General features: G+C 43.2%; 1 protein-coding gene across 7 annotated transcripts; it reads left to right on the top strand.

Annotated features, from left to right (window-relative positions):
• Positions 1–21,564: 21,564 nt before the first annotated feature.
• Positions 21,565–65,078, top strand: ppfibp2a (PPFIA binding protein 2a). Of its 7 annotated transcripts, XM_080730512.1 has the most exons (26): positions 23,149–23,164; positions 24,634–24,765; positions 25,960–26,216; positions 29,892–29,978; positions 34,540–34,653; positions 37,850–37,981; positions 40,928–41,020; positions 43,614–43,725; positions 44,851–44,880; positions 46,008–46,069; positions 46,832–46,910; positions 47,052–47,179; positions 49,826–49,899; positions 49,990–50,050; positions 50,574–50,745; positions 51,925–52,066; positions 52,182–52,310; positions 52,608–52,758; positions 53,658–53,769; positions 53,859–53,947; positions 55,934–56,056; positions 56,226–56,351; positions 56,767–56,955; positions 58,104–58,286; positions 59,123–59,167; positions 59,572–65,078. In XM_080730512.1, exons 2-26 carry the CDS (start codon positions 24,702–24,704, stop codon positions 59,590–59,592), a joined length of 2,775 nt encoding a protein of 924 aa, XP_080586638.1. In that variant the 5' UTR covers positions 23,149–23,164; positions 24,634–24,701; the 3' UTR covers positions 59,593–65,078. The 7 variants fall into 7 exon arrangements, with proteins under 7 accessions (XP_080586636.1, XP_080586639.1, XP_080586638.1 ...); XM_080730510.1 differs by lacking the exons at positions 23,149–23,164; positions 24,634–24,765 and adding an exon at positions 21,565–21,758; XM_080730511.1 differs by lacking the exon at positions 23,149–23,164 and having other exon boundaries at positions 24,419–24,765.
• The last annotated feature ends 7,011 nt before the right edge of the window (positions 65,079–72,089 follow it).

Raw genomic sequence — 72,089 nt, 5'->3', positions numbered from 1 at the left:
ACACTGTCAATGAACAAACCGAGATGAGTCGGCAATCAGCATGACTGCTTTGTCAGAGTGCTCCTTGGTACAACAGCTACCATCTGTCTGTATCTCTTTTGTGCCCAAGTATGGAGATGTCTGTTTCTATCAGTCCTTATCCCTTTATGTCCATATGGAGATCCATGAAGTCATCAGTATATATAAGGAGATCTCTGTATCTGTCAGTCCTATTCCCTTTTATGTGAGCCTGTGAGCCTGTATATCTGCTATTTTTCACTGGTTAAAGCATTCAATAATTCTAGGCCTTAACCTCAATGCCAGTCATATGTGGGTTTTCCTTGGCAGGGCGAGGCTTCAAATCAAACTGTGACCTTCTGATTAGCAGATGGCCTCTCTACCCACTCAGCTCCATCCTCCCATTCAATATGAGGCCGGCACAACACAATGTGCAAAGCAATAATACAGATGATTCTGTCCGTCAAGTCCACTAAAGCCAATGATGGCACCTGTATGAATAGCCTACCTATTGTAATCTACCATTACTGCCAGCAGGAATCTAGCTAATCCTTCCACCACCGCTGCCATTACTGACCCTGAGCCGATTGAAGTGGAGTCAGAGAGGGACTCGTACTACTTTTTCAATTCAACCCATGGCCACCGTGTCATGCAGTTAACTGTGTGTGTGTGTGTGTGTGTGTGTGTGTGTGTGTGTGTGTGTGTGTGTGTGTGTGTGTGTGTGTGTGTGCGCGTGTGCGTGCGTGATCACAGGTGATGTCAGATACTCAGAGCAGAGATCTCCATATATGGGCATAAACAGGTGACATCACAGTGTTAATGAATGATCTCCATATATGGGCATAAAAGGGATTGTTTCCCAGATGATGCCCTGTTAGGAGAACCACACTATGATCTCCATACATGGGCATAAAAGGGATTGTATCCCAGATGATGTCCTTTTAGAGAGATCCCTGTGATGCCAGGGGGAACAAATCCCTTTTATGCCCATATATGGAGATATGGAGATCCCTGTGATGGCAGGGGAACAAATCCATTTTATGCCCATATATGGAGATCCCTAATGATGTCATCGATATACTGCACATCACTGGCCAGATGGCCAAGACATGGCTTATCGCCTTGAGGCGTCTTAATGATTTAATTTAGAAAGTGTTAAACTTTCTGCTGGTCAGGCCGGCACCGGATTATATCATAATCGCACCGGTGCGAAGTGAGTGGTGCTCACTTCGCATGTATCAAACACGACAAATGTGCATATCTCCTTGTATGGGCCATTCTGTCTGTGATGTCAATTATCTCCATACATGGAGTTCCGTGTTCATCAGGGCCGGACTGGGACCCAAAATCTGACCGGGAATCATATACACCCACCCAGGCCACATTTGCTCGCCAGGCCACATTTGCTCGAGGACGTGACGGTGTGCGCGAGCGAAGTTTGTTATTCCATATAGACTGACAGTCACACGACAGCACTCTTAAACTGAGTCACACAATAACACGTTTAAAATGACAGTCACAAAACAACACTATTAAAATGACAGTCACACAACAACACTCAAAACCACCATGACAAAAAACCCATTTAGACCTGAGCCTGAACCCAAAAAAGGTACGTTGCTATATAGTGATATGATGTGATGACATTGTAAATACTTTTTGTACCAAAACGTTTGCTAAATATCTGATCTAAGCTGATTTAAGTAAATCTATATTTTTATATTATATCTAAGTACCAAAAGCCAATGTTTTACAGTATTGTCCCACAGTCAGGTTACTAGAGTTCATTTTAAGGTTCATCCACTCACGCACAGTCCTGTCTCACACGCACGCCAGCATGCACCTAGAGCGTGATCAGCTCATGCTCACCTCATGTCACCAATGATATAGTAGTGCATGCTCTGTGACTCAGCCGCCTTGAAAAAGCTACATTTCTCTGTTATCTTCTGTGAATGATGTTTTGCACCTGTTTTGCACAAGTCAGCCTGTACGTGCAGATACCCGCACCCACGCACTTGCGGGGTCTCAGCCGCCTTGGAAAAGCTACATTTCTCTGTTATCTGTAAAGAGAAACCCAACGATTCCTGGCACAGCCCAGGGGCGGGGGAAGGAGGAGTGAAGATCACGTGGTGATGGGGCGGAGGCAGACAGCCTTGCCCCCCTGAGTGTGTGGCCCAATCATGCCTGCCCAGCTGAAGAAACATCCAATAGAGTCCAGCCCGGGACTCCTCCCACGAACCAATCAGAAAGTCTCACCTCCCCTGCTGAAGACCTGCGAAATACTATAAAGACTCTTGTTACTTTCATTTTGCGTCCGTCTCTACGAGAACACTACAGCTGGCTGTTGTGTGCTTTACTGAACGAACCTCTTGGTACCGGTACTTGGATTATTTTCTCTTTTGTCTCCTTACATAGATTTTACTTAGAACTTAGAATAGCCCATTTGTGCAAACGGTATTGATATAATAAAGTTAACTGCTATTATTTTAAATAGAAGTCTCCTGTTTTTAGTATTGATTTCACTGGCACATCCATACTCATTCTTGTTCTACGCATAACCTCACCTTCTGAAGTTTTAGTGCAACTTAGGCGGAGTAGAGAGGCTCGGGCCTCGAGCCTTGTTCTTCTCGTTTGGAGAGAGGTTCTTCCAAAACCTGGTGACCCCGACGTGATGAGTTTTGTGCCTTTTTAACAATTTTCGAGATTCAACATTTTCGGAAAAAACGCGTTGTTGCTTTCCCTGAGTGTTCCAGTTCCAACCAGTACAACAGGTGGCCACCTACAACATCTAACAAGGTAAGCACAAACCTCTTACGCTGAAATTGTGCACATTGGCATAGGTTCTAAATTTAGTTGTGCTGTTGTATGAACTGTCAAACATTCTAGTTCGATAGGAATATTACAGTAAAATCTGTGGGACAAACACTGCTTGGGAGCGTAGTATAACTGCATCCTACCGTGAATAGTGTGCGGTATAAATACAGGCATCTACAACACCGGGTCGCGCCTGGGTTGAATGAGTAAAAGGTAACGGGAGCACTAGTAGGGTAAGTCTCAAGTCCCGAACCTAGAGCACTAGTAGGGTAAGTCTCAAGTCCCGAACCTAGAGCACTAGTAGGGTAAGTCTCAAGTCCCGAACCTAGAGCACTAGTAGGGTAAGTCTCAAGTCCCGAACCTAGAGCACTAGTAGGGTAAGTCTCAAGTCCCGAACCTAGAGCACTAGTAGGGTAAGTCTCAAAGTCCCGAACCTAGCGTGAGGGGGGTAACTATAGTAAATCCTAGCCAAGAACGCAGTGTGAGGGGAGTGCATTTACTAAATCCTAGCCCAATAACACAACGGTGTATCCGCCGTATTGTAAATAATAACAGTGTCTCTGGAGTACAAGGGGGGCTGTTACGGTGTCTCCGCCGTGTTGTGAATGTTTAAACAGTGTCTCTGGAGGACAAGAGGGACTGTGAGAGATTGTTAGAGCGAATGGAATAAAGTGAATGATTGATGGTTTGAATGAGCTCGATGTACAACGGACTGTTTAAAAAATAGTTAACTTGTTTTGTATTACTGCTAAATAATTTTAGTAGATAGAATACATCCCAGCGCTCCTTCTGAGCCTCAAATTTTTGAATTAAAATCATTTTTACACATTTTAGAATAAAAACCAATTTTGACGGACTCGAAGAGTACAAAAATTAGAAAGACTCAAGGAGCTCCTGAGCATTAGACGGGTTAGATGAAAATCCTAAAATAGGTTTAAATCATTAGAATAACCTAACAAAAGTAAATAAAATACATCTTGAGATAAAATAACTAAGCGAAACACCTTTTAATGCAAATAGAACAATTTTTAAGTAAATAAATAACTGGATGGGATGTATTAAAACTATAAAAAGGTATCATCGGGTCTACACTTACGTAAGAGTACAATCTGCAGGAGCAAAAGACGGAGAAATCTGTCCAGATCAAACAACACTGCTCAAATAAAAGTTGAACACATCATTGTGATATTCATTGCATTTTGGAGTATTGCTGTCATTTTGGTACACTCTCTGTGTATTTAGTTTAAGTCAAGGTAAGTGACACAAACACACACCACTGATATATAGAGATCCTTTAGAGTCAGATATGAGCACAGAACCACCCCAGAAGTTCGAGGCCGCTTGGGCCTTCTTGGTGGAGAGGACAGCATCCCGCCTCTTTCCCCAGAATGCCTTCTCTAGGCAGTCCTTGTTAGCGGACGCCGCACACTACTTAGTGGAGTGGCAAAAGGACAAATCACTCCCACAAAATAATGAGCCAATAGTAGTAGACCCCAAAGGCATTCTCCAGCCAGAATATGTCACCAGAATCCATGCGTTAATCCACAAGCTGGAAAAGAAGTTCGAAGAAGCCACTCAAAAATCTACCACCCTATGGGGGGCAGATGCAAAAGCCAGAAAAATAGCTGGTTATCAAAGTAGGCTAGAGATTCTCAAAGAAATCATCAGAGTCCGATCCAGGCACCTCCAACTGGACACGTCGGGTAGGGCTCATTTCAAAAGCAGATATTCTGACGCAAAACAAATGGTGATTTCACCACAACCTGACTCTGACTTGTATCCAGACCCTGGCGAGTATGAGTCCACTTTAGAACCACCCAGGGCCCTAGCTAGTGCCCCTCCAGCACAACAAACACAGACACTGCCACCACCATATTCACCAGCAGGTCCCACTGGGCGACCAACAGAAAGACCACCCATACAAGCAGTACTTAATGGGGGAAGTGAAGACGATGGGGGTGTAGTAAAAGTTACAGGTTTCCTCAAACTCCAGCCCTGCGCTGAGAGCACCGAAATCATGGTCAGCAGTCTCCTAGTAAAGGATGACATAGAGAGAGAGATTGTTAAAGTCTCTGCACAAGGTACACCTGGTCACCTCACAGCTGACCAAGCAGATCCTTTGCGTGTGGTCTATCCCGACCTGGCATCTTTGACAAAAACACACACACCACCAGCATCCCTCATGGGAGAGGCTCTTGGGCATGAGTCTGACAATGGGGGAAAGGAGAGAAAGGGAAGAACTATGGTGAGGAAAAGAAGGGAAAAGCAAGTAGAAAGAGAGAGATCAGTAAGTACAGATAGAACATCCTCTAGTGAGGATGGGAGGAGTGAGAAAAGGTCAAGCAAAGAGAAGTCACAAGAGAAGAGCCCCAGCGCAAGGCCAAAGACGAGTGAGCGCGCTTTTAGTGAGCGTGCTCACTCCTCTGAAGGCTCGGAGAGGGACAAGATGGACAGAGCTAGAGCTCAGGGTAGGGGTAGACACCAAGCAGGAGACAATAGAGAGACAGGAGAGAGCGTGTCCAACAGCCAGATACTAGAACAGAAAAGAGAGTTGGCCGCAGAGAAAGAGCAGTTGTGGCAGTGGCACCAGGACCTGGCAGAAGCAGAGAGAAGAAAACAGGAACAGCAGTTAGCCTATCATGGTTATCAGGGATCCGAAGGGACCTACTTCCCTCAAAGTCAGCCTCATGAATATGGGCCACCTCCGCCACTTAGAAAGGACTTTCACGTAGGCGCACCTGCCACCCGCGGTCAACCTTCACCTTACCCTGGGCCCTATCTGGCCCCGCACCCGGGGCTGGATGCTGTCCCAGACCGGACCCAAGCCATGCACACGGTCACTCTCTCTTCTTCCACCACCACACCTGTTGACCAGAGAATTCCTGGAGCCACAGGGTACACACCTTCCTCCTACCCTAGGGCATGTCCAACGCGTGCCCCATGGGCCCCAGAACTGTCCACCGCCAACATTATCATAGAATGTTCCCACTGTGGGTTGCCCAACCCAGGTAGACGCCACACAGCAGAATGCAAGTCCAACCCAGCGAGCCACCAGATGGTGATGCATTGGCCTAACGGCACAACCACCATGCAGGCCCCAGTAGTACAGGCCCCAATCCTGTACAAACCCCAACCAGGTGGAGCAGCAGCTCTACCTGTGTATAACCCACTCTCATCAGGAGATCTGGATGGCATTCTCTCCAAACTCCCGAAGCCCGCGGACGTAGGATGGCGAAAATTCTACGATGATCTCAGACCCCACTTCAGTGGACGCACCATCGCCCTTGGTGATATCAGAAGTATAGTGGCTCTCTCCACTTCAGAATATGACCTTACTCAGATAGAGGTAGCCATAGGATCATCCAACGACGCCCACGACACTGAGTGGGTCATACACTCTGCACGCTTCAATCGTGAGGCAGCACGCAAATGGCCTTTTAAAATGCCGGAGGGGAGATTCCTCTCCTACTCCCCAGAGCAATCAGGCACTCAGTTCCTAGACAAATCATGCAGACAGTGGACTGACATCACAGGCACACACCCTAGCAGAGATCCAGCCTTGCAAATCCTGTTCAAAGGACAGGTGATGGATGTTCTACCTGAGGCAGTAAGAAATTCATTCAAAATGGTTGTGAATCCCATGAGCATGCCATTCGAACAATGGTCGGACACTGTATCACATCACATCAACGCACACAAAAGCACCACTGACATGTCCAAACAACAACACCAACAAATGACTAACGACCTGCTTAGAACACAACTCAAAATAGCGGAGACAACCCTCAAGGACTTGACCAAAGCAACAAAAGACAAGGCTACTGCAGCCAAAAACATGACTCAGACCGAGGCTAAACCAGTCACTCCCACTCCCATACTGCCCCTCATGCAGTATCAAATGTCCTGCCTCCCAGATGTAGACAGTCCCAATCCAAATGTCCTGACATACGCACCAGTCCCAATCAATGGCATGTACACCCCAGCCGCTTCCTACCCTAACACCCCATACAGAGGACAGCAACAAGGGGGAGGGTATAGGGGTAACAGGGGAGGGTACAATAGAGGGGGAGGATATAACAGGGGAGGAGGAACAGGATATGGGCCAGGAGTTAATGGGTTCCAGTGCTTCAACTGTGGGGCACCTGATCACTGGGCCAGATATTGTCCACACCCACAAAACCAACAGCAGCAGCAACAGGGATATGGGCAGAACCAAGGGGGAGGATACAGGGGTAACAGGGGAGGGGGATACAGAGGGGGAAGAGGTAACTTTGCACCAAGGGGACAGGCCCAGCAGCAGTTCCACCCACCCCCTAACGGCAACCACGACCGTGCTCCATCCCAGTACCCATATCCAGTCCCCAACACAGCCCCACAAGATCATCCAGCAGTTCAAGCTGTGATATCAGATTATCACACCCAAAATCAGGACTACAACCAGGAAGGCTACTAGGGCTGCCCAAGAGAAACCTTAGCTGCAGCAGAGGAACCAATGATCCCACTCATAATCAATGACAAGACATACATGTTCATGTGTGACACGGGAGCACGTTATTCTACACTTAACGAAGGCAAACCTCTCCTCTCAAGCAGCAGAATTAGTGTAATAGGATTCTCTGGGAAATTAGAAAGCCAACCATTTACTCAGCCACTACGCACTCAAATGGGTAGACAAGTGTTTAACCACAAATTCCTGTTCGCTCCAAAATGTCCAGTCAATCTGTTAGGAAGAGACATTCTCATCAAAATAAATCCTACCATACACTGCACGCAGTCAGGCATGTTAATGACCCTACCAGGCTCAGGTCTGATGTACAATATGTCAGGTTTTGATGACAAAGAAATCACTAGAGTAATGGCTCAAATAGGACAAGTACCCACTCTGTTTCACCATCTAGAACCCATTAAGGGGCAAGCTGACATCTTTTGGGGCCTGCTTCAGCCCAACCTTCACCCACTCAACTCACTCGTGCAGTTTCTCAGTGAATGGAAGACCACTATCCTTGACCTCAGACCTTATCATGACTTGAAAGACCCACCTCATGTCACTTTAAATTATACCAGGACCCAGACTGAAACTGACACTGCTTATCAGGAAGCATGGTCAGAGCATACTGAAGATAAGACTACGACCATTCAGGCCCTTTATGTATATGCAGGGGAAGAGGGAGTGGCAGTTTCTGTCCAGCTCTCAGATGACACCTCCAACCTGTATATGCTAGGGAGAACAGCTGTGCCTCACATCTCATTATTTCTGACCGCAGGACAAGAAGCAAGAGCTCTCGGGCCCATGTGTAAAAGGTTGGCAGCACTGCCTGAAAATGAATGGGAAAGGACCGAGCATTCCTAATATGTTGTGCATCCTCAATCTAGTGCTGTGAGGATAGGCCCAATTAACACCTCAGAAACAGTAAGATGGGAACATACTGTTATGACTAGGTTCCACGGTCGGGAACAAACTGACCATGAAGCAGCACCTCAGTTGCTGGACTCTTTGCCACCCACCCTGTGGCCTGACGACGACCAGGATGTGGGCCATTGCCATAACATCCCACCCCAGACTGTCTCCTTCACTAAAGATGCACCAGTCGTGAATAAAAGGCAGTACCCTATTAAAACAGAAGCTTATCCAGATATAGATGCCACCATTAGGAGCCACCAGTCTAAAGGTGTCATAGAGCCCTCCACCTCACCTTGGAACACAGCCATTATGGCTGTCAGGAAACCAGGTTCCTCAAACTATCGTATGGTTCAAGACTTTAGGGAAGTTAATGATCACTTGTCCACAGCAGACATAACAGTCCCAGACCCATCTGTCTTGCTCAACTGCCTTACACCAGCACACTGCTATTTCAGCTGCGTGGACTTGAAAAACGCTTTCTTTAGCATAGCTTTAGCTGAGGCATCTAGGGAATACTTTGCGTTCACTTTTCCACCAGGAAGTGATCAGAAATGGCAGTACACAGTTTTGCCCCAAGGGATGAAACTTAGTCCAGGGTTGTTTAACAAAGCACTGAAAAGTCAGCTCAACCGTCTCATTCCTCCCAAGGGTACTGTCATCCTCCAGTACGTAGACGACATCCTGGTGGCGTCAGAGAACGCCCAGGACTGTCTCCAGGCCACTAAGGACCTCCTCCTCCTGCTTGCAGAGGAAGGATACAAAGTGTCCAGGAAAAAACTCCAGATAGCAAGGGCTCAGGTTAACTTCCTAGGTAGGATCCTTAAAGAAGGCTCCCTCAACATCAGCCACTCCCACCAGTCTTCCATTCTAGAGCACAGGCTGCCCATGACCATAGCAGACCTCATGTCTTTCATTGGTCTGACCAGTTATAGCAGGTCCTTTATCCCCAATTATGAGACTAACATCTCTGCGCTGAGAGCAATTGTCAAGCAATATGGCTCCTTAAACGGTCACCTTAAGTTTGACTGGACCCGAGAGGCTAGAGCCCAATTTCACCAGATGAAAGTGTTCTGTAGGCAGGCAACCACCAGGGCTGTGCCGGACTACACCCAAGAGGCCAACAAACCTTTTATCTTAGATGTTTCTGAGAAAGACGGCATTTTTAATGCAGTCCTATATCAGAAACATAAGGGGGATGGAGGGGAACGTAGTGTCATAGCATACTATTCGAAAACTTTGCCACCTTATGAGAAAGCCCAACTCCCATGTGCCCGTTATGTTTTAGGCTTAAAACTAGCGGTGGAGAGTCTGTCACACATCATTATGTTCCATCCACTTGTTGTCAACACCAACCATAGCATCAGAGCCTTCCTTAGGAGCCAAACTTTTGCAGTCACCCTAGATCGAAGAGATAAAGTTACTGAATGCCTGACTGCACCACACATCTCGTACATCAGCGAGACTCCAAATATTGCCCACAAACTGCACGCACTTCCAACCACCCCAGAAGAGGTACACATATGTGAAGAAAGAGCAGCACAAGATGCCAAAGTTAGACAGGATCTGTCCACCATAGAGATTGAAGACGAGTTCGATGAGCCACTAGTAAAACACTTCTTTGTAGACGGCTCCTCGTGGAGAGATCCCACTAAGGGGATCAGAGCAGGTTACTCAGTGGTAGAGGGCAGAGTAAAGGGGGTGCCATTAGAGATGTGGGAACTAAAAGAGGCAGAAGAATTAGCCACAGGTACGCGATCAGCTCAGAAGGCAGAAATTATGGCCCTAATAAGAGCATGTGAACTAGCTAAGGATCAATCAGTTAACATCTATACTGACTCGGCCTATGCACACCAGGCTGTCCACTATAACCTAGCCAGCTGGATTAGAAACCAATGGATAAACTCCACAGGCAAATATGTGCTACACAAGGCCCTAATGGAAAGGTTAGCCTTAGCCCTTATGGAGCCAAAAAGAATAGCTGTACTAAAAGTTCAAGGCCATAGTCTAGCTAAAACATTCACTGCAAGGGGCAATGCCCAAGCTGACCAAGCAGCTAAAAAGGCCTGTGGCTATGTAGAACCCACTCTTGAAATGGTAACCAGACAAGTATCTGTCTCTCTAGTCCCACCTGACCCACCCACGTACAAACCAGAGTACAACCTAGCATGGCTTAAAAAGGACCAGGAGCAATGTAGCCCAGAAGAAAAAACTCAATGGTTAGCGAAGGGCTGCAAAAAGGACGACACAGGCGTGTGGCGTTCAAAAGAAGAAGGCATATGCTGCTCTCAGAATCTCATGCAACTCCTAATCATAGAAACTCATGGTCCTTCTCATCTCCATGCCAGAGCAGTCTTAGAACGTATCAAAATCAATTGGTACCATCCTGAACTTAATGCCTTGGTAAATCTCTACTGTAAAGCTTGTCCAACCTGTCTTAAAATGAATAGCCAAGGGGGACTCAGAATGCCCACAGGGGCTCGTCCCCTGCCTTCAGCTCCGTTTGAAACCATAACCATAGATTTCACAGACATGATAGATCAAGTAAATGGTTTTAGGTACCTTTTAGTTGCAGTCTGTGAATTCTCCAAATGGATAGATGCCATTCCCTGTAAGAAAGAAGATGCGAAGTCAGTGGTCAAATGGCTAATCAACCATCACCTCCCACTTCATGGTCCACCACGTTTTATCCGTAGTGACAACGGCAGCCATTTCAGCAACAAACACCTAGCTGAGGTAGAGTCTGCTATGGGACTACAACATAAGTTTGGAAGCGTCTATAGGCCAGAAAGTCAAGGTTCTTGTGAAAATGCCAACAAGCAGATTAAGGCTAAAATAAGCAAAATTATGGAAGACTCAGATCCCAAGAAAAAGCTAAACTGGATCCAGGCATTACCAATCGCCCTTTATGCCCTTAGGTGTAATACCAACAGCACTCTAACAATCTCCCCATACCGTATGGTACATGGGTATGAGATGCAGGGCCCAGCTAGTCTTAACCTGAACCATTCTTCCACTCCACCTGCCTACACAGACAGGCAGAGAACCACCTGGCACCGAGAGCTAACCTCTCTAATAAGTGAAATGCATGCCCATAGGTTGAGTCAGGACAAATCAGGAGATCCTAAAACTTTCAAGCCCAAGTACATCCCCATAGGCCAGATGGTCTATGTCAAAAGGTTCAAGAGAAAGTGGAACATGGTAAGATGGTCAGGTCCATTCAAGGTAACAGACGCAACAGAATTTGCAGTCAAGGTTGAAGGTCAACATGTTTGGTACCACAAGGTGCACGTTAAGGTAATGCCAGAAGGAGATAGCACTAGGAGTGTAGATCAGATTCAGGAAGATCTAACTCAGCTCAACCAAGAAGAGGAACAGGCAGCAAAAAGAAATAAGCAGTGCCCCTTGCCAGTAGATATGGAATGGGAGCAAGACCAAGGTTTTGAGGACAAACGTTAGACTTAGCGTCCTTTGTCCTTCTCCAGAGTACCATATTACTCTGAGTAGCTCCACAATGATAGTAAGTCCGTTAATTGTTGTAATGTCATGTACTGATGTCTGTTGTTCTATGTCTCCACAGAAATCATCTATTGATAACTACATGAACACCACCTCTGACACCAGAAAGGATAACTGAAAGATCTGGGCGTTTAGATAAGTATCTACACTTACACATAATTTAGAAATTGACTACGCCCAGATTTAAAAGAAAGATCTGAAAACATATAGTAAGTCAGAGAGTGATATTAGGATATATAGGAACACTATGCCCAGCCGTAGGAAGTATGCCATGCTCTTGACTGTACTTACACTCCTTAAAATATGGGTGTTTGTACACTTGCTAACTCCTGTCCAAAGTGCAAACCGCATATCCGGAGGTTATCAAGCATCAGATTATTATCATCATCACATGTTCTGTACTGAAGGGGTGGATTGTTTCACCCACGTGAGAGGGGATTGGTATACTTACTACGGCGCTGGTTACCATGTAGACGCATGCATAGGGAACTGTCAGAGAAATTGCCAGATTATTGCAAACTCAGCCGGCAGACTCCCAATTCGCCATGACGGAGACTGCAGAGCCCAAAGGGAACAATGGGGATCCTCTGAAGGTGACTCAACTGGGAGAGCTAACGGAAGGTTAACTCTGGCCACAGCTGGTCCTTACGTGATCGTAAAAATAAAAAACCCTCAACTCAGCGACACAGGTCAAATATGGTTAAGTGTGTCTCTGTCAGGACGAGACTCTTATGCCAAACTATTTATTGACGTTTCTCCCAAACCTAACGCCACAGCTAAACTTCCTGAACGCATCATTTATGAAGAAGAAATCAATGATGAGGAGGAGCTCGATGAATGGCTTACTAGAGACCTCAACTCTGAACTGCCAGACATCACCAAACATCGTGTCCACGGATACCTGGAGAGGTGCGAAGGTAATACTGCATGTGTTAAGGCAGCGATTGCCGCCCACCATGCAATGCAGGACGCTGACTGTTGGGTCTGTGTCCATCACCGTCCTGATCTTAGGGAAACCCCCATTTCTCTCACTGACCATGATAGCTCCACTGAAAACTGCACCTCTCCCCGTGACATGCTCCAGCTACTAGCAATGTCCCATTTAATAGACAGGAACATAACCATCACCAACTCCTCCCTAGATGGTACCCTGAAGTGTATTGAACCAGCCCAATCAATGACCCAACGTACTCACGTTCTACCTGTCAAACCCATCAAAGCCCCCGTATGTTTGTGTTCCCACGACACCTCCCCAGGCACTGTAGCGTTAGGTATATCTCTGTGCGAACGCAATATCCATCTTAATGACGGTTATTGCACCTCTGTGGCTCTAGATGGCACCCTGCTAAATGTCTCATGCCCATGGTTTAATGTATCCGTTTCTCACCTCAGCTATGCTGCTGTGTGGACTTGCGGCAGAGCCGCAAGACATTTTCTCCCACCCAAATGGAACGGCTGCTGCCACCCGGGTTATATTTTTACCAGTGTTATAATTTACCCTGTTGTTCCCCCAGAAGATGACAATGCCCACAATAGAGTTAAGAGAAGCCTAACACCCACCACTGCCTGGGCCACTCCAGACCAGACTCAGACTAACTTAGAATACATTAGGGCCAAGTTCCCAGGTTACACATTCAAGGACCCATGGACTGACTCAGACTCCCAAATGGCCTATGGCCTAGGTGCCACCACCTTTATCACCTCTGGTGTGACTGAAGAGTTCACCCTGAAAAAGATTAACACTCTAGCTGCCGAACTACTAATGTTACATGACTCCCTCTCTGACCTCCAGCTGGCAGGTCAGCTCCTAACCAACGAACAGTCCCAAATCAGGACAGTAGTCCTCAGAAATCGTGCTGCCCTGGACTGGATGACGGCTAAGGAAGGTGGTGTGTGCAAAATGCTAGGTGGAAAATGTTGTTTCTTAATCCCTAATAATCATGCTAACATTTCTTCCCTCATCTCTCATTCTCGTGATGCCATAGCTACCATCCCACAGCCCCAGATTCCAAACACTTGGTTTGACTTTAGCTTACTAGGGGGCTTTAGCAACTGGTTTGTCACCACCATTCTCCCAGTCCTGTTGATCGTAGGGCTCATCATTTTCGTAGCCATACCAATGTTGAAATGCATGATTAACAAAGCTGTCCGCACTGTTTACCCTTCTACTGACTTCCAGCTAGCCCAACTGACCGAAGGAGAGGTCCACCAACCTCTCCTGGATCTTGTTACGGACCAGGTCCGTCCACCTCCTGTTTACGAGGAGGCATTTGAGTGAGCTTTTGTTTTTTTACATACTGATGGTTTAATCCACCCACGCATAGACCAGCCTCCAGTCTACTTACACATTGAACCCGTTGTTTTCTATAAGAAATTGTTTTTCCCTGCTTGTGTGAATCCCTAGCATCCCCAAAGGACTAGGTGATATAGTTTTAGGTATTTTCTGCACTGATTTCTGTTTTACCCCGAAGGGGGTCTTGTGTCAATTCATGTTTTCTGATGTCATCTTATGGATGTTGTCTTACAACCAAAAAAGTAAAGTTGGACAGTCACACAGGAATGACAGGGGTATGTTGATCACAATTGTAACAGAAAAAGTTAGGGAATCTGATCAACAATACCCCACTATAGACTGACATGTCAGTGGCTAAAAACTGTGGTCTGTCCAACCAAGTGAAAACTCTGGATTCAGGGACCAAGTTGACCTTATGGTCAAAAGATAGAAACTGACAAGTATGAAATAGATGTCATCAGAAACATAGAATCCTGTGCCATTGTTTATGTGTTAGTAGCATCCCAAAGGGGGTGCCATTTATTGTTTCTAAGTTATTAAAAAAACAAGTGTTGATTCTGTTGACCCCCGCTCACCATATTTTTCAGAAACGTTACCCAGTTTAGGTGGACTTCTTAAAAGAAGTCCAAAGGGGGAGTTTAAACTTTTCTGAAAAATGTGCCAAGTATCACATCACCAGTTAGTGATCTGCCCTGGAGGCAGATCAAAGGGGGATTTGATGATATGATGTGATGACATTGTAAATACTTTTTGTACCAAAACGTTTGCTAAATATCTGATCTAAGCTGATTTAAGTAAATCTATATTTTTATATTATATCTAAGTACCAAAAGCCAATGTTTTACAGTATTGTCCCACAGTCAGGTTACTAGAGTTCATTTTAAGGTTCATCCACTCACGCACAGTCCTGTCTCACACGCACGCCAGCATGCACCTAGAGCGTGATCAGCTCATGCTCACCTCATGTCACCAATGATATAGTAGTGCATGCTCTGTGACTCAGCCGCCTTGAAAAAGCTACATTTCTCTGTTATCTTCTGTGAATGATGTTTTGCACCTGTTTTGCACAAGTCAGCCTGTACGTGCAGATACCCGCACCCACGCACTTGCGGGGTCTCAGCCGCCTTGGAAAAGCTACATTTCTCTGTTATCTGTAAAGAGAAACCCAACGATTCCTGGCACAGCCCAGGGGCGGGGGAAGGAGGAGTGAAGATCACGTGGTGATGGGGCGGAGGCAGACAGCCTTGCCCCCCTGAGTGTGTGGCCCAATCATGCCTGCCCAGCTGAAGAAACATCCAATAGAGTCCAGCCCGGGACTCCTCCCACGAACCAATCAGAAAGTCTCACCTCCCCTGCTGAAGACCTGCGAAATACTATAAAGACTCTTGTTACTTTCATTTTGCGTCCGTCTCTACGAGAACACTACAGCTGGCTGTTGTGTGCTTTACTGAACGAACCTCTTGGTACCGGTACTTGGATTATTTTCTCTTTTGTCTCCTTACATAGATTTTACTTAGAACTTAGAATAGCCCATTTGTGCAAACGGTATTGATATAATAAAGTTAACTGCTATTATTTTAAATAGAAGTCTCCTGTTTTTAGTATTGATTTCACTGGCACATCCATACTCATTCTTGTTCTACGCATAACCTCACCTTCTGAAGTTTTAGTGCAACTTAGGCGGAGTAGAGAGGCTCGGGCCTCGAGCCTTGTTCTTCTCGTTTGGAGAGAGGTTCTTCCAATAGCCTACTACTATACATAACAACAACAACCCCAAAAGGGGTTCCCGGATTGAAAGGTATATACACAAGACCTTAGATGCACAGGTCAATTTTCTTCTGTAGTCCCTCGGCAGGTTGATGGTTTAAGGGACATACTGTAAAAGAGCATACTTATTACCTAACATACATATATGCACAGACAAATGAGTAAAAACAATGCAAACGTTAACTAAACGCAGCATAAAAGCAGTCCAATATTCCAAGTAGTCCTATATGTAAGATCACACAGCACGAAACATAAGGCATAGCAGAGTTATGACAGTACTATGAAGCATGACAACACATCACAATGAACACTATCATAATAATAATAATAAAGACATTACAGCTTTCTCAGTGAAGTAAATAAACACCTTATGTTCTTGAGAGACATCTTGAGAGACATTTTGTTTCCTAATGTTGTGCTTTTTTCATTTACATTTTTAAATTATCTCTTTGAGCTGGTTTGCATTTCACTGTTCATAAAGCTGCTTGAAGCTCAGCCATGAAATAATTACCGTTATCATCCATACTGTGTACACAATTCTAATTCGTTCATTCATTGCAATAAATATTTTAATTGCATTTTTGAGATTGGTTAATTGACTATTGGGAAAGAAAGTTTTCTCTTTCTGAAGCCTGAATAAATAAGTCAACTTTTAGTGATTTTTCTTTCAATCAGAATAAGGGTTATTTGTAAATTCCTATATTTTGCCATAACTTTTTACCTACTTGTCGTAGCCACTTCTGAGTGGCCTCATTGGACTCTGTTTAGAGTCCTTGTTCTTCATTGGTGCCCCCCCAATCAGGGTGAGATCTTAAACATCAGGCTGAGGGTTTGAGCCACTCTGCTACAATCTCCGGGTCACAGCACCAATGTAACTCCCGGGATTCTAACTCGGGTCCCCTCATATGTGTGAGCATTTCTTTATCAGATTTAAAACAAACCTTGGCCTTGATTACCATGGCAACGATCAATGTTTTAATTGGGTCAGCCACCCTAAAGTTTTCAGTCTTTTCCCTTTGCAGGGTTTGAAAACAACATAACATACATAGAGACAATAGTAACTTCTTTCAATACCAGTTTAACTTTGTCGCTTTTGTGCTGTCTCGATAGATGTTTGAGCTCTACTGAGTGCTTTCTATATAGGAACGTATGTATCTCTCTGCTAGCACTGAGATCCAAAAGATCAGTACAATTACCTAGTGAAAGGAAATGTGTCTTCTCTACTCTAGCAAGTGGAATTTTTGCAAACAAGCATTTTATATCTTCTGTCATTCCTGCAGTCACCAGATGTGAGGCCTCCCCAGGGCTGCATATTTCAGTGGCCTATATGCATGTGTAATCAACTAACGACTCAATGTGCATATCATCTTTGGTTTCTGCCACACTGTTTTACTTTTAGAAGATTCTTGAGGCAGCATCTATGAACGCTGATGTTTATTGCAGCCAACATGATTGATTGTTCCTGAAACACCATACATAGAAGCATGCATGCTTAGAAAGTCTACGAATTATACCAAAAACAAAATGCCTGTAATCAGCACTGCCATTACTGAATACTTAGGCAATATACTGCTCTCCAAACCTCCCTAATTTGTCATCCATTATTGGGCAATCCTCATACCCCAAGTCAAATCACTAGACAGTTATTCATTACATGATCAATCTGGAAAGTGTAAGGATCTGACAGCATGTCTGTGTGGACCAGGTGGCGTACAGTTTATCAAAGCCTAGCAAGCTAGTGTCACTGCCAGAGAGCATCAGTGCTACAATGTGAGGAAATGTGAGAGAATACCCAGGGGGCAAAGGAAGGTGTGCTGCATTTGCCCCGACATAAAAGGTTGTCCACCAGAAATATTATCTATGACCCAGTAGGATCACAACCTATATGGACAACCCGGTCAATTTGTACGGCAAAGTTCCAATATGGCCGCCTCAATATTAGCCCCTATTAGTTTTAATGGGGGGTGAATAGGGAAAATTTTTAAACTGAGGGATATTTCCACGAAACTTCACAGGTTGATCAATGGTATACATATGAACATTTTTTGTATTGCAAGTTTCCATGAAATCCAATATGGCCGCCACAATATGGCCGCCATAATGTAAGGACCCAGAAAATAGGTTTTGCCTCTAACTTCTGAACCAGATGAGCTAGAAACGCAAACTTGGTGTCTATTTCATGGTGTCTGACCATGGGAGACTCAATGGAATAGCTAATTTTATTTTTGGGTGTGTCTGGACCTTTATTGTGCATATTTGCAAGATGGTGGACTCCCAAAATAGAGCTTTAACATAATTTCTACCATGATTGTTGACTGCTTTTGCAAATACAAGCAATATGAATCCATTTGCTAAGATTTATGGCACAGAAGGGACTTATACCTGTATTATTCTTGAGTTTGCATGTTGTCAAAATGGCTGTAAACGAGATATTATATTTCCTGTCCGATTCTACTGTATGTAGTTGTAGCAATGACTTCAGATAAAATCAGAGACCAAAACAATGTATCTTAGAAATTATTTTTTTATTTAAAAAATTAATAAAAAAGAGAGAGATTATCTCAATGAAATGAATGCAACTGCCTTTTTGGGTCTTTCACACATAGACATGCACATGCTTTCCAACAACTTCAGCTTCAGGGAAATTATAATGAACACATGATTAAAACAGGCTGCATTATAATGCAAATAATTGCTAGTCACTATCACTGTCATGTGTACCTATCCTGCTGCATCTTGTCTCCAGTCCTTGGCAACAACACCCCAAGTAGCATGCAATTCCTTTCTTCGCACATGAACAGTTTTTTCTGGCAGCCTTTGATACAGCTACATGATATTGCCTTGTCCATTGATATAGGCCAGGCTGGCTCTGTAGATGGACAGGGGACTGCCTTCCCATGGCGGCAGCATGATATAGGCATCTATATCATGCTGCCACCCACCTCCTAGACCTTCCAGAGCTGTGGGTGAGAACAGAGCAGGATGCATATCTTCCTATCCATCACATGGTCTCAGCCCTTGGACTCGCACAGTGTCGTGCCCTGCCCTTTATTCACAGCCTGAGTGGCAGAGATACCACCAGCTATCCCTTTTTCACTGGAAAGAAGGCATGGTTCAAGACCAGCATGGGTCTAGATCTCCCTGCACTTCTGGAGTTTGGTGAAAATTCCTCTTATTCCCTCTCAGAGGATGTCAAGAATCAGGCTAGAGACCTCACGATAGCTGTATATGCATCAAAAGCTGACCATTCGGAGGACTTTGACCTGGCAAAGCTGAGAGTGTACAAGTTCCTAAATAACCGATCAACCCTGTTGAAGCTGCTGCCACCTACAGAAAATGCCTTTGGCCTGCACCTGAAAAGAGCTGCTCTTGCAGCCATAATAGATAAAACTGCACACATCGCGAAGCCAGACATCCCTTGCTTCACTGAATATGGATGGTCTCTCAGTGATGGGAAGGCAGTCCCCTGTCCATCTACAGAGCCAGCCTGGCCTATATCAATGGACAAGGCAATATCATGTAGCTGTATCAAAGGCTGCCAGAAAAACTGTTCATGTGCCATCCATCCATCCATCCATCCATCCATCTTCAACCGCTTATCCGGAATCGGGTCGCGGGGGTAACGGTTCCAACTGAGACTTCCAGATTTCCTTATCCTGCGTAACTTCCTCCACTCCCTCTGGGAGTATACCGAGGCGTTCCCAGGCCAGTCTGGAGATATAATCCTTCCATCTGGTCTTAGGTCTGCCACGGGGTCTCCTCCCAGTGGGACGTGCATCGAGGACCTTCCTAGGAAGGCGCTCGGGGGGCATCCGTACTAGATGCCCGAACCACCTAAGCTGACTCCTTTCCAAGTGAAGGAGCAGCGGTTCTACTCCAAGTCTCTCTCGGGTGATTGAACTTCATGTGCGAAGAAGGGAATTGCATGCTACTTGGGGTGTCGTTGCCAAGGACTGGAGACAAGATGCAGCAGGATAGGTACACATGACAGTGATAGTGACTAGCAATTATTTGCATTATAATGCAGCCTGTTTTAATCATGTGTTCATTATAATTTCCCTGAAGCTGAAGTTGTTGAAAAGCATGTGCATGTCTATGTGTGAAAGACCCAAAAAGGCAGTTGCATTCATTTCATTGAGATAATCTCTCTCTTTTTTTATTAATTTTTTAAATAAAAAAATAATTTCTAAGATACATTGTTTTGGTCGCTGATTTTATCTGAAGTCATTGCTACAACTACATACAGTAGAATCGGACAGGAAATATAATATCTCGTTTACAGCCATTTTGACAACATGCAAACTCAAGAATAATACAGGTATAAGTCCCTTCTGTGCCATAAATCTTAGCAAATGGATTCATATTGCTTGTATTTGCAAAAGCAGTCAACAATCATGGTAGAAATTATGTTAAAGCTCTATTTTGGGAATCCACCATCTTGCAAATATGCACAATAAAGGTCCAGACACACCCAATAATAAAATTAGCTATTCCATTGAGTCTCCCATGGTCAGACACCATGAAATAGACACCAAGTTTGCGTTTCTAGCTCATCTGGTTCAGAAGTTAGAGGCAAAACCTATTTTCTGGGTCCTTACATTATGGCGGCCATATTGTGGCGGCCATATTGGATTTCATGGAAACTTGCAATACAAAAAATGTTCATATGTATACCATTGATCAACCTGTGAAGTTTCGTGGAAATATCCCTCAGTTTAAAATTTTTCCCTATTCACCCCCCATTAAAGCTAATAGGGGCTAATATTGAGGCGGCCATATTGGAACTTTGCCGTACAAATTGACCGGGTTGTCCATATAGGTTGTGATCCTACTGGGTCATAGATAATATTTCTGGTGGACAACCTTTTATGTCGGGGCAAATGCAGGTTTTCTAAAAAAAGGCTGGTTTGCCCCCTGGGTAGAAGGTGAAAATGAGTTAAAGAAGATGAATGTGAGGAGCGGAGTAGAGATGAAAAACATCGGACCTGCTGTGGCTAATGGAGTGTAATGCTCATGACTGAATCCACTGACATATTTGGCTGACTCTAAGGATCAAAAATGCACTGTATTCCCCAGTCAGAAGAACTTGCCACATGACTATACTATATAGCCTATAGTTTCTATTCAGGAGGTACAGTAGCCTAAGTCATTTCATTATTTTGTACATTTCTAAGTCAGTAAGTCTGCATGTAAAAATACAAAAAAATAAAAATAAATACATGGGAGATGCTGTGCTTTCTGCATTGTGGAAAGGTACTGCTTCATTCAAATAGACGTACATAGCAATGTGTGAAATGTAATTTTCCTATAAGGATCAATAACATGTTTATTAGAAGTGTCCACTGTCTACATTCTGAAATTTCTGAACATGTACACAAACACATGTCTTTAAACCAGGCAATGCCAGATACATAGTGTAGTAGGCTATAGCCTATCTATTAATTAATGGAGGATTTTTTCTTTTTTTTTCTTTTGCAATTACAATTTCTTTCTCTCATTGAGTGTTTATCTCTTGTATGCAAATGCTTAATCACTCTCGAAATGTTAAGTGCGAAGTTAATCACACTGGTATGAGGTCGATCCACAGCATGGACTTGTGATATTTACTTGACTTCTGGTGCACTCTATTGGCCGTAAAAAATATAGCACAGGTTATGGAAGGGGGGGAAAGGATTAATGACCGCATGACCATTGACATCTAATTTGGCAGAAGCACACAGCTGAACTCATATGATAGAGCTGTTGTTTACTGTGCTTAGTCATAGCCACGAGAGAAACGCGTTAACAGATGTGGCTATCAGTTAGGGTAATATAGTGAAGGTGCATTTTCTCCTGTTTTAGGCCCATTTTCTCTAACGTTTAATTAGTCTATTAAATCATAATAGAGCACACAGATGGATTCGTCCTCACATTCCTACCGCATGCAGGAGAGAGAGACTCTCACCAAGCAATTTAGAGCTGCTGCACAAGGTCATTAATCAAAAAGCATCATATGAAGTGTTAAAAAAAAGAAAATTACACAAAGAAAGATATAGAAAAAAGGATAGCTGAATATATTTCATATTTTTAATTAATTTAATTAATTAATATTATCGCCACATTATTCAAACATGTGTCTTCTTGAAGATTGCATTTGCTCACAATTTTCAGCACTTTGTATTATTACTTTTGTTCCATTTTGCAAAAACTCTCAAACATTACCCTCCGGTGCAAATATAGGTTAAGATTCATTTTACTTCCAGACAAACTGATTGATTGTTTGAATGACTTTTATTATAAGTCTGCATAGGAAAAGGTACAGTTTCATGACAGTACAGTTCACTGCATGGTCCAAGGTCAACTAAAAGGATAAACACCTCAAGAAAGCCTTTAGGCTTGTTTCAATTGGGGTCCTTTTTCAACTCCTATGGGGCTGTTAAGTCTGACATCATTGTGTAGGCAGAGGAGAACTTTTGGGGCCAAAAGGCCCCAGCACCCGTGAATCTTTTTACTATTTTTATTATTTACTAATTTGTCTTCTCTTTCTTGTTGACAGGAAAGTGGTAGAATTATACTTTAGTCGTTATTTTTGTCTCGAATCTGTTGAAATAGCAAGGGACACATATTGACAATAAATCTGCTTGGAGGTCTGACTACAAAATGATGTCACGGCTTAAAAGCCCCATAACATTGAATAACAAATGACACTAAACATAGGAAATGTAATATATATATTTTTTTTTTATTTTCTTCAGGTTGTAGACATAGGCCTATAGCGGACAAAGATTATTACTGGTTGATTTAAATCCTTATAACGTCATATTTAATGCAGCCAGACTGAATATTGCGTTCAGGAGAAGAGATAATAGATAATAGCTATACAACTGTGTCACATTACAGGATGTACAGTATCATGTAGCCTATGGTGTCAGGAATTTAATCTCAACAGAATAATGTGCTCTTCAAGTGACAGGTTATCTCTGTCCTAGGGACAGTGTTTCTGTCATCACAGGGCTTACAACTGAACCATATCTGTGTGCCATGGACGTATATCTACCTGGGGGGGTATTGTTACAGCCAAGCAATATTAAAGCTTGGTTGTACTGAATGTCAAGTGTCACACAAACCATGCATGACTGCTCAGGGCTTTCTGTTCCAAAGTCTGTGTGTTTAAAGAAGCTTTCCCTATCTTAACCGCTTGAACCATATACAGCGTCCCTATTCTGGAAATGTCATAATAGGCAAACATTCAGTAAAAGTGCAGTAGGCAAACATTCTGCCAAAATAACCGATTTGCTATCTCCACTGAAGTGATTTAGTGTAGAGGGAGGGAGCCTTGTGTAGACAATGACGGATTAAAGCACGGGAAAAGGGGACACATGCCAAGGGCCCTGGAGGTAAATGTAATTTTGAAAATGTAGTATGATTGTAAATTAATTGATTAAATCACATAACATACAGGAAGGAGTACGACATACCTGGGGGTAGGCAGATAACATCAATTTCTATACCACTATCAACATGCAGAAACGTGTGCTTAGCGGGTCGGCACACTGTAAACTGATTCATTGATTCACATACTGTAAGATCCATCAGACCTGATGGAATGAACATTCTAAAATGTGGAGCACACTCAACATTACAATGCTTCAGGACGGTATCTGCTTCCTGGCTGTCAGCAACTGACACAAAATGGCTAGGATAATAAATGAATGATGAATCTGAGTTGGAGCTTGTTGACTTGATAATTTATCTTCAAAGGCAGCCAGAAGAATGCCGGTGGTTAATGGGATATTTTCTATACCTGACCTACTGTAAGACTGTCCATCTGATGTGAAATTGTCACTGCAGCATTATTTGTTTGATTCCTAAATATAAAATCTAGAGAACAAATTATACTCAATTTATTTAGTTTGCCAAGTAGGCCTACATGATGTGCGTTTATGCCCCTCAAAGCAAATGTGTGTTTTTATTTTTATTTTTTTAAGAAATAGCGCGTACACACTTCGATGCCCCCATGAGGTGTTACAGTCAGCAGATTGGGTGTCCATGGCAAGTGCCCATGGGGCCGTGGTCATGTTAATCCATCCATGAGTATAAACCCCTGGGTGATTCCAGTCAATTAAGTACTCTATATAGGGTTTAAATGCAGCTTTTCTTATCTTAATCGAAGGAAACATTGCAAAACAGACAGCTCTGACGGTTGAAACTGTTCTGTCAACAGCTTTAACAGCCAGTTGTTCTTTTGGACTTTGTTTCGCAATGATAATCATTTTGAAGTGTGTCCTCTATCATCAACGTCAATCAATTTAAAAGAGAATTCACAGTATAATGTGACTTTTGTGGCCTTTGTGGACTGCAGCTGAGTGCATATTCCTTCTACATTAAAAGTGTTACTGATGTCATCAACACATATGTCTGTATATGTATTTGCAAAACAAACAAAACAGAAAAGTGGGTGGAGGGGTTTGAAGCAAAGGTAATGGGGGAAAAAAACAAAAAACAACTCTACATTTTAGTTTTGATCTCAAGTGGATAAGTGATGACAGTGGCTAAAGCTCTTGCCACAAAATGAAAGGAGAGTGTAAACCCAGCAACCACATCCAGAGAGGTTATTTACATGATGTCAGGACTAGTTGTCGTTGTCTTGCTGTGAAGGGATCTAAAAGACAGCAACCCAGACAGAAAGGGACAGTTAGTACGTATGTGCTGTATAGCTCATCAGAGGTGCAAGACTCTCTCTCTCTCTCTCTCTCTCTCTCTCTCTCTCTCTCTCTCTCTCTCTCTCTCTCTCTGTCTGTCTCTCTCTCTCTCTCTTCCTCCCTTCTCTTCTCTTTCTCCCTTCCATTCTTGATGCCTCTATCAGCCAAACTCTTTGGCTTCCAGTGAATGAGGAGGACCCAGTGGTGCTGTTTTATAGGGTAGTGTGTTACCATGGCATCAAATGCCAGCCACATGCTGGAGGCTGCCTTGGAGCAAATGGATGACATTATTGCTGGTAAGAGTTTCTGTTTCATTATCAAAACCTCAATGGAGCGCCCAGTTTGTAAATTGTTGGCCTCCATCAAAGCAGCAGTGCTCACAGGATTTGGGTCCGGAGAGCTTGGATTTATAGTAGACTGTCCAAGAATGCTGTTCAGGTGATTTAGCCTGTAACAGTCTGATTGATTACCTTGGATAACTGCCTTAGATCTATATCTAGAACCAACAGTACAGTTCAGTTTGTGTTTCTTTCTGTCCGACGAGAGACTGATTTAATTTGAATTGAATGACTGTGAAACAACAAGAGCAGGTTGACAGGGCACTTTGAACTTCTATGTTGTTTGTCACTTCCACTCGTGGCTTTCTACTTTTGCACTACCGTTGTTTTGTACTTTTGTACACTTTGTTTGCTGTTTTTCTCTCTAATTGTCTTGCTGCGTATGCTCTCCATTTCTCTACAGTGCCCCCCCCCCCCCTTGTTTTCTAGCAGAGGTGATACATTTGAGATAGTGCTGTTTGTTGCAACCACAGCAGTCATGCTGGGGTTTTAGTAAGGGGTCAGAAAACAAGGTTCTATTAATAGAGTTTACATTAGTTAGTCAACAGTCAGCACACTGCTTTCTAGGGACTAGACTAATATAAATAACATAACACAATGCCTGTGAACATAATGTTAAGTAGATAAGCCATAACAAAATAACAGCACACATTTGGATGCCTAGCAGAATGTCCACGTTGTTGTTGTTATTGTTGTTGTACAACCTTTGATGACTCTTCAATATGCATATTTGTACAAAAGCACTGTACAACCAACACACTTATAGTAAACTGAGCAATTTCAATTCTTAATTGTGGATTAGTTTATGGGCACAATAGCAGGTCATAGCCTAAAGTACATACATGCAAACAAAGTAGTGTTACAGTGAAATACTGCCCTCAAGAGGCTGTTTCAGGGGATAACTACATACACACAATATCAAGCAGATTACACTACACTAGGGGAATAACATGCAGTCCTCAAGATATTGGATGTCTGTTTAACCTGTTTTCTGACTTTTATGGCTCGCCTGCCTCAGGGTTGCTGAATGTATGAAGCATGGGAAACTTTGCAGTGTTGCTCTATTCTTCCAGGCACATAAACTACAGTGAGTTACTGTTGTTCGGCACTGATACAAAAACATAAAAATAAAATATCTCTTCCTTAATTCAGGCACCAAAGCAGCAGCTGAAGGATTCCTCTGTCCGCTGAGGGGAAGTCACCCAACCCCAGAGATCACCCCGTGGATTACCCCAAGCAGGCTCACCCTTCCCCTGCACCTTGACCCTGCCTTCAGGGTTCTGCAGCTGACCGAGGACCTCAGGGAAGCGCTGGAGGGTCAGGGTAATGTGTCCGAGCAGGAGTGTCTGAGGCAACAGGTCTCCAGTAACACTGCACAAGCCCTGCTGCTGTGGCTGGAAACCGGCAAGGTGAGTGCTGGTGGTGCACGCTGTTCTGCTTCATTGTGAGTGGATTGATTAGACACACTGACCAGGCCACCCATACAGAAGAATAAAGTGCATGGTTTATAGCAACAGCACAGACCTAATAACTCGCGAGCAGATGGTGTACTGTAAATCTCTGTGCAGTGGGCAAAATGTTCTAAGACATATAGCAGGGCTCTATAGGTACCATGATGATACACTATAGGTTGTATGCTGAGTCGCTGATCATAGGGGTGATAAACGAGTTGGTAGTCTTTTTGTTTACGGTCAAGTCTGTCTACAGGGCTTTTTCCCCCTGCACTCAGGAGCACGGAGTACGGGGTGGGATCTATGGCAAACGGCAGCAGTAATGAGTTCCAGAGCTCCTGTTAAGAGCACAAGTAGCAGTACCCCCTCTTTTCCTTTTCACATTCCGCCTTATTTCCTTTACCCTAAAACAGATCCCCCTGGAGCGCCACTCCGTCCACTTTCTTCAAAGGAAGAACTAAACAAAACAAAACAGCTCGTTTGTCCGAGAAACCCTCTTCGTCCTCTGATCTTCCCTTTCATCTCTTTGCTTTTATTTCAGAATTCATCCACTCTCTTATAGCTTCAGCTTTATACGTTGCTTCCTATTCGGGCTCCTCCACTGTTTTTCCTCCCCCTCTGCTCGCCTTCCTCTTGCTCTGGCCCCGTCCTGCTCTCTATACCACATCTGACAAGCATGTGGTGCAGAAAGTCCTCTCTCTTATGTGCCCCTTTAGAAAGCCCCCCCCCCCCCCACCCCCCCAAAAAAAAGCTACATGAGAGGTACTTCAGAGACAGAGAGGAAAAGGAGAGCGAGACAGAAACACGCAAACTCTTTTTTTAAGAGTTTTAAGAGGAGAAAGATAGAAGATAGACTGTAGAAATGGATGACAGATGACATGCAGCAAAAAATAGAAAAGTGACCAATTACGGGGACCAAAAAAGGGAGAGAGAGAGAGAGAGAGAGAGAGAATCAACGTGAGAAGGAGAAGAAAGGGAGAGAGTGAAGCCAGCTGGCATGGTTTGAGTTGTACGGCTCAACTCTAGTCTGATATTAAAGGCTGCCTCCTCTCAGCTTGCCCAGACTCCAAACCACACAGACCAAGGTCCTCTCTGCTCCCTCCCTCTCTCACTACTGAAAGAAGGAGAGACAGTGAAGGGAGACGAGTTGAATTCTGGAAGATTAAAAGTCTTCCTCCTTCAGAAGCATCACTCTGCCCAAGAGCTCCCACGGTGAAACTCGGTCGGTTTCTGTTTTCTCTCCGCGGTGCCTCATGCCACAGATACTGTCTTCTTGTATCTGAGGGGGGAAAAAAAGTGTTTATATATAGAGCTACAATGGGCCTACAACATGGAGTACGATATTGATTTCTATAAACACTTTTCCTGGCTTAGAAAGGTAAGAGGCTACCCACTTGCATGTCTCCAGTTGGTATCTGCATGCCACAACTGCACAATACAGGGTGGTGTTGTTGATGCCTTTTTGTCTGCTGTTGTGTTTACCTGTCGTCTGTCATCACAGTAGTTATGGGAGGAACACATGTTTTGTTTGTGAGGATGAGAGGTGTGTGTTGCACAACAATGCCGTTGCATCACACACAGACACACTCCTGCACCTAAACGTTGTTATTGAACTGTAAAGGTTATATTTTAAGGGATGTTGTTTACAGCAAGTCGAGGAGTTCAACAAATATTTGTGTTCACTTTGAAATAAAGTCACCAATACCATCCGTCTTTAATCTCTTATCTGGTTACATGTGGCAATTGTTTTCTTAGTTTAGACATCAAGAATGCTCTTATATACTGGAATGTCTTTCCTTGAAATTATTATCTTATGGTTTTTACTGAAAACTATAATAAACATTACTCTAATAGAGTTTCTAAATGTACCAAGAATGTTGTATTGAAGACAGATTTATAATGTTACAGATACAGTATGTAACATAGGTCATTGCTGTATTTCTTTTCCTATGACTGCAGGCAAAAAGCGACAACAACAAAGAAACAAACATGTACAGTACCTAGTACATTGGAGCCAGTTTTAATACGGCATGTGTGACTTAAAGCATTTTTGTGGTTAAGGCCCCAATTTACCTGCACATGTTGAAAAGTAAGATTCATGATAGGACAGGACCTCTTGGCAGGTCATAAGGTTACAGTATAAGAGATAGATACTGTAAATGGAGCTGCCTGTGAGCTGAGATCACTTCCTGCAACATGAAGTTACATAAGCATGGGATGCTATTGGTCTGATACAGGGGTTTTCAACTGGTGGTCTGTGGACCACTGGTGGTCCGTGAAGGTATAGCATGTGGTCCCTGACCAGACATTCAGTATTGTAAGAAAGCAAAAAAAAAAAAGGAAGAAAAAGAAATGAAAAGAAGAATATAGTTCTTCAAAAGTTTGAAGAAACGTGTTGGTTGGTAAAACTGTTTGGCATTTGTGCGATATGAGGGCAGTGGCAGTAAGACATGATCATTATCAGTGGTCATTTGAGGAGGCTTGTGCTTCAATTCGAGCTTAACTACACTCATTAAGACCCACATACTCTGTAAAGAGGGGTGGGTACATGTAGGACGTTTTGGATGATGTGGTCCCCAGGTTGATTCTTAGTCAGGATGGTGGTCCCTGGTTCAGGAAAATTGTGGACCAATCGGACAGGACAGATGACGTTCCATCTTGTTGCCATTAAGGAGACATTTTTAGCTTGGTCCTGGCTGCCTCCATCTGGATCTCATTCTTAGCCTGAGTTGAATCCACAAAGTGAGTGGTCTTATAGAATGGGCCTTTTGTATGCATATATTCATTTATCATCATGTGCACACTATCCTGAATCCCAAAGGCCGTTTTTTTTTAATGAATTAAAACACATGTTGATGTCGATTGACATTGATGCCCATGACTTTTAGGCATGCAGTGCATGCATCTATTTTCTATTTGTGTGGTGTTTAGTCCCAGTGTCATGAAGCATTTTACCTAATAGATGGCAGGGGGATCAGTTTTTAATTACTGTGAAGTACATTTATTCATATAGTGTAGTATATAAATTACAAGCAATGAATGATGCATTTTTGTAAGGGTTGACGTAGAGTGGCCTTGACTCTCTGTTAAAGGCTTAATGGCATTTTGAGTTCGGAGCAATTTGAGATGATCTGGTCACATACTTATTTTCCTTGGGCCTTGATGACTCTGAAATACATTTCACAGGAAGGCAGACCCAGGTTTTCACTTTTTCACAAAATAGTCAACACACAAATATATTGTGAATTTAAAGTGGGATTAGTCCCAGTAAACCTCTTACGAATTCCACATACACTGGTCGCTGGTACAATAGGTTATTTGATACTAATTGCGTGTGTGTGTGTGTGTGTGTGTGTGTGTGTGTGTGTGTGTGTGTGTGTGTGTGTGCGTGCGTGCGTGCGTGCGTGCGTGCGTGCGTGCGTGCGTGCGCGCGCGCGCGCGCACTGTATGCGCATATATGCATGCACACATACTACAGTATATGCATGCACGTGAGTGAATTCACGTGTGTGCCGAGCCTGTAACCTCATAGGTGAAAGCTGTTCAATGCAAATTTGACCCACTGGGCAACTGCTCTGCATCCACAATGTAAATGAACCTAACAGTAGCTATAACTGTTACACTCTACTGTAGGTACATGTGCATTCACCTGGGACCAGCGAGACCTACCAGGAGCGGTTATCACGATTAGAGGGAGACAAAGAGTCACTCGTTCTTCAGGTAAGATCACTTGCTCCTGTGGATGATAAAAAAATATATATATATATATATCGTCGTTGTCAGATGAAAACCTTGTATGTCCAAAACAGTTCGTTTTGCATTTATCATTTTAAAAATGATTTAAACTAGTGAAAACAGCCGATCTACAAGCACACAACGCCTCGCACCGCGAGGCGTTGTGTGCTTGTAGATCTGCTGTTTTCACTACTTTTGTGAGACGGCCTTGTATGATGAAGCAGGGCTTTGCTTTGCGAAAGAAAGAACATATTTGAAACTTGGAGACACAAGGTTTCTGCACGACACTGACGATATATATATTCTATTATTGATGTAAATGGAGATGACAATGGGGCTGTGAACTGTACACCTTTTTCTCTTGACCTGTTTTTGACTAAGATTTATGCAAGCTTTAAACAGGCTGTTGTAATGCAAATACCTCTTACCTAAAGAACGTATGGAGCCAGAACAGTCTCATAATTCACAAATGCGTACCTCCAGTTTTGTAATTTTTTAAATTTTGTGTTTCCACATTTTGAACTCACATGCCCAGATTTGAAACTCACAAGGTCAGATTCTTGTGTATTTTGTATCTGTGATTTGTATCTGTGTTTTGTATTTGTGTTTTGTATCTGTGATTTGTATTTGTGATTTGTATTTGTGTTTTGTATTTGTGATTTGTATCTGTGATTTGTATCTGTGATTTGTATTATTATTTGTTATTTGCATCTCTGATTTTCAAATCCACAAAATACAAATCCACAAAACACAAATCACAGATACAAATCACAGATACAAATCACAAATACAAAACACAGATACAAATCACAGATACAAATTACAAATACAAAACACAAATACAAATAACAAATACAAATCACAGATACAAAACACAAATACAAATCACAAATACAAAACACAGACACAAAACACAGACACAAAACACAGATACAAATCACAAATACAAAACACAAACACAAAACACAAATACAAATCACAAATACACATCATATAAATCCACAGATCATGCACGTCTGCTGTGAGGATTTTTTTTCCGCCACTAGGGGGAGCTGTTTTGCAGTGGATCTGTTTTACAGTGGATCTGTTTTGCAGTGACTTTATGAGACTCAGTCTGACGGTTGAGTGACAGGCCTCCCAGACCCAGTTGTTGCCATGTCTGCTTATTATAAGCGACTTTATTATTACCATTATTATTATTAATATTAATAGTAATTCTTCATCTCCAGAGGCGAGGGGCCGGCGGCCGACCGAGGGGCCTCTGGAGTCGGGGTCTGACCACCCGGGGACCCCCTGGAGCCCTGGGGACCCCCAGCGGACCCCCTGCTATCTAGTCCCATGTATTTAAAAAATGTTCGGCTCTACAATGGTTTCAATGGGAGGGCTGACATTTTTTTGGGGAAATCCGGGACTTAACCCGCACGGACACCCTCCAGGGGGCCCAGGGACCCCCGCAAAATTATAGCGCCGCCTAGCGGCGGCGCGCCGCCACTGCAGCACACATAAACTTCCATAACTCGGGCTAGGAGCGACCGTTCGAGACGGGACCGTTACCCACACGTCCGGCTCGGGTCCCCGGAGCCGGCCGTGCCACTGCGCCGCCTGGCGGCCGACGCCAAACAGGAAGTGCCTCTATATCTCATGAACCGTTTGTCGTACAGACGCGTGGGTGGCCTCATATTACTTGATTAGGAGTCCTTGACCTTAATTGGTGCAACAGGAAGTGCCCTTCGCCAAACAGGAAGTGCCTCTGTATCTCATGAACCGTTTGTCGTACAGACGCGTGGGTGGCCTCATATTACTTGATTAGGAGTCCTTGACCTTAATTGGTGCAACAGGAAGTGCCCTTCGCCAAACAGGAAGTGCCTCTGTATCTCATGAACCGTTTGTCGTACAGACGCGTGGGTGGCCTCATATTACTTGATTAGGAGTCCTTGACCTTAATTGGTGCAACAGTAATATGAGGCCACCCACGCGTCTGTACGACAAACGGTTCATGAGATATAGAGGCACTTCCTGTTTGGCGAAGGGCACTTCCTGTTGCACCAATTAAGGTCAAGGACTCCTAATCAATTCATATGACGCAACCCACGCGTCTGTACGGCAAACGGTTCATGAGATATAGAGGCACTTCCTGTTTGGCGAAGGGCACTTCCTGTTGCACCAATTAAGGTCAAGGACTCTTAATCAAGTCATATGATGCCACCCACGCGTCTGTACGACAAACGGTTCATGAGATATAGAGGCACTTCCTGTTTGGCGTCGGCCGCCAGGCGGCGCAGTGGCACGGCCGGCTCCGGGGACCCGAGCCGGACGTGTGGGTCCCAGTCCCGTCTCGAACGGTCGCTCCTAGCCCGAGTTATGGAAGTTTATGTGCGCTGCAGTGGCGGCGCGCCGCCGCTAGGCGGTGCTATAATTTTGCGGGGGTCCCTGGGCCCCCTGGAGGGTGTCCGTGCGGGTTAAGTCCCGGATTTCCCCAAAAAAATGTCGGCCCTCCCATTGAAACCATTGTAGAGCCGAACATTTTTTAAATACATGGGACTAGATAGCAGGGGGTCCGCTGGGGGTCCCCAGGGCTCCAGGGGGTCCCCGGGTGGTCAGACCCCGACTCCAGAGGCCCCTCGGTCGGCCGCCGGCCCCTCGCCTCTGGAGATGAAGAATTACTATTAATATTAATAATAATAATGGTAATAATAAAGTCGCTTATAATAAGCAGACATGGCAACAACTGGGTCTGGGAGGCCTGTCACTCAACCGTCAGACTGAGTCTCATAAAGTCACTGCAAAACAGATCCACTGTAAAACAGATCCACTGCAAAACAGCTCCCCCTAGTGGCGGGAAAAAAATCCTCACAGCAGACGTGCATGATCTGTGGATTTATATGATGTGTATTTGTGATTTGTATTTGTGTTTTGTGTTTGTGTTTTGTATTTGTGATTTGTATCTGTGTTTTGTGTCTGTGTTTTGTGTCTGTGTTTTGTATTTGTGATTTGTATTTGTGTTTTGTATCTGTGATTTGTATTTGTGATTTGTATTTGTGTTTTGTATTTGTAATTTGTATCTGTGATTTGTATCTGTGTTTTGTGTTTGTGTTTTGTATTTGTGATTGGTATCTGTGATTTGTATCTGTGATTTGTGTTTTGTGGATTTGTATTTTGTGGATTTGAATCACAGATAAAAATCAGAGATGCAAATAACAAATAATAATACAAATCACAGATACAAATCACAGATACAAATCACAAATACAAAACACAAATACAAATCACAAATACAAATCACAGATACAAAACACAAATACAAAACACAGATACAAATCACAGATACAAAATACACAAGAATCTGACCTTGTGAGTTTCAAATCTGGGCATGTGAGTTCAAAATGTGGAAACACAAAATTTCAAAAATTACAAAACTGGAGGTACGCATTTGTGAATTATGAGACTGTTCTGGCTCCATAAGAACGACTCTGCATCCATTCAGCTAAAGCTGAATTCTTTGCATCGGATATGAGGCGGCTCTAATAAAAGAGGACATATGACACCTCACTGGCCCCCCAGATGTCCCCACTGATTATAAACACTGCCCGTCTCACATAGCAGTTAGAGAGAAATAGTGTTTGTGCTTGTGTGTGTGCATGCACGTGTGTGTGTGTGTGAGTGCTTGTGTGTGTGTGCTTTGCAATGGATTTGGTTTTATTTGTCCATGCAGGTGAGTAAACAGTGATTAGGCTGCTTTTACACTGCTTCAGTACTAAACTGTTTGGTGTGTGTACATGTTTATCTATTTGTGTGTGTACACACGTGTGTGTGTGTGTGTGTGTGTGTGTGGGGTACATATGTGCAGCTCTCACAATTGCTTAACGAGAGCTTACCTTATACAGGTCCAGGCTGGTAGCCTACGCTACACAGTAGCACCTTGGTGTGTGTGTGAATGTGAGAGCAGGTGTTTTGTTTGCTTTCGGTGCCGGTCTCACCTACACACCAGCATTCCTACACTAAATCCCACCGAGTTGGCTGCTGGGGCCTTGCCTTTTTCATGCGATTGGCTGTAACGTGGCCTTATTAACTGTGGATTTACATCTAACCTGCGCACAGCACACTTGGCTTTTAGCATCCTAAGTACTGCACGTTCCCGCTTAAGGACAAAGGATCATTCATTACTCCTCTAAAGGGAAATGGTTGTTCTGTTTAATCTGGCAATGCGGAGGATATATCAGCAAAGGTGCGGGCGGCCAGCGGTGAAATGACTGGTAAAGAAAACAGCTCTTAATGATTTCAAGAGGGTTTGTTTGGGGTTGGTGCCAGTAAGCAGTGGGAACTGGGTATAAATGATAATGAAGATTAGGAGATATAAATAATGATTCTAGGTTTTTATATATCTGCATGCTACTACAGTAAATTACTTCTGCCTCATATTAACCCCCTCCCCCCAACACACACACACACACACACACACACACACACACACACACACACACACACACACACACACACACACACACACACACACACACACACACACACACACACACACACACTCTAGGTGGGTGTTCTGACGGACCAGGTGGAGGCTCAAGGGGTGAAGATTAGTGATCTGGAGAGTTGTCTGGAGGAACACCAGCTCAAACTCAACTCCACAGAGGAGATGCTACAGCAGGTACAGTATATGCCTTACAAACGTACAAAGTATCCGGACGAGTGCCTAACGCACTCAGGCAGTATCTGACGCATGTACGTAGCTCGAGAGAGGGCGAGATCATTTAGCGACCTACAACTGGGTTGCAACCTGGTCGGTAGTTCCAGTCGGTAGATTTAGCGACCCAGTCGGTAGATTTAGCAACCCAGTCGGTGATTTAGCAACCCAGTCGGTGATTTAGCGACCCAGTCGGTAGATTTAGTGACCCAGTCGGTAGATTTAGCGACCCAGTCGGTAGATTTAGCAACCCAGTCGGTGATTTAGCGACCCAGTCGGTAGATTTAGCAACCCAGTCGGTAGATTTAGCAACCCAGTCGGTGATTTAGCAACCCAGTCGGTAGATTTAGCAACCCAGTCGGTGATTTAGCAACCCAGTCGGTAGATTTAGCAACCCAGTCGGTGATTTAGCAACCCAGTCGGTAGATTTAGCGACCTGGTCGGTATTAGCGACCAGTCGGTAGATTTAGCAACCCAGTCGGTGATTTAGCAACCCAGTCGGTAGATTTAGCGACCCAGTCGGTAGATTTACTAACCCAGTCGGTAGATTTAGGGACCCAGTCAGTAGATTTAGCAACCCAGTCGGTAGATTTAGCGACCCAGTCGGTAGATTTAGCAACCCAGTCGGTGGATTTAGCGACCCAGTCGGTAGATTTAGCAACCCAGTCGGTAGATTTAGCGACCCAGTCGGTAGATTTAGCAACCCAGTCGGTGGATTTAGCGACCCAGTCGGTGAAAACTACCGACCAGGTTGCAACCCAGTTGTAGGTCGCTAAATGATCTCGCTCCTACTGCGTAGCTCAGAGAGGAAATATTGAGGTACACTGGCAGTGGTGGCAGTCCAGGGGATTTTTTTCCCCCTTTTTCTTTTACCAGTATTGTTGTTCTATTAAATAGAATGCTCACCAATCTTTTATGTACATTAATGGACCCTTGTATATCTTTAACTCTTGAGCGTGTAAGATTTCACACCCTGAAGACTTAAAATATTGTTAAACATCTGCATTAGCCTACTCAATTTACAAGAAGTCTACACAATTAGAGAATTATATTTATTTTATTTTCACTGCCTGGTATTTCTCCTATGGTACCACAGCAATACAGCATGGAATAGAGGGTATGCGCATGCATGAAGTGAATGGCAAATCGAGTGGCAAAGTGAGTGGCAAAGTGAGTTTAATGTTTTTTTTAACGTTGTTTAATGCAATCAGGTAGGAATTTTCTGTTTTGATGTATGAGCTGTCAAGGCCAGAAAGTAGTTTTTTGCCTCTCAGTAGGCGTTCCCGCATAACTTCCGGGTATGATGATGATGTCACGCGCATACCCTCTATGGAGGGGACAAAATCTTCTTCAAAACAAAATCTTATAAGTTGGGGCTCTGAGAGGCTAAATCTCATCAAATGGTGCTCCATGGCCCAAATGCCCAATAAATAATGAACCTTGATGTGAAAAAGGTTCAAACCACTGGTCTCAGGGAAAGCTCTGCTCATAGACTGCAGCTCAGGAGGAGTCCCGCTCCCCAGGAGGAGTCTAGCTCCTCAGGAGGACATTCCTCGCTGGGATTCCATCGTGACTGGCTTTATATCACTGTGACAACCGGCATATTTAGGATGCTGGGTTCCTTTCCAGGGCGGAGTCTCAGCGAGTGCACGCCAGGTCTGCTGTGGTCTGTCTGTCTTTCTGTCTGGGCAGGTGAGCCTGAGGGATCGCGTCCACGCCCATAACCTCTAACTACCCGGCTAGGGCCAGACAGACATGTGTGTGTGAGTGGGAGTGTGAGTGTGAGTGAGAGAGAGAGAGAGGGGGGGGGGGGGGGGTGGAGAGAGAGAGACTGAGGGAGGGAAGGAGGGAGGGAGAGTCAGACAGACAGAATGAGACAGACTCAGTACTGGAAGGATGAAAAGAGAGGAAGCTAAACAGAGGATACAAAAAAGGAACCAAGGAAGAGAGGGAGGGCAGTGAAAGGAGGAGAGAAGGGATGTGAGAAAGAGAGGAAACTGCAGGAGTTGAGGTGCACATCTTTCAGTTCCGTGTGGCAGAGTTCAGAGGGAAATGGACCCGTGACTACGAAACTTAACAGTAAAACCTGTTGCCTCCGGGAATGAAACAGACTCACTTTTCCTTGAAGAGGAGCAAACTGTCGTGGTAGGACGAACCAGATTAGACCACAAATACCTTTTCATCCTATCCTTGTCATATTTCCATTCCATAAAATACTGTATTTCAGCTGCTCTGAATATCCTTTTTCTGCCTGGACTGGCCTTAAAGAATAGAAAATCCTTTTAAACCATCTGAGTTCATGAGGACTAGTAAATGTGGAGTGTCTAATTCTACAGCATGTGCAGTTGCTGTGTTGAAGGGCAGTCAGGCTTTGGTTCCTGGAGACGTGGTCATTATGAGGCTTTTGGACCCACGCCGTAACTCTCTTCCTAGTGACAAAGCTCTAATATTTTCCATGTGCACCCTAGAAGAAGCCCAGAAACTTTCCTTTAAAAAACACTCCGAAACAACCGCAGTTTTAAATGGACGTATATGCAAGTGAACTGGTTTTTGACGCTACGGATGCCACGCGTTCCCGGATCTCAAGTGTTTTAGCACCTGCCAGACGTCAGGCAAATTAGTAATGCATGCAGTCCGTGCACAGTCTGGCTGGACTGTCTAAGGCTCTAAGCTGACAAGCTGAAGCGAAGAGGGGAAAATATCTGCTAACTGTACGTGGACCACTAGGGTCTCTTTGCAGCTGATCTGATAGACAGTAATACACATCCATAGGAAAATGCACCTGTGGAGGCTGCTGTCTACTGTTCTTCGTATGTGTGTTGAATGCAGGTTTTTGCTGCTTCTTCATTCATGTATTTTACTCAGTTTACTCTCTCTCTCTCTCTCTCTCTCTCTAGCGGTGAAATAGGCATTATAAATAGTGATCATGGGCTATATGTATATTTAGCCACTCAAACAGCTTCTGAAACCAGCGGGTTTGTCTGAGGGGGCTGTGTGTGTGTGTGTGTGTGTGTGTGTGTGTGCGTGCGTGTGCGCGCGTGTGTGCGTGTGTGTGTGTGTGTGTGTGCGCGTGTGTGTGTGTGTGTGTGTGTGTATGTGTGTTTTACATGAATATCTATTTGTGGTGTGTCACGTTGTTTGTATATACTGTTGACAACAGGAGTTCCTAAACAGAACGTCACTTGAGAGTCAGAAGCTGGGTCTGATGGGGGAGGTGTCCTACCTAAAACTGAAAGTGGCAGACATGGAGGAGAAGCAGGGCCATGGGGCAGAGCGGCAGCACAAAGCTGAGGTAAGGATCACCATAGAAAAGAATACAATGACATAATATTGAATAGTCTTTGTGAAAGTTTGCCGTACAGACAATTGATTGTGTTCTCCAGAGTTTAGAGCAAATACCTGGTGAATAATAGTCACAACAAAGGGTTTTGATTTAGAAGCGGTTGAAGTAGGCAAGGTTTATGAGGTTGTTTGAGTGGAGCACTCTCATCACCGAAAGAGCTGAAGTCTGAAGTGTTCTTATTTGGAAAAATGCATTGATGTTGCTTTGAAGAGTGAGAGGTTTGCAAGGGTGACTTTAACACGGCACTCTTTAATGTGAGAGGGTCGCCGTCACATGATTACACTGCTTCTTTGAAGACTTAATTTTTTAATGAAGGAATTTGTTCAGCCTTGACTCTGTGGGGTTGTTTTGCTTTGTTCAGCTGCTCTCTGATGGCTGTCTTCAATGAGCCATGCTTTTACCAGGAGGGATGAGAGTGCGTTGCGTTCTCATGTTGTGGTGAACCCAACCTGGGGTCCGCTGCTGAATTTATGACAGAATCCATAAACACACACGTGGAAGTGCGGAGAGAAACATTTACCATGCCCTCCACTACAGTCTTCCTGGACTATAGGAAACTAGTCTCCAAGGAGGTTTAGCTTAGTACTGTTTTGTTTTTTCGACCTGAGTCGTGTATTTGCTCAAGGCCAATGTGTCGAGTTACCATGCTTCCAGTGGGATACAGTGACCACATGAAGTGGGCAGAGCGAAAGACAGCACCGCCACTAGACAGGATACATGTAATGTATGTAGTTACAGTCAAAATATCGCTGGTCAAAGGGCCTTTGTGTCCTCAGGCCGGGCACTGGCAGTGCAGAGCTGGTGTGATGGATGACAGGCTAAATGTGAGATTGTGTAGGCCTCAGCCCAGGGCTTACAGTTTCACTCTCACTTCCTTCGTGATGGTCAAAGAATGACTGTGCCATTATATGAAAACTGGAGGTGAGATGTTCGGGAAGTGTTTTTAGGGGTTTGCAAGTGAAGGACCCCTACCTACAAATGGGAAACATTGATTCAATACAGAAACATTTGACTTTTCCAAGTGGAAACAGCTACCTTTGAATACCTTTCTGTTTGTCTCTTAAGGCTATATGCTTTGCTGACAAAATAGTGCTTTTTCTACCGGCAAAGAAATTGTTATCGAGTGACACGTCGCATGACACTTTGTCACCGATGGATGAATAAGGGTTTATCTCAAAGAATGTAGATGTAGCAATGGTGTGCTTTCTGCTTTCACCATGGGCACAAACTCTGCTTTCCCTATGACAGCTGCTTGGACTTAAAAAGAATGACAGAAATCTACTTTGAATATTATACTGGCATGCCACGTGTTGCTTCTAACGACACATTCTCTCTCTCTCTCTTTCTTTCTCTCTCTCTCTCTGACACACACACACACACACACACACACACACACACACACACACACACACACACACACACACACACACACACACACACACACACACACACACACACACACACACTAAAAGCTTCCTCACGTTGGTGCCACTAAGCCAGTATCAGTTAAATTTAGCAGTGGGGGCAGTCTGTATCATCTGTCATATCCGCTCATTCCAGGCCCTCTACTGGACACCATGTGAGACTTCCTCTGGTCACAGTCCATACATAACTCCACTGCTGTTTACACTCTTTCTATGGGGACACAAACACTGCTTGCCTCTAAAAGATGGCAGCTCTATTCTCCTCTGTGCTGTAGCTGCTTAGCGGTGCCAACTGCAATTACAGTATTGATATATTTACCATGTGTGAGTTCTTAGAATACCGCCTTGTTTCAAGTCGTGTCTATAAAAAACGTGTGGTTTGGTGAAGTGAAAATGGGGTTCAGGGCCATTCCAGTGAGTATTTACCCAGTCCAAATGATGTTTAGCTGGTCCATGGTGTACCGTATCTGCGCATAAGATCAGCCAGAGATCTGTGTTTCTCATACTGGCTCCACTTCACTTCTTGTGTATTCATAGTGCGAAATCTGTCCACTGTTGAATGATTTAAAATGTCCAGACAATATCCAGACATGAGCTCAGAGGTAAAGAATATATGAGGGGCCATCACTAACAATAATATACAGTTCCCTCTGGAGAGAAACACTCACAAACACTCACAGAAACGCTTGTATCCTTTCTCTTTTTAAACCTCTCGCTCTCTCACTTCCCTTTCTCCTTCACTGCATCTGTCAGAGTGTAGTGAATTTCATTAGCCAGCTCCAGGAGCAGATGTGTAGGTTTCAGGAGGAAATCAATAACAAGATCCAGGAGAAAAAGACCTTGGAGAACCAGGCTGACAGCAGCCTACACGAGGCCTGCTATCCTGGGTCCACGGAGGGCCCGAGTTCAAGCCTGGGGCTCGACTGTGACGGCACCCCAGAGGAGGTGTGCGACAGCAGGCTGGACGAGTCTCCGTGCGAGTCTGATGGGAGCCAGAGCCTGGAAGAGAGTAGCTCAGATGCAGAGGATCAGTGCCACTGTGGAGCAGAACGTGTAGGCCGGGCGTGTCTGCATGACCTCTGACTTGCAGCATGGTTTCCCCCTTGTTTTACCGCTTGTAATCCCAAGAGACACACTCACCATGTACTTACAAAGCCCCTTCACCCACAGAAATGGTCACTGTGACCACGTATCCTAACAAAAGCCCACAGAAACACAAACAAGGTTGTCTGAGAGAGAGAAAAAAATACTGTAAATGATCATTTTAATCAACAATGCTGTGGTTTGGTATCACGTCTTAGAAATGGTTGTCAGTGGTGTGATATGAATGTGCTTATTCAACTAACACAACTATTTGCAACGCACATTGCAGAACTGAATATATTTACCTGATGTTGCTGTGAGTGTCAACATTTCCTAACAGTGTGCATAAAATTGACCGAGATTTGACACACACACTTTATGCTTCCAGGGCTTATTCAAGGAGCTCAGAATTCTGAAGGACAAAGTGGAACACCTTGAGGATCAGAAGCTGCTGTACGAGAGGAAACTCAAGGCAACGAAGGTAAAATAAAATCTGGGTAGGCGACGGCGTAGTGTCTAGACTTTAAAGCACACACTCTAAATGCCCAGATTCCAAAGCAAACTGTCCAATCATGCACAATTTTCCTATGCACTGTCCAATCCCATGACCCTGCCAGTTTAGATGAGTCATTCTTGCTTCCACATACAGTTCACAAGAACACCTCTATTTTCGTAAGAAATCTGAGAATAATTTTCTCAATAGAAATAGATATAATGAACACCTTTCCGGTCATGGCTGTCCTCTGTAACCTGCTCTGTGTATCCCTTGGCATGGGCCCTTGGCATTTCCTCTTCGACTTTCTCTCTTTTTCTTCATTTCGCTCCTTCAACCTTTCCCCTCTTTAGCCTTCTGTTCATACCGTTTGTCTCTCTTAATTATGCTCTCATGCTTAATTTATACGCCATTGCATAACAGTGCACCGTAAATAGCACATGCGACGTGTTGCAAGCTTTTAGATTGTCTCTTTTGCAGCACGCCACACCGTTGCTAGCCGAAGTATAAATCAGGCTTAATCTTTCCTTTAGAGTCTGTTTTTCTCTTTGTCTTTTTTCCCCTAAATATATCTATTTCTGTCTCTCTCCATGTCTACCACAGTCCAGCTTTCTGGCCTGAGGTTGACTGTAGAGCAGATTGTGAAAGAGAAACGGCAGTGAGTGGGAGGCCCACTGTCAGAACCAACAGGTGCTAATGTTGTACAGTACCTGCCAACTATTCATTCAAACCCCTGGACATTTCATTTTAACAGCCACATCTCTCAATGTGCTCTCTTTCGATTCCATCTGCTTACAGCCAACCACATACCTGGGTCTGGTGCATGCCCTCTGGTTAACCCTCATTTACACCATGTTGAGTTTAATGGACACTGTAATGGATTTCTTAATGAAAGAAAACGCCAGAATTATGTATAAATCTCATTGCATGCAGGTACCCTCACATCTATTGTTTTTATAGCATTCGTATGAGCGTGCAAGTGTGTGCGTGCGTGCGTCCATTACTAGACATAATATTAAATAGGATATACTGTACCGTAGTATTATAACATGCCAAAAGTGTTTAATGAGAATTATAAACAGAGGTTGGAGTTAAGTGCAAAACAGCCATAGACAACACACTGGCATATAGATCAGCTTCAACTTAACTTTATTGCCATCTGTTTTTTTGCACTATTCTGTAGCTACTTATACATTTTAACCTCAGGCAGAGCTGGTCTAATAAATGGCCCTCTAAAATTCAGATAAGTTATAAATCCAAAGCTATGTTGTGGTTCTTTTATATATATATATGCCCTGTAAAGCATGCCTCTAATTGTGGAAAATAGAGAATTGAAAGTTCTTTCAACTAACGGCATGTGTTTTCGTCTCAATTACCCTGCGTGCAAGGCAAGCTTATGCAAGTGCTTTGTGAAAGAACATGGCAGTGTGTGAATGTGCCTAGGCTGTAATCCACAGAGTATTTCTATGTTTATAATCAGCATTTGGCCATGAACGTATGTTTGCGTATTGTATACTGTACACTGTATGCATGTAGTGTTTGATCGATGGTGGTAAATCCATGCCTCTGCTTTTGACATCCCCCTCTGGTCATTTATGTTTAATGCTGGTGGGGATACGTTTCATCCCTGCTTCTGGTCAGAATGAATTAAATGCATGCATTTCACATATGTTTGATTGCGACTATAAGTCGCAGTTAATGGAAACCGGCACATCTTGTCCACGTATCTCTGTCTGTGTGCCTGTCTGTATGTCACGCCTGACACTGTGGTTCCCCTGACACATCACTGTGACATCACAGGCTCAGAGCGTGGATAACGCCTGATACTGAGGTTCCCCTGACAAATCACTGTGACATCACAGGTGACATCACAGTCAGATACTCAGAGCAGGGATCTCCATATATGGGCATAAACAGGTGACATCACAGTGGTGTGGCTGGTTCAGACAGGGTTCTCCATGTATGGGCATAAAATATATTGTATGTTGTGAGGTCATGGGAACCACTCTAACAGAATCCCTTTTATGCCCATATATGGAGATTGCTGATGTAATCAATATTAAGGCCATATCTAACAGGACTTAATATGGGATTGTCCATACTGTGTATGGAGGAAGACAGCCCATATGTGTGGCTGGTTCAGACAGGGATCTCCATGTATGGGCATGAAAGGGATTGTATGTATGATGTGATAGACGTCATAGGATTTCCACTTAACAAATACGCCTCATGGCGACATGCGAAAAGGGCGAGGTCGCGCCATGCGACCTCGCCCTTTTCGCATGTCGCCATGAGGCGTCTTACTAGTAGTTATATACGTTTATAATTTAACGATCCTACTATAAATGTGAAAAATCTCTGTCTGTCTGTCCGTCCGTCCGTCCGTCCGTTCGTCCGTCCGTGCATGTGTACGTCTGTCTGTCTGTAGTTCACAAATCTCGATAACCGTCCCGACTCCCGACCCTTCTGCTTTTTCTTTTAGTTTCCATTTTACAAATCAAACAATATGTATGCATGCATGTGCATGTTTGTCTCAGTGATTTCCTAGCTTTTACAAGGTTTCACCCCGTTTCACCCACAGGCAGAGATCACCAGCCTCCAACAGCTCCTGCTCAGCAAGAACGCAGAGATAGAGAAACTCCACACCCAGTTGCAGGCCCGGCCCTCTCTCTCCACCGAGAGCTCAGACAGAGGTAAGCAACAACAGGCCCACGAGTCAAACTCCCTGCCTGTCCCCCCAAAGCTCTGTGTGAGTGTTGCTGCGTAGCCTGAAAGGTGACACACAGTGTATGACTCACAATTTGCATTCATTAACTTGTACTTGTGTTAATTTATCGGCGTCGTCGGGTGGAAACCTTGTATCTCCAAGTTTCAAATTTGCATGTTCTTTCGCAAAGTAAAGCCCTGCTTCATCATACAAGGCCATCGCACAAAAGTAGTGAAAACAGCAGATCTACAAGCACACAACGCCTCGCGGTGCGAGGCGTTGTGTGCTTGTAGATCGGCTGTTTTCACTAGTTTAAATCATTTTTAAAATGGCAAATGCAAAACGAACGGTTTTGGACATACACGTTTTTCACCCGACAACGACGTTATATTACTTGTAAGTTAACTATGAGAGTTAACCCTGAGAGTGTATTTAATGTAAACAAATGGACCCTTATGGGTTACATACTGTAGGTACAGAGTTAAATTAAAGCTGCAGTCTGTATGATGTATGTCCTACCTGGGATTCAAAGCTGGGTCTCCTGCGTGGGAGAGCACATTTCTACTGCTCTGCCCAGAAGGAATTTCCGCTTGGCCAGTGGAGATATTTGCTCTTATAGTCAGACAGTAGTACTTAATGTCAACCAGTAGGTGTCCTACCCAGCACCAGCATCTACATTTTGGAGCGGTGGTCACACCGTCTCCTATGCGTCACTGTGTGTGTATGTATGTTTGTAACTATGCAACTATCTATGTATGTAGCATGGCAATACCGCTGATGACCAGTGGCAGGCCTACCAATTGGCGCTGTTGAGCAGGCCAGGCACATACAGTACACACACACACACAGGGTATTGCTTAACACAATGAACTGCTCACATCCACCGCTCACTTCAAACTTGGTTTGATTTTTCAATGGAAGAGTAAGAAGACCACCTCCAAGCAATGCAGAGGTGCTTAACATACTCTACCATACAGATTACATTTATTCATTAAAATAAATAATGGATTGCAACTTTAACACAGAAGGATTTTACAGTATAGTAACAGAAATGTTGAGGAGTTGCCTCTTAATTGAGTCTTTCTGTGTCTACCTTGCCCCTCGCCCATAGAGATGTACAGGAGGAGGCTAAACACCAAATGTGAGCTGTAACTCATCTTAATGACTTGTTGGCTCCTTTGCGTTCTTTTCTGATCTTCCATCATTACTCTTTCACACCCCTTTCTGTTTCCATTTGGGTTCTTGACTACTCCAATGGGTAGCTTTTAAAATCCTTTGGCTTCTTAAATTAATTGGTGCCGTTTCACTTTGTACTCTTTACCTAACCTCTTTCATCATCCCTTATAATTCTTGATACCACATGAATCCCCCCAATTCAACTCATACGTAGATACACATGGGACACTGCAGTATGATACTTGTAGCAGCTATTTTACCCAGTCACATTTGAGCCTGCCAGTTTTTCTGTAACTACAGCATGTTGGCTTTTGACTGCAGAGAGAAACAAACATGTCAACATCACTGTTGCAACCCAGCCTAAGGGAAGCCATAATGTAACATGAGGGACTCGATCCTCTTCCCAGTTGCAAGTAATACCAGCCACAGAGTGTTTTCCAGGGTTTTATTAAAATCCTGTAGCTTCAGGGTGGGCTAGCAACCAAAACAAGAAACAAAAGAAAACTAAACATCGACAACCTAATCTTAACTAATCAAATCAATAGGAACCAAAAGGCAATCATTACTAAACACCTAATGTAAAAACAGGAGAAAAAAGGTTTAACATTAAGGCTACCCACCCCGCAATCAAACGTTACACAGAGTGACAGAGAAGCTGGTATTCTGGCTATGGAGAGATAGCCTTTTAAACTCTCCGCTATAAGGCTGGAACCAATCAGCACCCTGGAACAACTCGCTCAGTTTATCAGCCAAAACTGCAGCCCATCAAACACAGATAACAAAAGAGAAGAAAAGAAAAAAACACAAAATGAATGACATACTGTACAACATCAGGGTCGTATGTTGACAGACAGGCTATATTTGGTGCACAAATCAAATCCAAAAATGTGGTTTTGATGAGAATCTTGGCATTAAAAATGAATTATGTTGCCGTCCAACTAGATATATTTCCCCCCTCATTCACATAATTATCTCTGTGTTCCATGTGTATCTATCGGTACAAAACTATATTACTAAATCTGACATGACCAAATATACTGTAGCAGCTATTTTCATACAGACAGATGACCAGTATGGGCTTTCTCTTTATAGACCAAGAACTCCAGAGGCTTAGGACTGGTATGGAGTCACTTTTAGCAGCCAATGATGAGAAGGTAAGAGACCTCTAGAAGGCTGGCAAGGCAACTATCCTCTCCCTCAGTTCAACACAGCTGCATGTGGTTACATGTGTGTTGTCATCTGTTTACAGTGTAATTTTGCGTACATTAAGTATCTTGCCAGCCTGTACACAGTACTGTTATCATTATTGCTGTTTGGTAAGGTGGACGTTTCTGGGGCCCCACCCTCACAACATTTATAGCACAGAGGGGCTTTTGTGTTCTCGCAGCCTCATACAACGAAGGAGACTTGGATCTTTAAAGAGTCACAGACGTTGCCACACGCGCGCGCACACACACACACACACACACACACACACACACACACACACACACACACACACACACACACACACACACACACACACACACACACACACACACACACACACACACACACACACCAGGGCAAGCCATTTCAGGCAAAGCCGCACACTTATAGCCCTCCATCTGCCAAACCTAATTTTGGAGTTAGCTACATTAAGGGAAACATGGCAAAGCCAGGCATAGACACCACTTCAAAAAAAAAGAAAAACACACACGCTCCAGTGAACCCTTACCACATCTCCGATTTCCAGCTGGGCAAGAGTCAATCCCCTCCCTGTTCAATACTTTGATGTAAAGACCATATGGAGGAAGAGGGATGTTGATGTAATAAATTGGTCAGTAATAGAGTGGAGCAGATAGTCCATATGCATGTTTTCCTAACCTTAGATAAACATCATAATTGGATGTTTTGTTGCTCTGTGTCACATGCAGGACCGACGCATCGAGGAGCTCTCTCTGCTGCTGAGCCAAAGCAGACAGTTCAGAGAGCTTTCAGCCACAAGAACAGCAGGTAAAATGACTTCACGCTATTTTAACAGTTTCCTGTTTGGCTTAGCATAGCAACTGGACTGGTCAATATGAAAAAAAACTACAAGGCCTCCTTGAATAGAAAAGTGGTAACACAATGCTTTGACTTTGTGTGTTACTCTAGCTCCACCTGCTGTTCGTTCGTTGTCCAATGGCAGAACCCCATCAAGCAGTAGTGAAGAAGAAGAGCAGGGATTGGCGATGAAGAACACTGACTCTGCCAGTGCCAAGTCTGAGGATGTAAAGTCTGAGGTGGGTGAAGTTCCGGTTTGTTAATTATATGGTAATACTGTCTTTGGATGTGTTAGAGCAGTGGCTCTCAACACATTGATTCGCATGTATTCGCATGTATTTGGCTGCGGAACCCCATCTGAAAAGGGTTTGTGCCTGGGATCCCCAGAAGAGAACACGTGTGTAAAAAAAAAAAAGCTTGCTGTGAGCTTGTAGGTCAGCTATTTTTGAATAGGCAACATATGGATAGTTGTGATGCTATATTAACTAACTAATTTAGCTAGGGCTCCTCGTTCCAGGAAGTCCGTAGCAAAATGACTGATAGTTATCTATCTATAAATGCGAGAAGTCTCTGCGTGTGTGTTTGTAATCCGCGTATCTCGAGAACCGTTCGTCCCACCGGCTTCAGATTCGGCACGCACGCTCCCCGCCGCGGCACGGAGTGCAGTGCCGGGCCTCGACCCGACCCGACGCGCGGTTTTCCCTAACCGGCGCGAAACGTTCGGAATCTCCTTATGCGGGGCTGATTGTTGACATCAGGCTGTTCCGGAGGAAATCGGCGCAAAATCGGTCATTGTGACATCACTGCAGTGCCGGGCGCAAGCGCTGACTCATTGTGACATCACTGCAGTGCCGGGCCTTGCCTCGACCCGACAGATATCTCCGTATATGGGCATAAGACTGAGAACTCCATATTTGGGCATATGGGCAGATACAGAGATCTCCATACAGTATATGGGCATATATAGACAGATATCTCCGTATATAGGCATAAAAGGGACACAGACCCTAGACCCGACAGATATCTCCATATACTGAGAACTCCATATATGGGCATCTTGCCTCGACCCGACAGATATCTCCGTATATGGGCATAAGACTGAGAACTCCATATATGGGCATATGGGCAGATACAGAGATCTCCATACAGTATATGGGCATATATAGACAGATATCTCCGTATATAGGCATAAAAGGGACACAGACCCTAGACCCGACAGATATCTCCGTATACTGAGAACTCCATATATGGGCATCTTGCCTCGACCCGACAGATATCTCCGTATATGGGCATAAGACTGAGAACTGAAATCGGTGCAAGCGCTGACTCATTGTGAGATTTGTGACATCACCTCATAAAAGGCTCTGACATCACGTACGCCACATGAGTCAACAAAAAATCTCTGTGAGTGTGTATGTATGTATGTAATCCGCGTATCTCGAGAACCGTTCGTCCCACCGGCACGCGCGTTCTCCATATATGGGAATAAAATGAATGCCCGTATGCGGAGCTGATGTCTGACATCAGAGTTTTCCGCAACCGGTACTGTGTGTCCAGAGATCTTCATATATGGGCATAAGTGGACAAAGACAAACAGATGGTCAAAACGGGTCCTATGACAACAGGTATATTGGGGTTTGCATTAAAGGGTGGGGCATTCATGGGGTTTGCATTAAAGGGTGGGGCATTCATTCCCTATTTCAAATTCGGCACGCGCGTTCCCCACCGCAGCAGGTAGTGCAGTGCTCGGCCTCGACCCGACCCGATACACGATTTTCTATAACCAGCACGAAAGGTTCGGATTCTGATGTCTGACATCAGGATTTTCCGGAACTGACACTGTGTCTGCATAGATCTCCATATATGGGCATAAAATGGATGCAGACAGACAGATACAGATATCTCCATATATGGGCATAAATGGACACAGGCAAACAGATGGTCAAAGATCTCCATATATGGGCATAAAGTGGACGCAGACAGACAGATACAGATATCTCCATATATGGGCATAAATGGACACAGGCAAACAGATGGTCAAAACGGGTCCTATGACAACAGGTATAATGGGGTTTTCATTAAGTTTGTCTCCTCCTCCATCTGTTTGGCTGTGTCCCTTTATTCCTATTATGGAGATCTCTGTATCTGTCTGTGCCTCCGACTGTGTTGCAGACACAGTGCCGGTTCCCCCTTTAATGCAAACCCCATTATACCTATTGTCATAGGACCCGTTTTGACCATCTGTTTGAAGCGACAGAGATCTCATATATGGGCATAAAATGGACGCAGATAAACAGATATCTCCATATATGGCATATATGGGCATACAATGGACGCAGAATCACAAAGTTCTCCATATACGGGCATAAAAGGGACACAGACAGACAGATACAGAGATCTCCATATATGGGCATAAAATGGACGCAGATAGACAGATATCTCCATATATGAGCATATAATGGACTCAGAACTATAACTGCAGTGATCTCTATATGGACATAAAATGGACGCCGACAGACAGACAGATACAGATATCTCCATATATGGGCATAAATGGACACAGGCAGACAGATGGTCAAAACAGGTCCTATGAAAACAGGTATAATGGGGTTTGCATTAAAGGGCGGGGCATTCATTCCCTATTTACATTGTTCCGAGTTGGCCAGGTCGCCGACTAGACGCTTCTAGTTAACCAAATGGACCATTATCTGTAACTCAGAGTTTCACGGGTTGGTTCCATTGGTACACACTCAAGAGTTATGGAAGTCAATGGGCTAATACATACCTAACTGGGGGTCCTTTGAATTAGAAACGTTTCAGAATCACTGTGTTAGAAACATGCATTTTGACAACTATGTTAATCGTGTGCCTCTCATCTATTCCAGGTGTCCACAAGTAGCTCTTCCTCGTGTCATACAAGTACATCTCTTTCATTTACCCAGAAGGACACTGACTGCAGGTATTGTATTACCTTACAGAGGACCGAATCTGCCTGTAGTGCTATCGTCACCAAACGATTAACACTGATCCTGTGGTTTTATCTCCTCAGGACAGAACCACAGGTTGATTCAAGTAGTATGAATGACCTACCAAATGGATCTGCACCAAAGGTGATTGTTTTTGAACAGCCAGAAAATAGGAAAACGTTTCATTTTACCCCTCCTAATAGCTCATCAGAGGTGCAAGACTCACTCTCTCAATCTCTCTCTCTCTCTCTCTCTCTCTCTCTCTCTCTCTCTCTCTCTCTCTCTCTCTCTCTCTCTCTCTCTTCCTTCCTTCTCTTCTCTTTCTCCCTTCCATTCTTGATGCCTCTATCAGCCAAACTCTTTGGCTTCCAGTGAATGAGGACCCACTGGTGCTGTTTTATAGGGTAGTTTGCAACCCCAATTAAAAATTTAAATAATAATATTTTATGGTAATTTATGTTACATTTTCAATTGTAAACTAGTATACATTTCTTTTAGTTTAGTAATCTGTGACAGACTCATATTTTCTTTCTTTTTTTCCCCTTCAATTTATCTTTTTGTTACATTTTCAATTGTAAACTAGTATACATTTCTTTTAGTTTAGTAATCTGTGACAGACTCTACTATTATATTGAGTTGATAGCCATCGTCTGTGTTGTTTTTCCAGAGTAGTCAGGCTGATGCCAGAAGCCAGACTCTGCCTGTGGGCTCCTCTCTGGAGCAACCCAACGGAGACAGAGAGAGCACCAGTGATAGCCAGAGTCACAGCAGGTCTCCTGATGAGAGTGAAGATGGAGACTCTATTCAAAGTAAACCTGGAGATGAACTCAAGCTATCTGGTAAACACACTCAAATGATCACACTGCTTAACCCCCAGGGTGGCTTTTACTCTGAGAGTCTAACACTTTTACACTTTTAACATTCTCTGTTGTGTAGTTTGGGTCTGGGGTTCCAGGCCAGGGGTTCCCAGCAAAATTAGGAACAGTTTAATTTTTCAAAAATAGTGAAAATAGCAGAGCTATAAGCTCACAACGCATCACTATGTGACATATTGTGAGCTTGTGGATCTGCTAGTTTTGAAATGTTTTTCTAATGATAGGAGGCTAAATAGGGATGCCAAGTTGACGTGGTAAGGATGCTAGGTTGAAATGATTAAATTCATTATCATTTCACCAGCTGGAAGGTAATCCGATGACAAATGGTCTATATATGCATATATGCAGTTGTATCTAACAACTACAGTAAGATATTCAACAAGCAACAAAGCTTTTCAAGTGAGGTCAGCAACCTAATACTTGTCAATGTGGGGGTCCTTTGACATGATTTCTTTTGAGAAACACGTGTGTAGTACAAACATCACTGCTATAGGCTTACTTTGGCCTACCTCATTCTGTGGTTATCCATATGAGAGCCACATGTTTAGCAAACCGCTCCCTTTTGACCAAAGGACCAGTAGCCCTTTTGATCACAGCTAATACTGGAGGCCACTGCCTGCCTTCACAGAGCAGAGGGTTATGTGTGGATATTCCTGTTTTACACACAGAACACACCCTCTCCCTTCTTCTGATTGACCACACTCACCCCAGCCCAGCTCCACCCTGTCCCATCCTCATTGACCACTTTGAACTTGAGCCTCTCCCTTTTCCCTTTCTAATGGGTTGTGCTGCAGAGCGGAGCCTGTGCCACAGTGTGCCAGTAAGATGCAGCTGTGAGGCCTTCTGGTTCACAGGCCTTAAAGTATAACTGGTTGAATTCAGATGTACCGCATGCATGTTTGCGATTATGCAGTAATTCTTCCCATGCTGTGAAAAGGTGGACCCCAGCAGTGCTGGATGCAGTATTAGGGGGGTAAAAAAGTATTTTCCCTTTTTGCTTATTGGCTGTCTGATTACTATGATGAATTTAGAACTTTTGTTTGATTTTAATTTAAAATTAATAATGAAATTATGCCAGTGTTTTTCCATAAGTGAATGTAAAATCTCAAGCATTTTTTGATACGACTTTTGTATCTCTCATAGGGAAGACAGAGAAAGTTGAGGACAACACTTCAAATGATCATTCCCCTGTATCGTCTGGTACAAGTCCGCCATCGGGCCACCGGGCTGTGGGTTCACCAGAGTACATGAAGAATAATAGGAGCATCAAGAAGCTCTGGGGAAAGTTAGTGGATATATGTTTGTCTGTGACTTTGTTGACAGCGAAGCAAACATATTTCACATGCTTGGTGCGTTGAAGTCTGGGCACCTCTGAGAAATGTATTTCTAAACTTCTTCAGACTTCGAAGAACCCAGTCAGGGGGGCTCCAAGGCATTGACCCAGACCCCGGCCAGTTCAGGAGAGGGGGACTGCGTGCCACAGCAGGTCCCAGACTGACACGGACCCCTGAGTCTGGTAGCTCTGTACGGTAAGGGCTGGTGCATTGTGCCTGACCATAAGTATTACTGACCCCTGGTGGTTCAGAATTGTAATGTACTACTGATGGAAAAACAACAGTGTCTTAAATGGTATTAAAAGGAAACTTTGTATATAAGCACAAGGAGATGGAGTCGTTCTCCCATGTCCACCTAAGGGCCACATTGGAATTAAGTCTTTATTTAGTTTTATTGTATTATGTCTGAAATATTCCTGTTTTTGATGTGTACAGCTCTTTTGAGTATTAGTTTAACTTGGGTCAGTTAATCTATGTCTCCTTTCCTGTTAGTGATATGAACACTCCATTTAGCCACTGGACCAAGGAGCAAGTGTGTGGCTGGCTAGAGGACTATGGGCTGGGCCAGTATGTTAGCCTCAGCAGACAGTGGGTTGACAATGGACAGACACTATTGTCTGCCACACCCCAGGACTTTGAGAAGGTCAGAAAATAAAAATGGGATAAATAGGCTTAAATAACTCAAATGACCCCATTCTTTACTGGTATGTGTTCAGCTGCCAAACTTCATTTTTACCACATAACATCAGTGGTGGAAAGTAACTAAGTACATTTACTTAAGTACTGTACTAAAGTAAAACTAGTAAAACTTTAAGGTATTTGTACTTTACTTGAGTATTTCCAATTTCCAATACTTTTACTTCTACTACACTACTGTACATCTCAGATCCAAATATTGTAATTTTACTCCACTACATGTATATGAAAACTTAGTAGATTTTGATTATTATTACAAAACATATGTTATCCACTTCAACCATATACATTTTGGCCATTTGAAAATAGCCGATCTACAAGCTCACAATGCGTCGCGATGTGACGGATTGTGAGCTTGTAGATCTGCTATTTTCAATACGTTTTTTTTTATATACGTTTGAAAACTTGTCTTGAAATGGGACATTCTGCATAATGAGCACTTTTACTTTTGGTACTTTAAGTACATTTTGATGCCAATACTTTTGTACTTTTGGTACTTTAAGTACATTTTGATGCCAATACTTTTGTACTTTTACTCAAGTACATTTATCATTTTAGTTGTTAGGGTGCCCTCACACCAAAATACCTATGAGAGTGGAATCCGCGTTCCGCCAATGCATTTCAATGATAAGGGAGCGTTTTTTGCAGAAATCTTCTGCTGGCATGAAACCTCTTCACTCTCATTGAAATGCATTGGCGGAACGCGGATTCCACTCTCATAGGTATTTTGGTGTGAGGGCACCCTAACAGAGTATTTCTATGCTGGGGTATTGATACGTTTACTTAATTAAAACATTTGAGTACTTCTTCCACCACTACGTAACATAAAGCATTTTCTCTCTTTAGGAAATGGGAATGAAGCACCCACTGCACAGGAAGAAGCTGCAGTTGGCTCTGAAGGCATTCACCACTAAAGTTACAGAGAAGTCCTCTGAACTGGACCACATATGGGTCACCCGTGAGTATCATTCTATCAAATGTGGCCCTTTGCTCACCATGCATACGTGCTAGCACTGTAAGTGAGCATATGATGTCCATCCTCTCCAGGCTGGCTGGATGACATTGGTTTGCCTCAGTATAAGGACCAGTTCCATGAGGGCAGGGTGGATGGTCGGATGATACAGTACCTGACTGTGGTAGGATTTAACACACAAATAAATATGCACCAAGTGTATCAGTGTTCATTTTTACAGCTAATTTAGATTTAGTCTAATCTTTTGGACAGAAATGCTTATTAATTTCCAAATGAACTGGAATTGATGGCTGTTATGTCAAAGCCCAGAAGAACCTCTATTAGCTTGAACTTAAAAGGAAATAGCAAACACACAAGAGCCAAATACATATACACAGTGGTGTGTTCTAGACTTTTTTTTTAGGGCATACTATAATCTATGATCCGTGGCTATTCCTGTGGCCAGCGCATAATGCCTATCAACATAATAATAGCCCATGCACACATTATAATAGCCCCATTTAGAACCTCACCCTCCGCTAATAGCGGAGGGTGAGGTTCTAAATGTGTCTAAGATTATAAGAGAGCTACACCCACAAATCTGACTAGGGTAAGCCTTGAAATAAATGGAGAGATTAAATAGAAATCTAAATGTTGTATTCAGTTTGTCGGAGGAGGAGGATGGATCACACACAGTGGCAAGAGTTGTCTTTTCTTTATTATTGCATTTGCAGATGAGAAACAAACGTTTCGGCTGTAAGCCTTCTTCAATCGGCTTACAGCCGAAACGTTTGTTTCTCATCTGCAAATGCAATAATAAAGAAAAGACAACTCTTGCCACTGTGTGCGATCCATCCTCCTCCTCCTACATGTTGATCTAAAGGGATACCGCACCAGCAGAGTCAGAGCGCGGTGGTAACCAAAAAGTGTATTCAGTTTGTCACCTTCAGTGTGACGTTTCATGCAAGGATATTACTGTAGGTGCTGTGACACCAAAACAATGTTTTGTTCTTTCATAAGGTGGAATTACATTACAAGTTGTTTATTTAACTTGGTTACTTCCAAACATAATGCAGGCCAATGGAGACATGACATCTCTGTCTGTTGACAGCAGGTGTGGGGGGAAGGGGGCGGGTCAACCGTAGGATTTTAAAGGCGTGATTCCTAAACCCACCAGGATTGAGTTAAGACCCGCCTCCTCTCGATAATCTTAAGTATGAAAGTGCCCATGAACGTTAGTGCTGCTCGCTCAAGTGCAAAGTACCTACTACCTACTGATCCATTACAATAATACACGCAGCATAATAGGCCCAAAGCCATATCCAAACCATAACAATTTAACTGATAATCAGTAAGAGTTTTTATTTTGAGCACAGAAGTGACAAATTGACAAAGTGACAAAGCTTTCTCAGTACGTTTGTCTCTTGGGCAAAGTTACAAAGTTTTCCCTTTATTAAGCACAGTCAGTTTCAAGTTTTTTTTAGCACAGTTTATTTTGAGCACTGTAGTGAGAAATTAATAGTTGTGCATTGTGCAAATGCAGGCTTTTCTCAAGTACAAGTCTTCATGCCTCTGACTTTATCCACCCTCCATGTGTCAGGCAGGGATTTCAGCCACTCCTGGAAGTCCTCGCGTTTCCGCGAGGCGGGTCTTAACTCAATCCTGGTGGGTTTAGGAATCACGCATTTTAAAGAGCCTGTATGAAGTTATAAAATTATACATTATTTCATTTTCATGTTCAGATTATTAAAACAAAAAAAGATTTTATTAGATTATTAGAACAATCTCCCTCCCCCAAGTATTGTAAAGTGTAATGCATTGTTTTAAATTATTCTCAAATGTGCCTTCTTATTTTTAGTACATTACATTAGTTTCATTTGATTTGAGGAGAGTGAAACTTTAGACTCGTTCAGCATGTCAAACGATCTTTTAATTTATGAGCTAAAAGCAACTCTGGGTCATTCACTTCTCTAAACAGTACAGGTGAAGTCAGAGGTGATTTCTTTAGCTTGCATTGTATTTTCAATCAACATTTTAAATAACTTTAGCTTATGTGCTTACTTTTGAATTAAATTCAGTACTGTACCTCATTTTAGTCTTATTTGTTGACAAACCTTTTAGTCGTACAGTTTAGTCATCAAAGCGTGATTTCTTTTTATTGTTCTTCCAGAATGACCTCTTGTCTCTGAAGGTGACCAGTCAGCTCCACCACCTCAGTGTTAAATGTGCAATCCATGTCCTCCACGCCAACAAGTTCAACCCCCACTGCCTTCGACGCAGGCCAGGGGAGGAGGTAAGGTGGGAAAGAGGAGAAGAGTAGCATTTGGATTGTGTCAGAGTGAGTTGAAAGGGAAAATGATGGTTAAGTAAAAGGATTTGTGAAGAGCCAAGTGAGGGAACAAAAAATAAATAAATGCAATACACTGGTACTGTAATTATCTTCCTGGCATTTTGTTTTCCAGAAGCAGCCCTCTCCCTCTGAGGTTGTGCAATGGTCTAACCATCGTGTGATGGAGTGGCTACGAGCAGTAGATCTAGCTGAATATGCTCCTAATCTAAGGGGCAGTGGAGTTCATGGAGGGCTGATTGTGAGTGAAACCAGTACTCACAATCACCTCACATCATAAAAAGCATAAAAGCATTTTGCTCCAGACACATATATGCTGTGCTTCCCCAGTGTTGTCTATTTATGAATGTAATATGTATCTGTCTGATACGGACAGATAAACATACCGTAACATATTGTTGTTGTCGGGTGGAAACCTTGTATGTCCAAAACCGTTTGTTTTGTATTTATAATTTTTAAAATGATTTAAAATAGTGAAAATAGACAATCTACGAGCCTGTTTCTCTTCAAGCACAAGGACACTGAAAGTGACGATATCTTATAAATATTCTGATCCCACATAATCTTAACACGTGTTGCTAAAGCTACTGCAATGCTGTCACTGCCGCTTGTACTCTGTGTCTCTGAATGCTCCTCATCTGTCCCTGCATGCACAGATTCTGGAGCCTCGCTTCAGCTCAGAAACCTTGGCCCTGCTGTTGAACATCCCGCCTCCGAAGACCCTGCTCAGACGTCATCTCGCCACTGCCTTCGCTGCCCTGGTGGGGCCTCAGGCTACGCAGGAGAAACGAGAGTACGCCAACGCCACAGGCCATGTCCCCCTCACCACCACAGCCAAAGTCAGGGTAAGAGGGCATGAGAAGTAACTGATTGTGATATGGAATCACAGTCATTCACGTTTACTCGACAACGGTCTCTAGAGAGAAAAGAATTGTTGCGTTATTCTGCGTCTACATGGAAACCCATAAGCACCATTGCCGTTGTACTTCCATGTTTACATTCACCATGGTAACGTGGCTGCACGTAGTCTGCACATCGAGCCATAACATCACACGTTTTGTCGTTTCCTGCATTTTTCCTGTTCACATGGAGACGCGAGGACGAGTGTCTTCAAAGATTTCCACCCTGGGAGGTGGTTTCACATTGTTGCGTTTTCAACCTCTGAAAACGCTGTTGTCGTCTAAACGGATGGCATCTGATATTTCATTTTGCCATTTTATCTAGAAAACAGCGTTGTGTGAACAGAGCCTATGAGGAACCTTCGCCAAAAATAGAAGATCTATGCACAACGCAATGCATTGTGTAGATCTGCTATTTTTAGCAAAGAAATTTGCCATGGACTGAAAAGGGCTAGAGGAAAGAAAGAACACTTTTTACCAATGTTGTCAGCTCTCTCTAGTCTCTACTAATGTTTTTTTAACTGCCTTTTTTGCCTCTTTTTTAATGTGTCTATTGTTTTTAAATGTGAAGCACCATGAGTTGTGGAGAACGGTATTTTTCTCCCCTGTATGCCTAGTGCAGGCATGGGCAATTATTTTTTTCCATGGGGCCACATGAACAACAGAAAATATTGTGGGGCCGGGCCAAAAGGCAGTGCTCCCTGCAAGATGTGCTCCCCGCAAACTAAACACACAGCTTTACCTTCGACTTCAGTAAATAAATACTTTGCAGTCCAATTTTTGTTGAAAACCTGGCATTCTTACGTGAATAAAAAACTTCAAAATAAAATAAATGCAGCTTTAGTCCATGCATGAGGTAAAATAAAAATAAAAATGTTTATTTTGTAATTTGCCTTTAACCCTACAAGGGCCGGTCAGAGTCAACCAAAGGGCCGCATACGGCCCCCGGGCCGCACAATGCCCAGGTCTGGCCTAGTGTATTGTGGAAGTGACAATAAAACTGATTGACTGACTGACTGACTGATTGATTGATTGATTGATTAATTGATTGATTGATTGATTGATTGATTGATTCAATCGTTTTGTGTTTGCAGCCAAAGAAGCTGGGCTTCACCCAATTCAGTCACCTGAGGAAGAGGAAACCTGAGGAGTCTGCTGACTATATCTGCCCCATAGACAGCGGGGGTCTTGCAATGAATGGGGTCTCCCATCGACCTTATGCAGGGCTCAGGGGCCTCAGCCCCATCCTGGACAGACAACCTGAGAAGAGGGAGCAGGTGGGGATAACAAGCTCAAGTTGATACCGCGCCCTCCAAACCAATGACTGTTAAGCTAAAAGCTTTTAACTCCACCCTCTCTGGCACTGCAAAACACTTCCCTCACCCTGAATCAAGGTGATTCTGTGATTCAGTGGGAGTTCTCTTGCTGATATTCTAGGATCAGCTACAATGGTAATTAGCAGGGGATGTTAATTTGGTTAATTGCAGGATATGCTAAAGCCGGGATTCATCTAAAAATGAATGGTGAATGGTGACTGTGTGTGATATAAGCTATGAAAGCTTCTCTCTGCATTCCTTCAAACGTGGGATTTCCCAAGCTTCCACTTTTGCTTTAATTCAATGCATTTCGCTGACCATACTGTATCTTTCCTTCTCTAGATTGAATTTGGATTGCTTGTTATTATGTACAACTTGATTTATAGCATAGTGTAATAATAATTACCAGCTACTTTAAGCTTGTTTGTGGCATATCATTTTCATGAAATTGAAGCAGAAATTCTCCATTGAGAATTTAGCTCAGCACCTTCACATGCTGTAAGACTAGTTGGTCTACTGTCAATGTATTAATTTTCATACTGGTGGTAATGAAAATAAAGCCTAATGTCACTGTTGCATAATATGCTTTAATTTGCCTACTTTACATTTTAATTTAGGTGAATTATGCTCTAATTATATCAACTGCTTCCATTAAAATAAATTGCTGTTGCTGTTTGCGGCTGGGTAGAATAATTATGATAGCTGACAGGTTATGGAGACTGTATATGTTTGGACAGCTTGATTATACAATTGATAGTTTTGCCTTTAATGTTCAAGTCCTGGTGATTCTCCATTAGGAACCTACTGAAGATATCTCCCTTTCAGACCTTGAAGATAAGATGGTAAGTTTCTGAGCGGTAATGATTTGGAAATGGACTTTAATTACAATGTGGTATATCTCACATTGGAGATGCTTCAGGTTCCATGAAACTTTTATTTTGTGACTGAAAGGAGTAGTTCACCCCCAAAAGGACTTTTTCCCCCCTATAGGTTACTCAGGCCATGGAGACTGCTTGTTGTCACATTCCTAAGACAAAACGTTACCCCCATTGATTCCGGATCCGGAAACAATGGGGGTAAAGTTACTATTATCACACTTTTGTCTTTGAAAAGTGACAAATACAAAAAGATATTATTGAGTCTCCATGGCATGAGTAATCAATATGGAAAAAAAAAAAGAAAAAAAAATCATTTTGGGGGTGAACTAGCTACTGCTTGAACATATTTGCAATATATGTCATTACAGTGTAAAGAGACAATTCTGTGAACAGCAGGAACTTTGAATGACATCCCTTCCTGGAGATGACCTTGAGGATCTTGGCAACAGTGGGAGAACATAATTGAAAGGACTTTTTTATGCCTGATGCAAGATTGCCCACTACTGGTACAGATTGGAAATGCAAGAACACTTGCATTCATCTCATGTATTTTGTAATGATGAAATAATATTTAAAAGTTTTATTCCCAACAACAGAGAGTCAGAGACAACACTAAAGTTGCTGACCAACATTAGGAAAAAAGAAGCTTAATCTGTTTGATTTTTGAGGACCCCATTTCTATCAGTATTTTGGTGATGGTTATACTTAATACTTTCCTCTATCTGAATATCATCTGTTTGATAAAACATAACGTTAAAGTATGAAAACAATCTAACCATTTAAGATCTTAACTTTATTTGTTTATTTGCAGAGACAATCCATGTCAAATTAATAATCTACACATGATTTCTTGTAAACAGTTCATTTCCATCCATAGTTTGACCGCAGCTCTCCTATTCTGGGGTGAATATTTTTCAAAAATAGCTGATGTACAAGCTCACAACATGTTACGACATGTTGTGTCGTAACATGTCGCACATGTTGCTCAACTAAGTATTTAGGGTTAAGTGGACACATGGTCTCCAACGTTTGACAGTACTGTTGTTGAGGTTCAGAGATTTACATTAATTATCAGACTCGTTCATACTGCGCTGATGTTCTCCTGTGAAATGGCGCCCCCCTAAGGTAGCATTTTTCTATGAGACACACCATCACATGTGACAGCCTCACAGCTGCCTGTGCAGTGTAAACAAAGTGATGCAACATAGCCTACTCCCTACAACTCAAGGTAAGACCTTGAGATTGATTGAAGAATTTATTAGAAGTTTGCGTAGGAAAAAGTACAGTTTCATGACAGTACAAATCACTGGTACAAGGTCAACTAAAAGGAGATCCTAGTAAGGCTTATTTACACATTAGGAACCACTTTATGTAGGCCCTATCTCATAATGACTTTTGTGGCATGAGCAGGGGTCCTTAAGGGAGTTCCAGGGGGTCCCCAGCTAAATGATAGGAACCAAATGGACCCTTATTGCGACTGTGGGTCGCAGTTTACTGTCAGAACCGGCACAGCTTGTCCGTATGTATAAGTGTAACGCTAATAACGCCTGACACTGTGGTTCCCCTGACACATCACTGTGACATCACAGGTGACATCACAGTGATGTCAGATACTCAGAGCAGGGATCTTAATATATGGGCATAAACAGGTGACATCACAGTGCTGTGGCTGGTTCAAACAGGGATCTGTATGGGCATAAAAGGGATTGTATGTTGTGATGTCATGGGAACCACTCTATGACCATATGGAGATCCCTGTAGTCATCAATATTAAGCCCATATCTAACAGGGCTTCATATGGGAATGCCCAATGCCCATATGGAGGAAGACAGCCCATATCTGTGGGGCTGGTTCAGACATAGCCCCATATAGAACCTCACCCGTCGCTGCATACTGTTGTGCTCCGAGATGAGGTCCTATAAAGGTACCCCAGCGCTGGCCCGGACCGCCTCCACGTCGAGTTGGAAAACACTCGTAACGAAATGTTATCCAAAAAGTAAAGGTAGTTCCGAGCTCCCAGACTGTGGTTTCCTATCCCGGGGTACATCAAACATGAACCACCGCATGAAACAACCGCTTAAATCGTTAGTTTTATAATGTGTTCCCATTCAACCGGAACTGTTGCCAGTACTGTAGTCTCGCGTAGCCAGGGAGCATTTGCAAATCGCGTTAGGCAACAGTCTGGCCACGCGAGACTATGCCAGGGGCTTTTCTGAATTTAATCAGACTAGATAAGCGATTTAAACCGTTTTCCCAACGCCATGGTGCATGTTTTAAGTACCGTGGGATGGAAAACTATAGTCTGGGAGCTCGGAACTACCTTTACTTTACATAATATCTGTCTGGCCTTGTCCTTGTGCCCATATTTGGATATCCCTAATAGCTGGGAGGGAATCCGTCAAAAAACATCAACTTTGGGCACTTGGTGACAAGTTTTAGATTTTTGGTATGGTGTTAGGTATGGTTATAAGGTTTACAAAAACCATCGCAAACAAGTTGGGCTCGCCCCCTAGTGGTCTGTTTGCGATGAATCAAATATTCGATACATCAGTATATGGTTGAAACCCCAAATAATTGATAAAAGAGATTTTTCAATGGATTCTGTTACTATTGGGTATGATAAACAACATACTAAAAAATCTGGAAAAAATAACTACCAGAAAGGCACCATTTTCAAGATGGCGTCCACGATGGCTGCCGGGAGCTGAAAATGCCTATAAACTGGGTTTTAATGTGTAAAAATTCATAATAAATCTGCACTTGGTGAAGAGTTTTTGATTTTTGGTATGGTGTTAGGTATGGTTATAAGGTTTACAAAAACCATCGCAAACAAGTTGGGCTCGCCCCCTAGTGGTCTGTTTGCGATGAATCAAATATTCGATACATCAGTATATGGTTGAAACCCCAAATAATTGATAAAAGAGATTTTTCAGTGGATTCTGTTACTATTGGGTATGATAAACAACATACTAAAAAATCTGGAAAAAATAACTACCGGAAAGGCACCATTTTCAAGATGGCGTCCACGATGGCTGCCAGGAGCTAAAAATGCTTATTTAATGTGTAAAAATTCATATAAAATATGCATTTGGTAACTAGCTTTTACATTTTGACATGGTGTTAGGTATGGGTATAAGGTTTTCAAAAACTATCGCAAACAAGTTGGGCTCACCCCCTAGTGGTCTACAATATACTGACCTATCTAATATTTGATTAATTGCAAACAGACCACTAGGGGGCGAGCCCAACTTGTTTGCAATGGTTTTTGAAAACCTTATACCCATACCTGTAACCATGCCAAAATTCAAAAACTCTTCGCCAAGTGCAGATTTATTATGAATTTTTACACATTAAAACCCAGTTTATAGGCATGTTCAGCTCCCGGCAGCCATCGTGGACGCCATCTTGAAAATGGTGCCTTTCCGGTAGATATTTTTTCCTGAATTTTTAGTATGTTGTTTATCATACCCAATAGTAACAGAATCCATTGAAAAATCTCTTTCATCAATTATTTTGGGTTTGAACCATATACTGATGTATCGAATATTTGATTCATTGCAAACAGACCACTAGGGGCCGAGCCCAATTTGTTTGCGATGGTTTTTGAAAACCTTATACCCATACCTACCACCATACCAAAAATCAAAAACTTGTCACCAAGTGCCCAATATTTACGAATTCCCTCCCAGCTATAATGTTATCAGTATATGCTGCATGGACATGCCCCCTTTTGTGCCCATACAGGTATATGGAGCTGAATGATTTGTTTGCGCCTGATGCCATGACGCCACATTGAGGTTAGACAACACACTCCATATTTGGGCATAGTTGCATTTGGAACTCCTTATAAGGCCTAGTGCTATATGCCTGAGTGCTTAGTCATGGTGACTTGAGCGTGACAACGTGGTCTGCCCACCCACCGGTCCTCCCTTAAGCCAATTTTAACATAGGATTTTAGAAACGTTGACATTTTCTGAATTTTGGGTGAAATATAGAACAAATGTATGTACTTTATAATGACCAAAGTAGGTACGCCAGGGTTAATGTGGTTAATAGGAGAGCCTGAGGGTAAATTTAAAGCAGGGGAAAGTGATGGTGATATGCCATCTATTAGCACATTAGCTCAGTGGCCAAGTGAAATGTAGCAGACATGATTGCCTTGATTGGGGCTAAGTTTGCCTGCTTCCTGTTATTTACATGCTTTGCATTCTTATACAGTCTAAGATACATTTCATTGCTGTTGGGCAGAAACCTCATAACTCCATATTCCATGATCGCACTGTGAGCTTCTAGATATGCTTTTCTTTAAGAGAAATAAAATTAATTGAAAGTGGTTAGTCTGTCTGTGGGTTTTATACATATTTAACCAATGAAAGGTATTAACAGGAGCTTGAGAATAAATTACATCTACATTGGAAAGGAACAGGAACACATGCTTCTTTTTTCCATTTCATGAAAATAACAGTTTTGGACATAATGTACAAGGTTTCCACCCGACAGCAACAATATCTCTATTTCATATTCCTCATTTTCTACCGTCTCGCTCAGGCTCCTACTCAGCTACTCACTTCATTCATATACCATTTAATGTATCATTGACCACTGCAATTGTTATGTACTGCACTGCAGAATGGCACTTGGCAAGTGAACGTGACAGCAATTTGGCAGGAATACCTCATTCTACATTAGGAAAGTCTCGACTCACAATATGAAATAAGGTATCTCAAGCATGTTATCTGTGACAGAAGGGCTGTCCGTGGGTGTTTGTCATTGCATTTCAGATCCAGTGATTCTCCTAATAGGATTCTGCCGGCGTGTCCAGTTGTCTGGCAGACAGGGCAGCAGTCAGTGCCCCGCTGAACCCTCCCCCGGCTGCACACAGCCTCAATTAGACCAAACACAATAATTAGGAAATCTTTTACCTCTGCATATCATTAGTTCCCTAACGAAGGACATCCTGATCAATGATTTGAAATGACAAGTTCATAAATAAATTAGTCCTGCCGATAAGTGTGTAACACCAATCAATGATCCATGTTAAATGGGAATTAGAGGGCTTGTAGGTACTGCAGGATCCGGGGTATTGGGTTTTGTGGGTGTAAACGGGTGAGCAGAGACAGTGCCAAGCTGGTTACGACTTAAAATAGGTGTATTTCTTTTGGCATAGCAGAATTTTGGATGACCAGTTGGTGTATATGACGTGTACAGGACACATTCACATCATGAAATAAAGATTTTATAATGTTTTTGAGTTTTTGTAAAGTCTATATAGCTATACTGATTTAATACCAGCAGATGTCAGTGTTGCCTGTGGATGTACAGTAGCCTTGCTTGTGTGACAGTCTACCAACAACTCTAATCCTATACTGACTCAGTGGAAAACATTTATTTTACTGTCTATAGTTATTTTCAACCTTGAGTCAATGTTTTAATAACTTTTGTTATTCTGTTGTTAATGTTTGCTTTTGTCAAAGTCCATAATTGGGATACTGATTGATTCTCACTTTTCTATATAGTGAATTCTTGCACATTGCAACTTTTGCACACATTTTTTAAATTGGATTTAAGTACTTTTCTACTTGGTTTCTAAGCCCATTGTTAGACATCTGTCAAACAGACACAGCAGAGCAGTGGCAATAACCTTTTTCTCTGTCACATAGTATCTCATGTCGTCACCTTACTGCTTGCCTTACCAAGCAAGCACTAAGACTTTGTTGACACGTGTACTCAACAAAACATCTGTAAATACCACAACATGAGGTTGAAGACTGTCAGAACACAAGATTGTTCTCACATGATACTGGATGTGTAGAAAAAAGTGATTTACGTGGAAATAAATGTGTACAGGTGGCAACCAACCCCACTGAGAAAACTGCATTTGCTTTTCTCTGCCATGTTGCCTTTGTTTTGTGTGTGTGTGTGTGTGTGTGTGTGTGTGTGTGTGTGTGTGTGTGTGTGTGTGTGTGTGTGTGTGTGTGTGTGTGTGTGTGTGTGTGTGTGTGTGTGTGTGTGTGTGTGTGTGTGTGTGTGTGTGTGTGTGTGTGTGTGTGTGTGCGCGCGCGCGTGTGCTTAGTTACACATGAGCACGTGTCTGTGTTGAGAAAGGACGACTTTGTTTGTAATGGTGCATCTTAGCTAATTCCAGTAATGTGATCTAGCCCCCATTGGCTGACAGTTTAATAGCTATTATTTGTGTCACCCATTCTCATAAAGCATTCACTGTAAATTGCTGTGTGCAGGAGACTTGGGTATGACTGACACCTAGCCTTGCAATATGATATCTATTGTTTTAATTAAGTGAAAGCGATTGTGACATTTATTGGATTCCAAGTTACTTGTTAATGGCAGCAAGAAAAAAAGCCTAAGTAAATTATCATGGCTTATATTACATAAATAATTTGCAAACCCTTTACTAATGATTACACATTATTCTCCCACTGTGGCTGTCGATTCAGTTGAAATATATCACAAATAAAAACATTGGATCGGTAATGCAATGTAAAAATGATCTGTCCCTCTTGGCAATGTTCTTGTGCTTCTCTCTCCCCCTCTCTCTCATCTAACTCGCTCTTTATTTTTCTCTGAGCCTCTCTATCTCTCTCTCTCTCTCTCTCTCTCTCTCTCTCTCTCTCTCTCTGTCTTGTCTGCTCTCTTTTTCACTCTTGCATGTGTGAAATTCTATAATTTTGTATGACCTTAGCTTTTTCTGTGTCAAACCCTTTCACTCCGCCCAGTCAGTTTGGTCTGTGTGCTCCGTGGGATGTCTTTAGTGAAGCGTAATCTTGTTTTTATATGTCACTGATTGTTCCTGTCATTAACTTGCCACCAGCTTGCCAGTTTGGATAACATATTCCCTGTTAGGGCGGTGCCTGTGCTATGCCTACTGCCCAACCAGCTGAAGAGGTCGTATCTGTCTCCAGCACACCAGTCTGTCCTGACAGGCCTGCCACAACGATGATGCAGTTGCCCAGATGCAGCAGAGCAGCTCATGGCCCAACACTGACATCTATACTATAATTTTGCGAATGTCTGAGTGAGTGTCTGTCTGTCTGTCTGTCTGTCTGTCTGTCACAGCGTTTCTCCTCAGTGGCTGGAGCAATTGATCTGAAATCGCATCACCATTAGCATATGAACACACCTGACATAACTGTGAAGCCCGTTTGTCACTTTCACAAATCATATGCTGTATATTAGCATTTTTATGGTGTAACTACTATCTATTCTGCATCTAGCATGAGGCATATCTATTCTGCATCTAGCATGGGGCAACATGTTTAACCAGCTGTGTGTGTGTGTGTGTGTGTGTGTGTGTGTGTGTGTGTGTGTGTGTGTGTGTGTGTGTGTGTGTGTGTGTGTGTGTGTGTGTGTGTGTGTGTGTGTGTGTGTGTGTGTGTGTGTGTGTGTGTGTGTGTGTGTGTGTGCGGGGGGGGGGGGTGTTGGCTGGCCCTCTTTCAGATGTTGTCATGTAGATCGGTACACAGTATCTCTGTAGCCTTTAAACGAAACGGGTATTTCTTACATTGATGCTCCTACATATTATCATGCAAGCACCAGAAAGTTACTTTCCATCCCTCATATACTGTGTGCACAGTGCACACCCCATAACCCACACACTGCACATCATTTCGGAGCTCATATCTTTGAACGGGTAAGGACTAGTGTCATCAAAAGGAGCAACCAGCCGTCTGTGGGTCTCCTCCTCTGCCATTAAACTCTAGAGCCCTTCTTCTCCAAATGCACGGCATCAACCAGGCAAGGCATCTCTCTATGCTCACTCACTGCTTCCCCTGTTACAAAATCAACCTGCCCATGCTTAGTTTTATTTCCCAAAATGTAAGTCCTCTACATTTGAAGCGTATACGTATACATTATCAGAGAGTGTTTCTGGATTTCCTGCATGTGGTCTATCCTCGATAGACACTGCCATAATGGCAGTGCAAACACGGATAATGGGATGTGATTTGGAGTATGAAGTAAGGGAGCTCAGTTATGATCAGGCCCCCTGGCGCCCAGAGCCTTTTTCATGGCAGGCCAAGAACACTCCCCCTGTCATGTGTGCTTAGAGGTTGAAAAAGGACTGTCTTTTTCCCTGCCTTGAATAATGTGTCTGAGCCTCTGTGAGACAGGAGAGAGATCAGTCACCACGAGATAAGACAATTATAGAGACATTTAAGGAGTCCTTCAACCCACAAGAGATAGAGCATCATGTCACCACTCTGGTCATTTAGCCAGCACTGCACATGGGCCATGTTTAGGAATAGGATAAGATAGATATTCCCTAACGTAACAACCTAACCGCCACAGCATACGTGCAGTATCATCATGTTTTGATAGATGCACTCTGAAAGAATGGATTATGACCCTGCTCTGTTTCTTGAGTATACTTGAGATTTTGACATAACAAAAATATAACGATTGCCGATAATGCACACATACCTTGGTTCTATAACCAAGGTATGCTTTATCTTACAATATATGCCATGACTGAAACACACTACAGTATATCAAGTACATTCCCCCAAAAGCCTACTGCAGTGCTGCGAACTGCAAGGGTTTCATCACCTCTGGTCTCTTCATCCCTATCATAAACATAACACAGCTGTGGACTCAGAACCATAAAGAGCCTTTATATGGCGGTCCCACTGGAGTAGGGAAGGGCCACGCACTGTGAGGGGCCCCTTCAGCACCTCGGGGGGGAGGGGGGGCCTAATGTTGCATACAAACAAGTTGGACAGATTTCTGAATTTAATTTGATCATTTTTAAATAAAATAAAATAGTCAAGAAGAGATGCTTTGTTGTGCCATTTACCTTAAATATGCCCTACCCTTCCCTGACTCTTCTGAAGGGGCGTAGTCAATGCATGCCGAGGCGTTTAACCGCTCACTGTCATGTGGCTCCACCCCTTTGCTCACAAATAGAACGGAAGGAAAGGGACACAATCGACTGTTTAAGTTGTGCATGTGCCTTCAAGCTATTATGGCAGTCACATAAACATTGGTAGCGGTGGGATAGCAAATGAGAAAACATTTTCTTTAAATCCTATTTTGTGTTCATGTGCAGCCGAGCAGCCGGAGCAAAGATGTCACACAAGTTTCCTCGAGAGCTGTAGACCCTTACTACTGAAAGTAGTTCCACAGCACCAGTGTTTCCTAATGTTGACATAAGACTCAGAATATATCTCTCCCCCCATTTCAACTGGCAATGGGAATAGGAATTGTCAGAAAACTCTTTCTCATCCTCAGTCAAGCACTCCATTGACATCTAAAGGTCATCTCAGTCCTCCATACCTTTGCCGAGCTTTCCAGTACTTTCCGCCTTTCCTCAGTCCACATAGAGTAGGTACAGTAGGTGAGGGACGCCCCTTGTGATTGATGTGTAGGCACTCATAGCACAAGTTTACTGGCTGGGAGTTCCCAGCCAAAATAGACATTGATGCAAGAAAACAGACACAACCGCCGAACATTCATGTCCATTGAATATGACCTGTTGCAGTAATTGGACTTACTGACCTTATAAAGGACTTCACATCGCCTTAGAAAAAAAGCAGTGTTCATGTACATTTGTATTTGTACAGTATAGCCTGCATGTAGCCTACCTGACTGTGTTTGATGCCTGGCCTTCACTGAATGCAGCGTTAGGCCTAGAATGGCTGACACAAGGAATGGGCAAAGATCGCTAAAGTAAATACTTTGATACTCTTAAGCTATAAGCCTATTCATTGGTAGCAAATCCTTAAAAATATTAATATACAAAGTTAAATATGAATACAAAACATGGGTGGTTGCATCACTTCCAAACCTTTTCGACACTTTTCTATAATGTTCAAAGTGCATAATTAACAGTCACATGTGATATGAGAAATTGAGCGCCAGAACGCACCCAGCCATCTCCATTCACAGTAAAGCAGACATGGTGTGGTTACTACTTTTCATTTGTACATAAAAATTGCACCACAAAATAAATAATGTTTTTTTTGTCTTGTGCCCCCCTCCCTAATCGAGTGTAACACCCCTGCTTTCAGGCCTAGTTTATTAGGTTTGGTGAGTCTGAGTCACTGTCTGAGGTGTGAGCATTGTGTTTGAGAGAATGATTCTCAAGACAATCTGTGAGTGTGCTAGACACACTTTATCCATGGTGCAGTTGGAGCATTACAGATTGTCTCTTTTTTACAGTATGCTGTGCATAAGGCTTGCACAAAGATAATTATGCCTGGTCCCCATCATGATTTAACCCAGCTCTAAATAACAGGCTAATAGCAAAGCATTAGTCAATGTGTAGGTTTAATCACAAAGAGCAATATCCGATAATTTGTGTGTAATAAACGCAATGCTGTCTAGTGCTGCTGTGTGGCCATGCCATCCATGCATGCAGAGTGCCCACTCAATGCACATTGCGCACCATACTTTGTCTTTTGAGTGAACGCCTGTTGGTGTTTGAAGCTGTAGGCATGTTCATAATTAGTATAGGATGCGACCTAGGTCTGGTCTGTTTAACAAAGTAATACATAGCGCCTGTCCACTGTGCGTTGACATTTGTATTGTTTCTCTGCTGAGAGTGATTAAGCAAACACTGTAACAGTGATTTTCTTCCTTCTGTTCCTTTTAGTGTGGTTGCTTAACCCTGGTTTTTGACATTATCGTAACAAAGCGGATAAAAGCGCCAAACTTTTTTTGAGGCTTCTTTAGGACCTAACGATGGATTTTAGCCTTGGGTACCAAACTTTATTTTGAAGTTTACCCATAGAATTATCCATATCAAGTTGGGCTCCCATCGACTTTCGATACAGGAGGAAAATACCCAGAAAAAAATCTGCTTTAAGTAGGATGTGAGGGGTCTAACTAGGGGTTTGTCATGATTCTGAATCCATTGCAAGCATTTGTTTTGCACAGGCGAGAAATGGCCCCCAAAAACACCCAAAAAACTGTGAAAAATGATGACTCATCACTAAACCATCGTTTTGTGGGGCCATTTCTAGCCCAATGAAAGTTTTTTGTGCAAAACAAATGCTTGCAATGGATTCAGAATCATGCCAAACCCCTAGTTAGACCCCTCATATCCTACTTAAAGCTAACCCTAACGAGACGCGTTGTTGTGGGCTTGTAGATCGGCTATTTTCACAACGCATCGCGCAGCGTTGTGAGCTTGTAGATCGGCTCTTTTCAAATAGCCACTGTATAATACGGCTAAAGTTTGCAAGTAAATGTACTTTATAGTTACTTTACACCACTGAACTGATGTTCAAAAAGCATTGCTCTTCTTCATCAAGCTCATAGCCTACTATCAGAGTAGCATAAAATGAAGGAGAAAAAAAATACGATATATTCGTCAATCGCAAATCGATTATTTTGTATGACGATTAATCGTCTCCAGAAAGTCCTAATCGCGACAGCCCTACTTAAAGCAGATTTTTTTGTATCGAAAGTCGATGGGAGCCCAACTTGATATGGATAATTCTATGGGTAAACTTCAAAATAAAGTTTGGTACCCAAGGCTAAAATCCATCGTTAGGTCCTAAAGAAGCCTCAAAAAAAAGTTTGGCGCTTTTATCCGCTTCGTTTTGATAATTTTGTTAAGCCAACCCACTATTTCTTGTCCCATGCTAAATATTTTCAGTATGAAGTGAAATGTGTTGACATGAATGTAAATGGCCACATTCATGTATTTGCGTGGATTGGAAAGGAGTCAGCTTAGGTGGTTCGGGCATCTAGTACGGATGCCCCCCGAGCGCCTTCCTAGGAAGGTCCTCGATGCACGTCCCACTGGGAGTAGACCCCGTGGCAGACCAAAGACCAGGTGGAAGGATTACATCTCCAAACTGGCTTGGGAACGCCTCGGTATACTCCCTGAGGGAGTGGAGGAAGTTGCTCGGGATAAGGAAATCTGGAAGTCTCAGTTGGAACTGTTACCCCCGCGACCCGATTCCGGATAAGCGGTTGAAGATGGATGGATGGATGGATGGTATACAATACCCTCCCAGTCTCCCACCCCTCAAAAATAAGGCTCCCCGAAAGCCATGTTATACAAACACATGCTAAGCTGGGACAGAAGGGGATTCTGGGTCATTATGGGGGCTAAAAGAGAGGGCGAGGGTTGTCATGATCAAAGCTGAGCATACATTTAAAGGCAAATGAATTATAAAAATGAGAATATAGGAGTGAATGGAAAGAGAAATGTGGCCTATACTGTATCTACAGTAATGTCAAATGTAGACTTCGCTGGGTCAGTAACGGCCAGTCAAAAATTAAATAGCGTCACAGGAGACTGTGCAGAAATGGCAGTTGGTTCCAGCTGCCAGACTGATCATAAAAGTGCTGAAACTCAAGAGAGTTCACATGTAGAAAGGAGTCAAGCAGTTCGCTTAACCTCAGGCTACCGTCATGGGTGATGGAGAGTGACACACATCACCAGCGGCTTTCATGTCCGATGAGAACACCTGTCTACCTCTCTGGGTGAAATTGGACGGAGGAATGCCAGTTCTGATTACACTTTATGTGCTGCGCTAAGTCATTAGGTCCTGGCTGGGTGCAAGAAAACAGAATCCAAGAAGAGGTTGAAAAGATGACTGTATAGGCCTTATGTCATGGATGATTTATTTTCTTTTTGGAGCTGTGTGGAGCTCCCTATACATGGCCGTGTGTGTATCCGTCCGTCTATGTATGTGGGTATGTATGTGGGTCCGTATGTAGCCTCAAGAATGTGGTAGTACCTTTTATGACCACACATGTTAAGTTACTATTAAATGTAAAGGTTCAAGTAGATGGAGAACTACGCTCATTAGGCCTATGCATTGCTCACTAGTGAAAGTTGTGAAGCCTGCATGTCTTCAGAAATCTGTACTCGGTAGCAATATCGTCTGGGAAAATACTTAAGCAACAATAAATCTTT

This window comes from Nannobrachium achirus (assembly GCF_963921795.1).
Source record: "Nannobrachium achirus genome assembly, chromosome: 7".
Classification (NCBI taxonomy): Eukaryota; Metazoa; Chordata; class Actinopteri; order Myctophiformes; family Myctophidae; genus Nannobrachium; species Nannobrachium achirus.
Note: the sequence above shows the minus strand (reverse complement) of the source record. Positions and strands in the feature narration are given on the sequence as shown.

Bases quoted from the DNA above. Each gene is read 5' to 3' on its own strand.
- ppfibp2a (XM_080730510.1), top strand. From the start codon at position 21,683: ATGGATTCGTCCTCACATTCCTACCGCATGCAGGAGAGAGAGACTCTC. The intron at 56,057-56,225 runs GTAAGGTGGGAA...TTTGTTTTCCAG, and splicing joins GACGCAGGCCAGGGGAGGAG to AAGCAGCCCTCTCCCTCTGA. The intron at 59,168-59,571 runs GTAAGTTTCTGA...ATGTCATTACAG, and splicing joins CAGACCTTGAAGATAAGATG to TGTAAAGAGACAATTCTGTG.